The following is a 72,089-nucleotide window of genomic DNA, read 5'->3' as shown; positions in this document are numbered from 1 at the left end:
CCAGCAGGTAAGAAAAAGTTTGTAGAAAAGTTCTGCATCTTTGTTTTCTTTTTCTTGTAATGTCTTACATGATTTGTTTCTTTAGAGAGACGAGGACTCTTTGGTTTATTCCGTGCCGACCATTGTTACCAAGAAAACTGGCAGAGCGAGGCAGACAAATAGGAGGGCAGCAGAGGAATTCAGCACGTACGCTGACGTGCGTCTTCAAAAGTAAATCCTCCTGCTCTGATTTACCAAAGTATTATCTTAAGAGTTGTATTGACTTTCTGTAAGACTTGGCGCAGTGAGCTGAGAGATGCAAGACCTGTTGATGAAGATAATCCAAAATTTACTATATTTTCAGGTTATAGGCTGCTATTTTGTTTTCACGATTTGAACCCTGCGCTTTATACAATGCTGCGGCTACTAATAGATATTTAAGGGTTCATAAACTAAATTTGCTCTTTAGCGCCGCCCTCGTGGCTCCCTGGAGCTTTTTAAAAAATGTGTGAAAATGGAAAAGATGGTGTGAAAAAAATATAATTTTTGTTTTAATATTGTTTTTGTTATAGAGCAAACATGACACACACACCTTCCTAATTGTCAGAAATCCCACTGTTTATATTAAACATGCTTCACTGATGAGAGGATTTGGCGAGCAACGTTTTGTCCTACTAATTTGGGCGGCCCTTCAACACACCGTAGTTTGTTTACATGTAGCTGCCACTCTTTTTTGGCTCATTTTGAGAAGAAAAAAAAATTCAGTGTAAGCCTGTGCCGCTGGAGACGGGGTCCAGACTGAGGCCAAGGGAAAAAAACCTCATAGCCATCACACATAAACATGTGTTTAAGAAGGTATCATCAAATAACACAAAGGAAATTAAAGACATTAGAAGAGCAGAGCTGATGCAACCAACCACTTCTACACACAGCCACAAAAGTAGAACAAAAAAATATATACACTTTTGTGGCCTCTGCGGTGTTCTACGCCATCGGCTGCTGGGGTGGAGCAGACCCAACAAAGCAACCAAGAGAGCCGACTCCACCCTCGACCGCCCACCAATATAAACACTTACATCATGTGTTGCCTGCATTGTAAGACTTATGTAAGGCGTTTACTTTTTTGCAGCTCTAGAAGGATTTTTTTTTGTATTTTTGGTCCAATATGGCTTTTTCAACATTTTGGGTTGCCGACCACTGCATTAGTCCAATGAAATTGCCAAAGGGGTTATGGTGGACCAAATAAACTGTTCACAGTAAATCAAAATGCATTCACACTTATTATGGAGAAGTCGCAACAAAATGCACACAACAAAGCTCCAAAGTCAAAGACGATCGACACGGCCATCGAACAACTAAACGGCCAACGCCGCACAGAACGGAACGGAAATCCACCACCACTAACAGGCCCCAACAGGACGCGCCAAAGAAGACACGTTCAGTAAAGAAGGAGGAGAAGGACGAATACCGCGCTCAGGTAGGCTACTCTAAGCTGTTCTACAGTCACTGTCTTCTGTCAAATTTGGGACTGAACACAAGCGCCTGTGTAAATATTGCAATGTGTGCATCTGCAATTACAGATTTGTCCAAAAATGTAAAATTTTGCCCAGATTTTGCAATATTTTTTATTGTACTTTTGTGCTGATTTGAAACATAAATGTCCACCCTGTTTAGTTCCAAAATCAATATCATGTGTATGTTGATGATACTTCATACTGCAAACAGTAAATAAAAAGTACTGACATTTTGCATTATTCTTGCTCTGTGGAGTCATTGCAACAATCGTGTATGACATTGTTGCACACTTGACAGGAAGGAACTTTTTTCACACTTCATTTTTTTGGTTATTGCACGAAGTTGAAGATTGTGCTTATTTGAGGTTTTTTTTTCAAAAGAGAAACCACAACCACAACCATTTCAAAGCAGCATTGGTGTCAGTAAGTGGGTGTGTCGGGATTTGAAGCGTGGAAGGCAGCTTGAGCAACGTGACCCCAAGATGCAGCCAACAACACGCTATTGCCAACAGTTGCCAATAATATTCTTTAATACATCAAAATATAATAAATGCATTCTAGAAGGAGTTGAGGAAAAACAGCTCGGAATGAAAAAAGGACAAAAGAAGGCAAGTGCAAACGGAATTGTACAAGACACGGGACTTCTTTGTTTGAAGCAATAGGCATAGCCAGGCAGAGCAAATTAGACTTAGACTTAGACTTCCTTTATTGTCATTCAAATTTGAACTTTACAGTACAGATAAGATCAACATTTATTTGTGTTAGCTCTTTGTAGTGCAGGATAAAAGAACAAAGAGGTGCAGAGTGTTTGCATTTACAAAACAAGTTGCATATATAAATAGATTGACTACTGTACAGATAAATATATTGCACTTTTGCATATGCATCCACTGTTACGGATGTATGTTACATTATCTTTATATTCCAGCGAGTTAATCTGGTTTTTGGGGGGAATTGAGGGGAATATTATGATGTGTTCAAGAGTCTTATGGCCTGAGGGAAGAAGCTGTTACAGAACCTGGAGGTTCTGCTACGGAGGCTGCGGAACCTCTTTCTAGAGTCCAGCAGTGAAAACAGTCCTTGGTGGGGGTGGGAGGAGTCTCTACAGATTTTCTGAGCCCTGGTCAGGCAGCGGCTTTTTGCGATCTCCTGGATAGGAGGAAGAGGAGTCCTGATGATCTTTTCCACTGTCCTCACCATAGTGCCTCTGTAGAATGTGGTGATAATGGGGTATAGAGCTGTGTTCTTTTCATCCGACGCAAAAAGTGCATGCGCTGCTGAGCTCTTTTTATAAGACCACCGGTGTGTAGGGATCAGGTCAGATTGTCAGTTATCTGCACCCCCAGGAACTTGGTGCTGCTTACGATCTCCACTGCTGTGCCGTTGATGAAGAGTGGAGTGTGGCTGGACTGGTGCCTCCTGAAGTCGACGATGATCTCCTTGGTCTTGTCGACGTTCAGGACCAGGTTTTTGGTTCTGCATTAGTCAACCAGATGTTTCACCTCCTCCCTGTAGTCCATGTTGTTATTGTCACGGACAAGGCCCTCTACTGTTGTGTCGTCTGCATATTTCACGATGTGGTTAGTAGTGGACCTGGCGCAGCAGTCATGGGTCATCAGTGTGAACAGCAGTGGACTCAGGACGCAGCACTGGGGGAAGCTCAGGGAGATGGCACTGGAGGTGTTGTTGCCCACTCTCACTGACTGGGGTCTGTCTGTGAGGAAGTCAAGCAGCCAGTTGCATGGTGGGGTACTGAATCCAAGGGGGGCCAGTTAGCTCACTAGGTTCGCGGGACTCTGAAGTCAAGAAACAACATCCGCACTTGTGTGTCCTTTCCTTCCAGATGTTCTTAGCACAGGAGGAGTGCAGAAATGAACCACAGGGAGAAGGAGACAGCGCCTGACCTAAATAGGAGACTGATTGGCAACCGGTAGCAGGTGTGTCCTGGTTGCCAATCAGGCAGCAGTGTAGACGCCTGTGCACGGCACAAGGAAGTGAATGTACCTAAATGAGAGCACAGGACAGGAACTTACAAAAACACACACTGAGAAAAAGCCAACATAAGTCCAAAACCCTCACCAGGCTGTGACAAGATGCCGCCCCCCCCTAAACAAAACGGAATCCAGACGTGAACGTTCAAAAAATGGAGGGCGGTGGGAGAACGTTGGTGGCGGGGTCGCAAAACTGCGGCCTTAATGCTTGGCCGGCATGTCGGCTATGTGACCTTGAAGCCAGCGGAGTAGAGTCCGGTGCTGACAGTGAGTCCCCCCAAAAGTCCCAGGCACGGTGGACACGCGCAGAGGGAAAAGCAGCAATGATGGGAGCCGGAGACCCAGTGTCCCTGAAGATACCGGGCACAATTCAGGTGATGGCGCCGAGCGTAAAGCAGCTGCAGCTGGCGAGGTGCACGTCCATGAGCCGGCCACCCCTGCGACTTACAAAAATGAGGAGTATGGGCGCCAGGCGGGAGCCTCCGCAGCAGACGAGGATGACGGAAGCCCGATGGGGGCCTCTATGGCAGGCAAGCGAGCGACTGTTTTGGAGATCTGGCAGGCTGCTGGGCTGGAAGTCTAGCAAATGGCGTTGTCTGACCCATTGCAGGAGAGGTTGGTCGGAAAACCCACTCAAGACAGAGGCGGGCGGCAGCGTGCCGTCGTCATCCCCCACCGCACAGCATCCCATAGAAAATAATATTCTTTAATAATCCATCCATCCATCCATTTTCTACCGCGGAGGGTTGCTGGAGCCTATCTCAGCTGCATTCGGGCGGAAGGTGGGGTACACCCTGGACAAGTCGCCACCTCATCGCAGGGCCAACACAGATAAACAGACAACATTGACACTCACATTCACACACTAGGGCCAATTTAGTGTTGCCAATCAACCTATCCCCAGGTGCATGTCTTTGGAGGTGGGAGGAAGCCGGAGTACCCGGAGGGAACCCACGCAGTCAAGGGGAGAACATGCAAACTTCACACAGAAAGATCCCGAACCCGGGATTGAACTCAGGAATACTGAGGACCTTCGTATTGTGAGGCAGATGCACTAACCCCTCTACCACCGTGCTGCCCTATTCTTTAATAATTCAAAAGAAAATGCACTCACGAGGGAGGGGGAGAAAAAACAACCAGGTTTGTCCTGGTTGCCAATCAGGCAGCGTGCGTGTGTGTGTTTTTGTGTCAGACAGTGTCCCTCTGAGCCCATCGTGGATCTGAATTTCTGTCACTGAAATAATGCAGTGTTGTTTACATGCACTTTATGTATGAGACATTTTTGATCGTGAAAACCAATGTGTCCGTCTTCATGGAGCTTATAAATGTGGCTTGTCAACACTTTCCAAAACAAGTAAAATTAGCTAACCTCAATTAACCCCAAAATACCTTAAATTAAGTATATTCTCACTAATAACAAGTGCACTTTTCTTGATAGAAAAAAAAAATTAGACCTTTTTTCTCAATATGTTGAAAAATATTCTTAAATGAAGTAAATGCTAGTGCCATTATCTTGACATAATGATATGCGCCCGGCATTACATTTCTTGAAACCAGCAAACTTACACTAAAAACGAGTTTATTTTTTTAATGCAAAGACAACAAGGCAACCGCTTGTTACTCTCAGGGTCTACTAGCCGATATATATATGTATATATATATATATATATATATATATATATATATATCAGTGACGTGCAGTCGGGGGAGGCAGGTGAGGCGGGGCCTCACGTGCCATCATGGAAAGAAAAAAAATGTAGAAAGAAAAAAAAACAATTAAATTGTTATATGTATCCAGTGATTATACTATAAAGTTATTTTCCATTTAACTTCACCAGTTTTAGATGATTTTTATTCAAAATCGCTGAATTTTCACATTTGCTGTTCAAATACTGAGAAGAGACTTGCTGTGAGTCATCAGCCAGTTGAGGCACGTCACTGAGTTGAGCCTCACCATGGATTGCGCAATGACTCGGCTAACTGCTGGCCTGCTGTGCAGTGAGACCATATTACTATATGAACTATATTATACATTTCCATAGTTTAGTTAGCTGAGGTATACAATGTACAGTGTATTTTGTCAACAACTGTAAGTGTGTAAAGTATTTCTTGTGCTGAGCAATCATAAAACGGCTGCGAAGACGCACTGGCTGAGGCTCGCAGTAATCCCGCCTCCTGGTGGTGTTGTGCCGGATAATGCACCCCCGCCGTATAATGCACCCCCTGACGGGAGTGTTATATCGACTAAAGCCCACACTTAAACTTTCCACGTGCAAGATTGAATCTATTTAAAAAAGTTATTTAATAAGAAGCCAAAAAGTGCAAAAACAATAATGTTTGTGTTGGAGGAGTTGTGAATGACTGCTGGGCCCCAACATTAGGTACACCTGCAGACTGCAGCACGTATTTCATATTTCAGTCTTTCAAAACTCCTCCAACACGAACATTATTGTTTTTGCACTTTTTGGCTTTTGTAATTTGGAATAATTTACCTGAATGTGCATGAACTATTTCTGTTCAAAATAGTTTAAAATGTCACATGTTAAATGTTTAAATATTAACTGTCCCTTTACTGTACTGTGCCAACTGTACTACTATATGAGTACGTATTTTCTCTTGTTTCATTGAAAATAAAACAGCAAAGTCCATTTGGCTGTCATCTGTTTTAATTATGAGACACAATTGTGTCAAAGTCATGATTTTTTTGTTAATGCTTGAAATAAGAAATTATTACTTTGAAAAAGCAGTTTTATACTTGTGAGTGTTGATGACACAGCTTTGCAACACTTGATATTCTAGTTTCAAGCATGTTTTACTCAATATAGGTCATCAAATCTCAGCTACAAGCTGTAATATCTTACTGAGATCATTTAGGACCAAAACACTTAAAACAAGTAAAACACTCTAACATAAAATCTGCTTAGTGAGAAGAATTATCTTATCAGACAGAAAATAAGCAAATATCACCCTTATTTTAGATATTTAATCTTACTTAGAGTTCAGTTTTTGCAGTGTATTAATTCAACCTGTGAAAATTGCTTGAAAAATGAAAACAACACGAACAAAAGGGTAAAAGCAGGCCAACTTCTGAATAGACAAATTAGGTAGTCAACATTCAAAGATAAGAAAATACATTTATATATCCATGCACAAAATACTTCGACCTGCACTTTTCTTGCATCTCAGGATAGTTGTTTTTGTTTGTTGGTTTTAGACTCACAAGTGAGCGTCTAGTCACGTAAGCTTGGTAAAAATGGGTCAGTAGTTTGAAGAAAAAAAATGCAGCGGAAATACATTTTTCGCATTTCAGCCTAACACCATTGTCTCTGACTTGCAAACCTCCTCGAGACTTAGTGGAAAGACGATCACAACGATGGCGGAGCTGACTGCACTTGTGCTTCTCGGCGCATTGGGTGAGTTTAGGTACCTCCGTTTTGTATTTTCCACTTTTTCCTGCATATTTACTCTTCTTCTGTCTTTTTCTTCAGTTCTGAGTCAATCCTACGTTCCGATAACACTGAGCCTAGTGGAAGTTGGCGTTAACGTCACTTTGGCATGCCCGCGCCACGACGATAGAGGTGACATATTTTACTGGTACAAGATGAAATTCGGCTCAATGGTCCAAACCATTGTGGAGGGGTATTTCGGGGAAATGTCCCTTCGAGGACCGTTCAAGGACGGAAGATTTGTGAGCGCGCGTACGGGTGACATGTACGTTTTAAACATCACAAACGTACACAAAGACGATGAAGCGATGTACACCTGCCAAGCTGGGACCTCATACAACATGGTGTTCACCGGTGGCACGCATCTGGTGGTGAAAGGTGAATATACAGTACAATATACACTTGTAAAGAACATAATGTCATGGCTGTCCTGAGTTTTCCAATCATTTCTACAACTCTTATTTGTTTGTGATAGAGTGATTGGAGCACATATTTGTTGGGGGGGAGGAGTATATTTATAGCTAGAATTCCCTGAAATTAAATATATATATATTGTGGATAATGCATATGTTTAAGAGCTATTTCTTTATTCATAATCATGTTTGAATCAGCTCATATTTTTTTCCTTAATTTTACTCTGTATACTAGTTTCTCTTTGTCTTCAGATTGCCTGGTTAGACAGGGTCGTAAACCATCAGGAATGTGAACACAACCCCCAAGTCTCTCTTCTTATCAGTGTTGAGGGGGGGGGGGGGGGGGGGGGAGATGGGGGATTTCTTTGTGTGAAAAGAGTTGCTTTTTGCCTGTGGAAGGCCAGATCAACTTGGGCTGCGCATTCGTATGTGTTGTTCGAGGCTGGTCACTATTCTCAAATATTTGACAATAAAATTACAAAATACCTATTTTTGTGCTTGGTGTATATTCGAGATCAGTTTATGTGTCATCTAAGGAACTTGGGACTGACCAGCGTTTTACATCCCACTTGGAGGAACATCTGGTCAAACGCAACAATTTGGGGGCTTCGTCCGAGATGACACGCTGACAATTGGACCTTCTCTTGCAATCTTCTGGACAGACTCACATGGCCAAAACATAATTCAAGGTAAGCAGAACCTTTCTTTTTAGATAAAATCTGCATTAGGAGTCTGCCCAGAAGTCTGTAAGTTAAACACTGCTTTGTACCCCAGACACAGAATGATGATTTTGATAGATTGATTTCATTTTTGCCGAGCCTGCCATTACATTAAAATTGTAAATAAGTGGTCAACTCACGTCATTGTGTCTCGATTACCGTGACGGGCAGTTTCATTGACGAGTGAACTAATAGTTGGGTGTGGCTCACCCTGGGTAGTTGGTCGCCGCCTAAAAGAGTAACGGGTTGGATGCCCATCATATGGTACAGTAAATACTCCCTGGTTGTTAGATCCCTGTTGACATTTTTATGTGCACACAAATTAAGGATGGGTTGGAGGCCATTTGTAAAATACAATAAATACTCCCTGGTTGCGAGTTCCCTACGGCATTAACGTGTGCGTTAAAATTAAGAATCGTACGGGAGGAGGCCCTTCTGTACCATATGATAAATTCCACGGCTGGAGGCCATTTGTAATAAATACAATAAAGATTCCCTGGTTGTGAGGTCCCGGCGACACTTTAGTGTGCGCTAAAATTAAGGAAAAATAGACACAATGGCCAAGGAGTGTGACAGAAAAGAATGTGATGACGGCTGGGGAAAATGTGATGAATCATTACTGTTTAATAATCAATTGAATGCACTGTTGTCGACAATGGAATTAGCAGGTAGAGTTTAAAAAGAAAAAAAAAAGAAAAGAAAAAAAAAGAAAAGAGAACGTTCCTTGAAAGGGTTAAGAGGGAGTTTACAATACTCGAAAAGTTGTGAACTCAAACGTCTGGTAAAATAAAAAATAAAATAAAAAAGTAACTGGAAGTTTTATGGTAAAGTGAAACGCAGAGAGAGTGCTTACGTGTGCGTGTGTGTGTGTGCGTAGGGCTGTAGGCACTTGCTTGTGTGTGCGTGAGTGCTTACACGTGCATGTGTGTGTGTGTGCGCTGGTGAAAATGGTCAAGAGAAAAAAAAAGAGCAGGGTTGGTGCTCGAGAATTTAAGAGTTTAGCGTATGATAAAAGTAAACGGGGATTACGTGGAAAAACGAAATGCAGCAAAAGAACAGATGATTAATGAGACAAATATGACAGATGGATTGATTGGTCTTTTGCCTACCGCGCATGCGTAAGACAATTCAAACGACCCGCCCAGACTTTGACTAAGCCACCGCCCTATGACGTAAAGCCGGAGGCGTCTTTATACCCACTTTTGACAGTCACAGGAGGAGCCCTGGTGGTCGAAACAGAAACAAAGCTCTCTGGTCCACCCCCTACTCCTGTGACAAATGAGGGCGGTGCTCACACAGCCACTCTAAGATTGAACCCTCCTCCAAAACTAACGCTGTCTCCTGAGTGTAATTCACCTCTGGTGCCTAAGCCCCAAAATAACATCCACCCAGCGGAAAACCTCCCGAATATGCCTAATCTTACTAGACAGCAGATAATGCATGAGTCAACGCAAAACTCCTCACTTTACACGCCAGACCATTTTGTTGCCATAAACAAATGCCCTCCCCCAGTAGATGACAGCCTCTCACGTGCACATCAGACATTCTTGAACAACACACAACAGAGCCAGACTTTGTGGTCTCCTGTAACTGTTAATGGTTCAATGGAAGGCTACATTGACCAACACCCACATGAACCACATGCATACAACATACGCTCAAAAAAGCTGGAGGGACACGCATATCCACTTTTTCCTGATAATAGCGGCAGATTCCAATATAAGCCTTTTGCTGTTGCAGACATGCAGGCCATTGTTGACAAACTCCCACCTGTGTCTGAAGGTGGGAGTCTTTGGCTTAACACGTTAGACAAACTAACAGCAGGGTACACTCTCTCAGTAGAAGACTTTAGAAGCATTTTGTATCGTTGTGTTTCCACACAAGATGGCAAAAATACAGAACAACAAGTGGGATTAATGGCTGAATCTTCGACCTCACCGATAACACCATACGTTACAAACATAGCTACTGCTATGCACAGTCTCTTTCCTCAAGATGAGGATGATAAGGCTAATGACAGAGCAGCAAGGAAGCAACTCCTTAATTTACAGATCGCTGAAAATAAAAGGTTAAAAGAACCAAAAGGTCAAAGATCAGCTAGGATATATTCAGCAGTGGGTGACCTTGCTTTTGAGTTCCAACAGGTGGAGGAAAGAATCCTCAACAGACGTGCGACCAGACGGTTGGACTCGGGTGGTGGACAACACAATGCTTCAAAGCCAGTCCGGGGTGGAAACTGTTTCGGCTGTGACCAGCCTGGTCACTGGAGTCGTGAACATTTTCGAACGGGAAAGGTTCCGTATTGCCAACAAACGAACACAAAAGCGTGGCAAAGGACGCCCACCGCAGGAGCCCCAGCAGGAGATACAGACTGGCCCCCTGCTGGACATGAGTGTCAACGACAATGTTATCAGTTCGTGATTGACACTGGCGCCACCCATTCGATTCTGAATGCAGAGGTACCAAAGAAACTATGTGCTTCCTCTTTAAAGGTCGAAGGCTTCGCTGGGGTCACAAGGTTACCTGTCACCAAACCACTTCCGGTTCAGATTGCTGGACCTCCTTTACAGACTGTACCCTGACATTCAAATCGCACAGAAGGAACATTCCTGGTGTTACCTGACGGCTTAACCACCAAGCTGCGACACCACTACCAAGGCTCCTACCACAGCCTGAAACAACAGGAATGGCTGACATCCAACTGCTCTAACAGTGAAAACCCTGACTGGCTGAGATGCTTCCGTGTGTTCTGCCACCCGACTCGCCATATGTTATGATCACCAGTTAGACACTCATACCAGGAGACCTTTGACTCCTTTGTATGTTTATATATGTTGGAACTCAAGGTGTGGTTGCTCATGTTGACCTATCTTTGAAACAACTAGCATGGTATAAATGGACACAATTGTGTCCCACATTGTTCACTTGCTGTCTGTCTGGCCTACAAAACCAAAGAACTTAGGTGCAATGATAAGACACGGCGTAGCTGCCAAACATTACACCGACACCCAAATACCACATTTTCAATTGTTTAGGTTTAGCACATAGTTGTGTTAAACACATAACTATGGGCTGCACTTTAGACACCTGTAGGCTACGAGGAGCTAGCAGCTACACAACAGCTGAGCTAAAACGACACATTACACATTTAAGCATATCAAATAATTATAGTTGCTCATTACATACACAAAGTTGCCATGGCAGAAGTCTGATAGAAAGTATTCAGTAACAAACGTGTCCGCATCATTCAACTTTCTACAACATGAGCTTGACTTAATGAATTATTGAGGCCACCAGGTGTGGTAAAATTTCAAAATACTATTGATAAAGCATCCGCCATACGGGTAGTATTTTTCTAGTATTTGTGACAATATAAAATATAAGCATATTTAGTGGAGTTTGAGTTATTTGTGATATTGCTAAGGGGTCCCCTACCCTAACAACACCCCCCAGTGGACCACAGAGGCTAAAGAGACTATCATTGACCTCAAACATGACTTGTCCTCCGCTACTTGACTATTAGCTGACCTTTTTCTTAGACGTTTCTGAAAGTGATAGTATGACTAACACAGTCCTTTTTCAGAAACAGAAGGGGGTGAGTGAGGGTGGATACAGACTCCTGGAACAAAATCGACAATAATCCGACTCTGACACATTCCATAGTTTTAACATTTTTCCCGTGGGTAAGAAGTTATAACTACATTTTAATTTGAAAATAACGATTTTACACATCGATAGTACTTTAGTAAATCAAATTTAGAATATGGAGGAGGTGAGGGTGAATCATGTATAGTCTTTGATTTCACTGATATGATCAATACGGTACAAGGGAAAAGGTACGTACTGACTTGTGTTGACAATTACAGTGGTTGGCCGGAAGCAACAACAGCCTCAAAAGAGGATGCAACATCAGTAATTAAATGACTTGTGAATGACCTAGTACCCCGACATGGTTTCCCCAAAAAGATTAGGTCAGACAACGGCAACCATTTAAAAAAAAGAACAACCTCACTTAGCCTTGGTCGAAAAGGCTTTCGGACTAGAACACAGGTTTGGGGTACCATCCTGAGTCCCAAGGTAAGGTTGAAAGGATGGACCAGAACATTAAAAACTAATTGGCTAAAATCTGTGCACAGACCAAATTTAATTGGATTGACATGTTGCAATTAGCGTTAATGATCATTCGAAGGTCCGTGAATAAAACTGTTTTACCGCCCTTTGAGTTTTTTCACCCTATGAGCTGCATACAGGTCAGCCCAGGACCAGCAGCCGCCATGGAAGGAGGACTCAGCGTAAAACCAAAATGGTATTTTACACAAAAAATGCAGAATTTGTGTGCCAGTTCTTCTGTACAGATACGAGGATGACAGCCCGCCACTCCAGATTCCCTTCCGGCCGCTGAGAGGGTCAAGATCTAGGTCATCAAACGCAAGTGGACGGAGCCCAGGTGGTCCCTTCAAGGTCGTGGAACGGACGTCTCACGCCCTTCGACTAGCTGGAAAAGGGGACACCTGGTACCACCTCTCCCTCTACACTCCTGCTGAAGAACCTGACAGATTACCAGCGGATGTCATTGCTGACATCGCCACTACATCTGCCCCATTCGACCCCCCAGCAGCGCCTTTTGAGCCTGAGGCATCTGAAGAAGAACGGGAGCAGAAAACGACTCATTTTTAGTGTGTGTGTTAACGAAGTAACACACATAAGGGGTGATTGTGCTAGTAACCTCTCCCCCTCTAGGTCATAGAAGAGCGAGGCTTTAATTACACACACATAATCCTACAGCCCAGAAGACGACGCTGAGAGAGAGATTTTCTACCTATATTACTCTTTTTAACTTCTATATTGTATATCCTTATTTGAGACCAGCCTTTATACTCAAAGTTATCCAATTTCTCTTGCTTGTTTTCAGCATAACTACATGTGTCGTTACATTAAGTGAAAAGTTTGATGTTTATCCCCGTTTTGTTACCTAAATTACTCTGATATTGATAGACGAAAGGCAGGGTGTTACACCCGGTAGTGTTCCCTGACGGACTGGTGCTTGGGCGTGTTCTACTGTCTTTGTGTCTCAGTTCTTCCTTCCTGACGACAGTGACTGACAAGTGTCTAAGAACAAACAGCGGACTTTAAATAGACTGGGTCAAAGGGGATAGCAAGACTTATTTTTTGACCTATGCAGTGTGATTAATTACGGGGGACACAATAGCTATTACCGTGGTAATAACCTCTATATTTGTTACGACTCAACCCTGAACCATTGGTGTCGGATGCAGACAACATACTATGGTAAGTGGTGCCCATCGTCCCTTTTATGTTGTTTTGGGGGTTGACCTGACTGATACAGACTCTAATTATTAAAATTAATGTCCTTGAGAGGGCGTTAACTACCTCTACACCCTCTGTAGCACCTAAAGTACCACCCCACCTTGGTGGTGTTTCAAAGGCTCTCACATCTGTGCGTGCTAATGACATCACCACCGAAGGCCTGGTAACTTTGACCTTAGGAGCGGGTACAGGTAAACCTGTGGCTCAGGTGGATGCCAAAACCTGGGTGACTGTGTTGCTTGTTCCGCTGGACGTCCTTTTCCCCACACTTACCCCGCTCCTTTTAAGTTGACTGACATAAATGGCTCAAACTTATTTCCTTGTTCTCTGAACCCACGCCACCAGGGTGCGATTTGTTGGCTAGTGTGTACCCTCCTGTTGACAATTCCACCCGACTTCTTCCATTTGTGGCCCAAAAGTTGAATTACACGTGTTTTCAATTCAAAGGACCCTCTTCGTCCCCCAACAAATTGGGTGACATTAACCCTTCCTGGTGCACCACACTGATAGATGGCTCAAGGATAGGCCCTTGGGCACGAGCTGACTTATTCTGGTATTGTGGGGAGCACAGATTGTACATTAGAATCCCAACGTTATCCGCAGGGCTTTGTGCTATGGTTAGACTGGTGACCCCACTCACCCTAGTGGGTACCAAATTAACTCCCCTTGTAACTCCTGTCTCAGCGGCCTCTCTAACTTCTTGCCGACGCCGCCATGTTTTATCTCGGAGGAGTGTAAAGGGCTCCTTTGATCTGATGAGAAACCCTGATGGTGTTTACTTTGATGCAATTGGACAACCAAGAGGGGTCCCCTCACAACACAAATTGTGGTGTGAATCCTGTGCAGGTTTCGAGAACCTTCCTATCATTGGTGCTATTTTCCCTGTGACTGCTACTAAAAATGTAGAACGCATTAACTATGTTTTTTATAATCTGTTGAGACTGACCAACCTGACTCGTGACGCCGTTGAGGGACTTGCTGAACAACTTGCCCCGACCTCCCTCATGGCCATCCAGAACCGCATAGCCCTTGACCGCATCCTAGCCAAGGAAGAAGGTGTGTGTGTGCAATGTTTGGTGACCAATGCTGTACCTTCATTCCTAACAATGCTGCTCCCGATGGCTCGGTCCAGAGCGCCTTAGAAGGCCTCAGAGCCTAAGAACTAACTGAAGTTTCCGGTGTCTCTGACCCCTTTAAAGATTGGCTTCATAACACCTTTGGCAGGTGGTCTGACCTAATTAAGTCGGCCCTGGTCTCCATTGGAGTTTTCTTGGCCGTCATAACCTTAAGCGGATGCCTTATTGCCCCTTGTGCTAGGTCTCTATGCACCCGCATCATTGTTAGAGCTGTCAAAGGTCAACCCCACCCTGGTTCTGGGCTTGCTATGTCACTGAAGGGGGTCAAGCACAGTGGTGACTTTCAGGGACCGTTAGTTTCCTTCCCTGACAATGAAGACATTGACGTGGACTCCCTCCTTCTATCATCCATGTAAATATGCTGTTGTTTTATTGCTAGCTTGCTCAAAGAAAAAAAACTACAGCACCTACTTTAATGTGGGGCGTGCTTTAGAGGTGTTGCTCTCGTAGGAGAGATCTTTTGGATAAGATCTGAAGGGGGATTGTGGATAATGCATATGTTTAAGAGCTATTTCTTTATTCATAATCATGTTTGAATCAGCTCATATTTTTTTCCTTAATTTTACTCTGTATACTAGTTTCTCTTTGTCTTCAGATTGCCTGGTTAGACAGGGTCGTAAACCATCAGGAATGTGAACACAACCCCCAAGTATCTCTTCTTATCAGTGTTGGGGGGGGGGGGGGGAGATGGGGGCTTTCTTTGTGTGAAAAGAGTTGCTTTTTGCCTGTGGAAGGCCAGATCAACTTGGGCTGCGCATTCGTATGTGTTGTTCGAGGCTGGTCTCTATTCTCAAATATTTGACAATAAAATGACAAAATACCTATTCTGTGCTTGGTGTATATTCGAGATCAGTTTATGTGTCATCTAAGGAACTTGGGACTGACCAGCGTTTTACATCCCACTTGGAGGAACATCTGGTCAAACGCAACAATTTATATATATATATATATATATATATATATATATATATATATATATATATATATATATATATATATATATATAGTACAGTACAGAGTAATGGAAACACAGTTGTTCTACTAACTGTACTGTACTTGCTGCTTATTTAAAAAAAAAAAAAACACTTACCTTTTACTATTTGAGTAGACTTTGTTCTACCATTTGAGTACTGGCGAGCGATCTCTGAATCCGGGATCATATCCTTCACGGATTTGTTGAAAATGAGAACGGGATGTTGCTTGCAAGGTGGCCCATAATTCTGTGTTGCCGCTGCCTTGTGCTTTTCTGACCGTTCATGGGTGACTATATCCATTCGGCCACCGTGTTATAGGTTATAGATAAACCTATGGATAACGGAGACATACTTAATAGTCTCCTTTTCAGATGAGAGGACGCTAAAGGCAGTGCTTTTAAGGCACGCCCCCAATATTGTTGTCTGGGTGGAAATTGGGAGAATTGTTGTCCCGGGAGATTTTAGGGAGAGGCACTGAAATTCAGGAGTCTCCCGGAAAATTCGGGAGGGTTGGCAAGTATGGCTCCAATCACTCTACCACAAATAAATAAGAGTTGTAGAAATGATTGGAAACTCAAGACAGCCATGACATTATGTTCTTTACAAGTGTATGTAAACTTTTGACCACAACTGTATGTGGACTGTTTATCGATAAAAGGGCTTCTGAATCAAACATGTTAATGCCTCTTTGTGACTCTCACAGACCCCAGACGCAAGTCCTTCCAGGTGAGACAAATTCCGCAAAGCAAGTCGGTCAAAGGAGGCGAGTCTGTGACCATCCAGTGTTCCGTCCTCGCTGAGAGCAAAGAAAATGTCCGCCAATGTCCGAACCAAAGCAGCGTCTACTGGTTGAAGTCAGGATCGGGAGAGTCTGATCCACACATCATTTACTCCGACAGTGATGATGAACAAGACCCAAGAAGCTGCGTCTACCATCTCTCTCTGACCGTACTCAACTCCTCTGACACCGGAACATACTACTGTGCCGTAGCCACGTGTGGACAGATCCTGTTCGGACAAGGAACTCATGTGGACACACGTATGTATTAAACATTTACTCATGTTATTTATTTTAATCAATTGTTGGTCTTTTTTAAAGGTTAATAAATAGGTTTAGACCAGTGATTCTCAAACTGATCAGTCATACTGAGTCATTGTGGTATTATCGTGTCAGTTTGTATGTACGTTTATGACGATTTACGAAGCTATGCGCTTGCCCCCGTGGAAAATGTGGTCTTCCTTTAGCCAAAACACTACCGCTTTGGTCCAGTGGCGCCGCCAAAATCAAGCAAAACTTAAAGTTCTTAAGTGGGGCTTTAAAGGCCTACTGAAACCCACTACTACCGACCACGCAGTCTGATAGTTTATATATCAATGATGACATCTTAACATTGCAACACATGCCAATACGGCCGGGTTGACTTATAAAGTGCAATTTTAAATTTCCCGCTAAACTTCCGGTTGAAAACGTCTATGTATGATGACGTATGCGCGTGACGTCAATCGTTGAACCGGAAGTCAATCAATCAATCAATGTTTATTTATATAGCCCTAAATCACAAGTGTCTCAAAGGGCTGTACAAGCCACAACGACATCCTCGGTACAGAGCCCACATACGGGCAAGGAAAAACTCACCCCAGTGGGACGTCGGTGAATGACTATGAGAAACCTTGGAGAGGACCGCATATGTGGGTAACCCCCCCCCCCCTCTAGGGGAGACCGAAAGCAACGGATGTCGAGTGGGTCTGACATAACATTGTGAAAGTCCAGTCCACAGTGGATCCAACACATCAGCGGGAGTCCAGTCCACAGCGGGGCCAACAGGAAACCATCCCGAGCGGAGACGGGTCAGCAGCGCAGAGATGTCCCCAACCGATGCACAGGCTAGTGGTCCACCCGGGGTCCCGACTCTGGACAGCCAGCACTTCATCCATGGCCACCGGACCTATGCAACTCCCCCTCGCAAGGGACAGGGGAGAAGAGGAGAGAAGAAAAGAAACGGCAGATCAACTGGTCTAAAAAGGGGGGGTCTATTTAAAGGCTAGATTATACAAATGAGTTTTAAGATGGGACTTAAATGCTTCTACTGAGGTAGCATCTCTAACTGTTACCGGGAGGGCATTCCAGAGTACTGGAGCCCGAATAGAAAACGCTCTATAGCCCGCAGACTTTTTTTTGGCTCTGGGAATCACTAATAAGCCGGAGTTCTTTGAACGCAGATTTCTTGTCGGGACATATGGTACAATACAATCGGCGAGATAGGCTGGAGCTAAACCGTGTAATATTTTATACGTAAGTAGTAAAACCTTAAAGTCGCATCTTAAGTGCACAGGAAGCCAGTGCAAGTGAGCCAGTATAGCGGAAGTATTGGTACACCAGTGAATCCAATACAAAAAAGCTCTGTTTTCATCTCAAAATTCCACAGTATTCTGGACATCTGTGTTGGTGAATCTTTTGCAATTTGTTTAATGAACAATGAAGACTGGAAAGAAGAAAGTTGTAGGTGGGATCGGTGTATTAGCGGCTGGCTGTAGCAACACAACCAGGAGGACTTTGACTTGGATAGCAGAGGCGCTATCCGACGCTAGCCGCCAACGCTAGCCGCCGACCGCACGGATGATCGGGTGAAGTCCTTCGTCCTTCCGTCGATCGCTGGAACGCAGGTGAGCACGGGTGTTGATGAGCAGATGAGGGCTGGCTGGCGTAGGTGGAGCGCTAATGTTTTTATCATAGCTCAGTGAGGCCCCTTTGCTAAGTTAGCTTCAATGGCGTCGTTAGCAACAGCATTGTTAAGCTTCGCCAAGCTGGAAAGCATTAACCGTGTAGTTACAGTTCCATGGTTTAATAGTATTGTTGATTTTCTGTCTATCCTTCCAGTCAGGGGTTTATTTCTTCTGTTTCTATCTGCATTCACCGATGTATTGTCGTGGAGATAAAAGACACTGTGAATGTCCATTTCGCATTCTCGACTCTCATTTTCAAGAGGATATAGTATCCGAGGTGGTTTAAAATACAAATCCGTGGTCCACAATATAAAAAGGAGAAAGCCAGCTTATACCTAAGTCAGAGCGAAAAAAGATGCGTCATGCACTGCACTCTAGTCTTCACTCTCACGTTCGTCATCCACAAATCTTTCATCCTGGCTCAAATTAATGGGGTAATCGTCGCTTCCTCGGTCCGAATCTCTTTTGCTGCTGGTGTAAACAATGGGGAAATGTGAGGAGCCTTTCAGCCTGTGACGTCACGCTACTTCCGGTACAGGCAAGGCTTTTTTTATCAGCGACCAAAAGTTGCGAACTTTATCGTCGATGTTCTCTACTAAATCCTTTCAGCAAAAATATGTCAATATCGCGAAATTATCAAGTATGACACATAGAATGGATCGGCTATCCCCGTTTAAATTTAAAAAAATAATTTCAGTAGGCCTTTAACATTTCAATGTAATAACATTTAGATGTAGATTTAACACTTGGATTTCATATTTAGATTTAATGTTTGGATTTAACAGTGAGAGCTGGATTTTATCATTTAGATTTCACTTCGAGATTTAACATTTAGATTAACATTTGCGTTTAACGTTTATTCATGTTTATATTTATATTAAACACTTATATTTATTGTGGTTCGTGTACCTTCCGTTCATTCTATTTCCAATTCTTAACTGCGAATCAAACAACACCTTTCGGGCCATTTTTTTTAAATTTTCATTTCTGTTAAGTTAAGTATTTATTTTATATATATATATATATGAAATACTTAAATTTCAGTGAATTCTAGCTATAAATATACTCCTCCCCCCTTAACCCCCCCCCCAAATCTTCCGAATTTGGAGGTCTCAAGGTTGGCAAGTATGGGATAAGCGGTTGAAGATAGATGGAAAAATCTCAGAAATACAAAAAAAAACATTTACATGCCTGAACAACACAAAAAAAATAGAGCGTGTCAATATGTGGAGTAAAACAATCCAAGTATTACATTACGTCCTCTGCAGTGGACATTTGTTTTTGGTCTTTTGTTAAACTCGCACTTTTCAGGGGGGGAAAAAAGGCCCTGTTATGCAGTACACAAAGGTCCACCACACAGGACGTTGGTTCTCAGGTTGATGGTGGAGGTGTTGACAAAGCATGAGGAGGAAGCAGAACTAGATTAGGATAGCTTTATTGTCAGTGCACTTTAAAACAAAAATAAAACAAAACTGTTCTTTTCTCTCTCTATCAGAAGACGTGCATGTTAAACACAGGAAGTGAACAAACTTGCATGAGACAGCGAGAAGGGCTGGGCTTTATTAAGCTCTGCGTCTTCCTCCTCCTTTACTCACATGTTCACTTCGTCCGACTTCAATAAAATCAACACCTGCACGATGTTCAGATTTCATTCGGTTTGAAGACGCAACAAAGAAGAGCAGAAAGTTGAACCCTTTCCTCTCGCTGTGTTCTTGCTACTTCCTGTTGCGGTCCGACTCGCTGCCGTCATCAAACTGCTTTGCTCTCTTGGTATTAGTCTGAAGTTAGAATTTGGCTTGTGCGATAATAACTTCAGAGTGTGAATGGTTTTGTCCCGCGGACTCCAAGGGGCAAGCAAGGCGCGCTGAATCCAACTGTTGGTTACTTTATTGTGTAAGGTTGTGTTGCAGTCCTAAGATGCACTCTTCTTGTGTTGCAGAACAAGACGTGAAAGCAGCTGCCGTTTTGCTGAGTGCTCTGCTGGCCTCCTTCGCTGTTGTGGTCACTGTTTTAGTTGCTTAACTTGTATTTTATTTTTACCAACAATAGTATTCTTTTTAAAATGTCATACCCATCATTTTGTAAAGGAACGTTTGCTTTTTTCTCCCCAAGATGGCGCTGCTGTAGTGGCTGCTGGTGGCAGGAGCTCATCCTTTTGTGTTCCTGATGTTTCCCTCTTGTTTGCATGTGTTTTGTTTTTGCCTTTTGGTTCGGGACACTTTGGGACTTTTGGGACTTCTGCGGTGCTTTTTTGTGAACTTCTGGATCTGCCTCCCGGGGAGCCTTTTGGTCATGGAGACCAGCTGCTGGGTCTATGCCACACCAGAGTCCGTTTGGAGAGACTGGAGGAGATGCGGATGAAGAGACAGGGCTGCGGAGCTGGGACGGACAAGCTTCACAGTGTCTTGGCTGAATGAGCAGGTATCGGACACCTCGGTCTCCTTGGACGTATCTTTGCTCATCAATGCGGACTGGACACTGGCCGAGAGTTGGTGGGCGGCCGAGGGTGGAGTCTGCTCTCTTGGTTGCTTTGTTGGGTCTGCTCCTGTCTCTGGCCATGCTCCCCCCACCCCAGCAGACGATGGCGTGGAACACCGCAGAGGCCACCACAGTGTATATGTTTTTGTTGTTGTTTTTTTCCTTTTGTGGCTGCGTAGAAGTGGCTGGTTGCATCACATGTTCATGTGTGCTAAGGCTATGAGTTTTTGTTTTCCTTGGCCTCAGTCTGGACCCCCTCTCCAGGGGCCCAGGCTTAGACTGAATATTTTATTTTCTCACCGGAAGTTGGCCGACCCGTCAGCGATCCTGTTCCGTCTCCCTGTTATGTTGGTCTGCTCTTGAATGGGATTAATCTGAAAATCTTAATTCCCCCTCTGGGATTATTAAAGTATTTCGGATTCTGATCCCTTAAAAATGTAATTCATGAAACAGTAGATTCGGCTGTGCTTGCCAAAAATGCTAAGACACGGAGAAGACGTAGGATTAAATAAACTCTGCTTCTTCTTCTTTGTTTTGGACGTGTTGAGTTGTGCGAGTGTAAACATGTGATGCACTTCAATGTAACTTTGACAACCATGTTTACTAAACCATTACCAAACACCACGACTGTATGAAGATAATAAACTATTCATTTGTCTTTAAGGGGTCCTATCATCCAAAACCACATTTCATACCTGTTTGTTCGGTTTTTGTGTATTTGGCATTTCCATAAGTCCCAAAAATTTGAAATCAAACCATGGAGGCATGGCAGAGATGTTTATAAAACAATCTTGCCTTCTTCCAAATGAGCGGTTTGGAATTTCAGACATTAGTAAGTGCTTTGAGCTTTGTGTGAGTTGTAGTCCAAAGTTGAAGTCAGTAAGTTCCTTTAATTTCCCTATCCTCTTGTTGCGGGGCACACTGGCTCGTACATGCACATGCGTCCGCCGCTGTTCTCACTTCTAATACAAATTAAGAGTATAGTTCTGTCAGTAGACTCCATATGGAAGCGCTAAAAACTACAACATTTCTGACAGGGAGGAGACACAGTTGATTGAGGAAGGCCTCGGCACGTAAATAAGACCGACCATCCTGAAGAGACGGTCAGAAAGCGGCTTGAAGATGGTCTGTAAAACATCATCTACGAAACATTTTTTACCAAAAGCACCACCATTACATGTTATGTAGACCACAATGTTAAAAAAAAAATCCCCTTTTCAATACCTGTATATGTATATATATATATATATATATATATATATATATATATATATATATATATATATATATATATATATATATATGTATATATATATATATGTACGCTATATATGTATATACTGTATGTGCATATGTGTTTCTATGTATTTATGCGTGTGTATATCTATATATATGTATATGCAGTTTATATGTATAACTGCATGTATACAGTATACATTTGTGTGTGTATATATATATATATATATATATATATACGCTATATATGTATATACTGTATGTGCATATGTGTTTCTATGTATTTATGCGTGTGTGTGTGTGTATATATATATATAAATTCTTTTATGACCCACTGCATACAAGTCCAGCATGAGCATAATTTCTTGGGCAATAATAGATAGATAAAAAACATATAAACAATAATAATCCATCTTAAAATACTGCTGTTCCAAGCACAGTATAAAGTACACTGCTATGCATCTAGCGTGGTCCAAAATAAATATAGGGGCCTACTGCGACCTATGAACAAGGACACTCACAGTTTCATTTTTCATCAGCTTCTCACTCACACACACTGCAACCACACATGCGTGTAAACACATATAGAAGTATGAAAATGTTTCTCCCTCTTACACACACACACACACACACACACACACACACACACACACACACACACACACGCACACACACACACACGCACACACACTCGCACACACACTCTTCCGGCCGTCTGACCAAAAAAAAATGGCTGCACATCATCCTTTTCTTCCTGTGCAAGTGTATGGTAAACAATTACTTAGACCTCAGTACAAAAAGGACAATAAAAACAACGTTTTAATTGTTTTCATTTATTGACTCACTCCTTTCCACACATTACATTTCCTGCGCCAGGTTTGATGTTCCACCAAATATTATAAAACATCATTGTAAAAAGTGGGAGGAGGGGTAAAAATCTACACTTTCAAAATGTGTATTTCCAAGTATTTCAATGAGTGCCAATGGTAGTTAAAGGTACGTTCAAACATGTCACGTTTGGTTGGGTTGAAAGCACTTTTGGTGTGTTTGTGATCCTGGTACATATAATCGCACTTGACCAAACAAACCTGGTTCAGTGCAGTTATCTGAACCCTGGTGTGCACCACAACGAGTGTACCACTTGAGCTAAAATGTGAACTCTACGCACACCAATATAAAATATGAAAATAGCCTAGGGTCGTTTTTTTTATAGGGTGCCATTTGGACTTCATAACTTGTAAAAAATAAATAGTTGATTTACCAATATTTTTATGTTCTATTGTATACATGACATATGTAACTTGCTGAAAAACATATTGGTCGAACTCAGGCACCTAAATCATAGTATATTTAGCTATATTAATGAGAGATGACACACGGGATATGTCCACTCTGTTAAGGACATATGCATAACACCAATGTATTTGCTGTATATGATATTTTGCAACAGCAGTGATGATTAACCAAGAATTATGAAATAAACTGCTGTTGAATGCATAATAGCACTACATATACATTGTGATAAGTCAACATTACTATATACATGTCCACTCTGTTAGGTTGATGTCCACCGTGTTAGTTGAATGAGGCTAACACGGTGGACACTAACACGGTGGACATTTTGAGCTAAAGTTAGCCTTCAGCCTGCCTGTGTTAACATAACAGCTAGCATGGACTTGAATAATTGATAAGAAATCTATAATTTCACACAAACATGTTTTGAAAAATTTCAATTTGATTGATCTCCTTATTATTTAGGCCTAACAGAGTGGACACGTTATGTTCAACCACATTAAATTCACTTCATAAAAACATCAACATCAGATAGTAAGAGAGCTAAAAAACCACACAGCTTACCAGAGTTGAGTTTCCCGCCACTGGTGTGATGTTACCTGATGAGAATGATGTCACTGACAAATGTGGTTGTTTTCTTAAAGGGACAGTAACGCAACTTAACAGAGTGGACAGCGACCACAGGGACAGACATAGAACCTTATTTTTTTGTAATTCTTTTTACGATTTTGATAATATACACCATATGACTAAAGAGAGCTTGTCTATGATAATTATATCATAACAAAAAAAAATTAAAAATATATGTTTTTATTTGTTATTTTCTAGATTAAAGTTGAATAAACAGCACCAGGGACATGGCAAAATCGCATTATAGAACTTTAACAAAAGCTTTAAAAAATATATATTCTAATGTTTGAAGCCCATATCACTGTATTTATGATAGACAACAATTTACCATACACAAAGAAACTAATGGAATGAGCAATTGTAAATATTTTGAGAAAATATGACATGATTTATACTGGGGACGCAAAAGGCACCATATAAAAAAAATGACCCCCTACATGTTCTACCTGAAGACGGCGTTCTTGTTTGGAATATTTGAGTTATGTCACGTAATAAGTTATGCAATCAAGTACTTACTTCATGCAAATGTTCTTTACTGTGCTGCCTTAGGTCACATGTCAAAAATAAATGTTTAACGTAAAGGCCAAGTACCGTATTTTCCAGACCAAAAGGCGCACTGCCGATGAGTGGGTTGAGTCAGGTCTATTTTCATATATAGGGCGCACTAAAGGGGTCATATTATTATTATTTTTTTCTAAATGTAAAAGACTTCCTTGTGGTCTACATAACATGTAATGGTGGTTCTTTGGTCAAAATGTTGCCTAGATGATGTTTTATAATCCATCTTTAAGCAGCTTTCTGACAGTCGCTTTAGGATGCACCGTTTTGTGGGCGATCTTATTTACGTTGCTCACCTTCGGCAGCGTCTTCTCCCCGTCATCTTTGTTGTAGCGGTGTAGCGTGCAAGGACGGGAGTGGAAGAAGTGTCAAAAGATGGAGGTAACTGTTTTAATGACATTCAGTCTTTACTTCAATCAACAACGAAGCAGCGTCTTCTCATTCGTGGCTCACGAGTGCAATAACAAAGCCGGAAAAACGTCCGACTGGAACCCTCTAATAGCTAAAGTTCCTTGAGTGAATAATGTAAACTCACTACACCGGTATGTTTTAGTGCTTTCATGGCGAGTTTACTGACAGATATTATTAAGAACTTTACACTACTTTATATTAAAAATGGCAACTGCAGAGGATGAATGTCCCATAACAAGAAGACAGAGACAAAGAAGAAGCTTATTGACTACGTTGTCGGCACGGACTACAAAGGCGGAAGAGCGCAATTTTTCAGAATTTATGCAGATCTCAAATACACATCAGCAGGTACCAGAAGGTAAGAACATTTGCTTTTGCTTATTATTGTCAAACAAAACACCAGATAATATGTCTTACATTATACACACACCATAATAATATTTGTATGTTGAAGCGCCTTTATGTTGCGTTCTCCTACAATCCCTAGACTCAGAGCCATCTGGGAACGTAACATAAATCGGGGGCTCGTCCGGGATTTTGATGGATATTTGAGAACCGTGTGCAATGTTCTTTATTTTAAATGGAACATATAAAATGTTTGTGTTTACTTGAGTCACATTGCAGTCTACACGTATCTCTTTTTTGTGACTGCCATCTACTGGTCACACCTACCATTTCACCATGTACCAAATAAAATAGCTTCGAGGTCGGTAAGCACAACCAAAATTATTCCGCACATAAGGCGCACTGTCGAGTTTTGAGAAAATGAATGGATTTTAATTGCGCCTTGTAGTTTGAAAAATACGGTACCTTTTCATTTAGCTTATGGTCGCTGTGAACGCAGATCAATACAAACTAATTTCCTGAGCCTCTCTGCAGTATTAAAACATTTGGATTTTGTGACGTGAGGGTGTCAGTTTCGAAAACACACGTCAGCGTAGGTGGTCATTTCCTCTGCTGCTTTTTCTTTTGTCTGCCTCGCCTTGGCAGTTTTCCTGGTGACGATGGTCGGCACGGTGTAAACCAAAGAGTCCTCGTCTCTCTAAGGGAAACAAGTCATGTGTGACATTAAAAAGAAAAATGAAGCAAAGTGCACAACATTTCCTTCTTACCTGCTGGACGCAACTGGACGTTTCATCGAGTATTTGTGGACCAGCTGAAAATTGGAGACAAAGCTTAATAGTTCAGTCAAATAATTTGCATTTTCAGTTACCTTTGCAGCAACAACATTTCGTTGTCCTGATCTTGTGGATGAGGAAGGCTGACATGATGAAACTTAAGGCCAAAGCAACACTCAAAACACTCCAAAACAGAACTCTTGGGGGTCCTGGTTGTGAAATGTCGAAGTAAATATTTATAGGATCCAACACTTTGAATTTGTCCATACTGATGACCATTTACCTTTAATGATGACTTCTACTGGATTCCCCATGAAATTCCTCCCACATGTGACCAGAGCACACATGTAAATTTCATTAACGGAGGAGCTGAGGGTCTTTGAGAAAGTGTGGAAGCAATTCTGTGTGGAGTTAACCTTGATCTTCTTCTTGCATTCGTCATGAGTGAAAACAAAGCTGGGATGGACGCTGCCTGGTCCAGTTCTGAACCAGGACACTTTGTGTCCATCCTGACAGGTTTCATTCCCAGAGTGGGAGAGGACTGAGCAGTGGAACTTCACAGGTGGTCCAGGTTGAACTTCAGAGACAAAAGACACGAAGGGTTCTGGTTCTGGAAAGAGTGCAAGACAAATTGAAAATGTTCCGCACTCTGACCAGTCAAGTTACCATCGTTATCAGACGGTATGTAACACTTAAAGTATGAACAATTGTTGTATTGTCTCTGTTATATTTACCTGTAACTTGAAGAAATATCCCATTCAAAAACATCCAGTCACCTAAATGTATTCTTAAACAATAGTAGATCGCCGTATCACTTTTCTCCACTTGATTCATTTGTAGTTCAAAAGTTTCTTGTTCTTTTTTTGGCTGTGATGCGAGGTCAAGTCTTTAATGTTCCATGGATATATGACAGTGAGACTAATGCTTCAGGAAAGGTTCCGGAAACAAGTCGGAGCCAAAATAAATATTCATACTCTGAATTTTTCTCCAGGACACATGTTAAAGAGGCATTTTGTCCAAGTCCAGCAGTCTGTGTGTAAAAGGTGTAAGCACCTGTACATGCTGAAGAGAAAAAGAAGACATATTAATAAGAGTCATGTACAGTATGAACATGTCTCCATTGGAACTGAGCATGGACTTACCTCCACTTTGGAGCAGGAGCAGCAGATGAAGCACGATCCACATTTTCTCCTCTCGTTGGACCAAGTGAACATCAGACCATCTAGACAGCATCTTAAGATTATTGACATGAATCACATCATACCAAATGGGAGGGAGTTATTTCACAGTGACCTCATTGGCCGCCATCTGTGTCACCTCTACCTCAGTGGAAATATGTTAGCCAAAACTTTCCAGTCTGTTTGTGCTTTATTTTCAAAGTGTGTTTTTTTTTGGTTCACTATGTTTAGACTTAGACTTCCTTTATTGCCATTCAAATTTAAATTTTACAGTACAGATACCATTTTGTGGCATTAGCTTGTGGTAGTGCAGGTTTGTTAACTATGCAAAGAAAAACCTTATTTGTCTTTGCAGATTTTTGTGCATCAATAAACCAAAAATCTATGTGATATTTATGTTAGATTTTGCTAAAAAACAAAAAAAAACAAGATAATTGTATTGTTTTTGGTAACAAAATGAAATAATTAAATTTTGAAAACCAGTAATCATCCACCCATTATTTTAACACTCCTTCAAAAGGCCTTTCAGCCAAAAGGGCGTCCCTTTGGAATAGGTTTTCCTCCAAAATAAAAGCAACATCAGTTAACTAACTCATGACGTGTCACATGACAAGGTAACATTGGCACAACTTTATGAATATCTGTTTCACAAAGACACATTATGTAACGGTACAGTGGAGAAGGAGACGGCACACATCATTCTTAATACAAAAGAATGATGTGTGTAATTAATCCAAATCCGTGTGGTGTGACTATGTGAGGCGATTATATGTTGAGTGTTACCGGGAGGTGTTGGAGGTGCGTGTTGAGATAGATGCGGAAGTCCAGAAAGGGCAAGGCAGGCTTGGAGGTCCGGGGACAGGCAAGTGGTCAGGGGATGGAGCGAGGCGTCGTTGTCCGGGGGCAGGCGAGAGGTCGAGATCCGGGGAGGCAGTAGGAAGTCCAGAGGGAATCCGGGGAGACGAGACACACAACTCGAAACCAGGGAAAGACGCGGAGCTGCAGGATGACGACACAGGACAAGACACGATGAGCACAGAGGAGGGGAAACACAGAGAGCGAGGAAGCACATAGGCAAAGAAAGCTAGAGACGTGTATGCCTTTTAAAGGGGAACTGCACATTTTAGTGGGAATTTTGCCTATCGTTCGCTATCATTATGAGAGACAAGAAGTCAATAGTGTTGTTTTTTCTCGCTTTCTAACATATAAAAATCGGCTTGTTCTTGGTGGCTAGCAATGCAGCTAATGGGAGCAATCAATTCTACCACTAAATCACTCAAAATTCATTAAAAAAAATGAATTTATTTAACAGGTTACGTTTCGTAACCTGTTAAATAACATTGTTATTGCAGTGTGTTTATAAAGCATACTACATATTGTTATGAAGGTGTCTGTTACTACATTATATATATACTTGCAGTGTGTATATTGTACATATTACATATTGTTATGAAGGTGTCTGTTACTACATTATATATATACTTGCAGTGTGTATATTGTACATATTACATATTGTTATGAAGGTGTCTGTTACTACATTATATATACTTGTAGTGTGTATATTGTACATATTACATATTGTTATGAAGGTGTCTGTTACTACATTATATATACTTGCAGTGTGTATATTCTACATATTACATACTCTTATGAAGGTGTCTGTTACTACATGATATCTATACTTGCAGTGTGTATATAAAACATATTACATATTGTTATGAAGGTGTCTGTTACTACATTATATATATACTTGCAGTGTGTATATTGTACATATTACATATTGTTATGAAGGTGTCTGTTACTACATTATATATACTTGTAGTGTGTATATTGTACATATTACATATTGTTATGAAGGTGTCTGTTACTACATTATATATACTTGTAGTGTGTATATTGTACATATTACATACTCTTATGAAGGTGTCTGTTACTACATGATATCTATACTTGCAGTGTGTATATAAAACATATTACATATTGTTATGAAGGTGTCTGTTACTACATTATATATATACTTGCAGTGTGTATATTGTGCATATTACATACTGTTATGAAGGTGTCTGTTTCTACATTATATATATACTTGCAGTGTATATATTGTACATATTACATACTGTTATGAAGGTGTCTGTTCCTACATGATATATATACTTGCAGTGTGTATATAAAGAATATTACATATTGTTATGAAGGTGTCTGTTACTAAATTATATATATTTACTTGCAGTGTGTATATAAAACGTTGATGGAGGGTTTTGAGGTTGTTTTAGAGGTTTTGAAGGCTACAACGGTAACTCGGATTAGCCGCATCTTTCTAGCTTTTTTTTTATCATCTTTAAAATCGTAACTCTCATAATGATTGTGAACGATGGGCAACATTTTTTTGAAAGTGTAGTTCCCCTTTAGGAAGCTGTTATCAAAGGAATGAAAAACAGTGGCAAGGCAAGGCAATTTTATTTATAGGGCACAATTCTTACACAAGGCAATTCAAAATGCTTTACAGAAAACTAAAAAAGAAAAAATAATCAAATTAAAATCATAAAAAACAATAATCATAAAAACAATCATAATTAAAATCAATCAGCAGCATTCTGGATGTACTGCAGCTGCTTTACAGCTCGTTTAGAGAGCCCAGTGAGAAGGCCATTAAAGTAGTCTAACCTGCTGGAGACAAAGGTATGTATCAGAATCAGAAATACTTTAATATCCCAGAGGGGAAATTCAGATTTTCAGAACAATCCCATTGAAGAGCAGACATACATTACAGGGAGGCAGAACAGGACCGCTGACCGGTCAGCCAACCACTAGAAAGGTGGGAAAAAGGTCAACACTGAAGGGGGGGATGAGTAAAAAAAAAGGTTCGGTCTCAGACTGGGCTCCTGGTGAGTGGGTCCAGACTGAGGGCAAGGTCAAAAAACGCAATAGCCATAAGCACACATAAACATGTTACATAGAATCCACAAAACATGCAACAGAGTGATTGTGGCGAGTCCACATCAAAGGCTGCAAGAAAGGAATGAAAGACAGACGGGGAAGGATGGATCAGATACGAGGATGACTTCACCAGTATATATCTCATATGGATCTCCTTCAGCAATTGGCACCACTTTACTGACATATTGCTCCGTATGAGGCGTTAAGTTGATCCTTGTACAGTCGTGCAGGTGTCTGCCACACCTTAAAAACGAGTGTTTGTTTTTTTTACGTGTAAATAAATGAAAGTAAAATAATGGATTAAGGAATAAATTATGTAATATATTTGGGAGGGTTCTAATTTTTTTAAGACTGTTGAGTACAGGCAACTCGGACATCAGCGTGGATCTACATTAGCTTTATTTGTCAACTCACTTATGTAAACAACTTCCGCAATGTACGTAAAGTGTAAGAAATTACGCCACAGCGTCAATTCCTGTCTTTTAACAATCACTATTTCTTCGGATTTGAAATATATACAGTATGTTTGCGGGCTATAGAGCGTTTTCTATTCGGGCTCAAGTACTATGGAATGCCCTCCCGGTAAGAGTTAGAGATGCTACCTCTGTACCTTTGTATACTCTAGCCTTTAAATAGACCCCCTTTTTAGACCAGTTGATCTGCCGTTTATTTTATTTTCTCCTCTGCCCCCCTCTCCCTTGTGGAGGGGGGGGGGGGGTACAGTCCCGGTGGCCATGGATGAAGTGCTGGCTGTCCAGAGTCGGGACCCGGGGTGGACCGCTCGCCTGTGCATCGGTTGGGGACATCTCTGCGGTGCTGACCTGTCTCCGCTACGGATGGTCTCCTGATGGCCCCACTATGGACTGGACTCTCACTATTGTGTTACATCCACTATGGACTGGACTTTCACAATATAATGCTAGACCCACACGATGTCCATAACATCCGGTCTCCCCTAGAGGGTGGGGGCGGTCACCCACATATGCGGTCCTCTCCAAGGTTTCTCATAGTCATTCACATTGACATCCCACTGGGTTGTGAGTTTTTCTTTGCCCTTATGTGTGCTCTGAACCGAGGATGTCGTTGTGGCTTTTGCATCTCTTTGAGACACTTGCGATTTAGGGCTATATAAATAAACATTTATTGATTAATTGATTGATATATACATATATTACATATAGCCTATTATTTGTGCACTATTGAGTGGTGATGTATCAAAAATTTGGCGGATGAATAAAGACTTTGCTCACCGAAACCGGATGTTGTGATGACGTATCCACATCCGTTGGCAGGCTGCTCGCCCAAAGCTGACGAAAAAGTCACATATGGGTCGCATTCAGGTCGCATTGCCGTTTGGACTGAAGTCACATTTGAAAAGATCAGATTCCAATGGGATTTGGACTGATGTGGCCTGAATCTGATGTCAAAATATCAGATTTGAAGCACTTTGGAGCGTTTAAAATCCAATGTGAGTTACTTGAGGGCAAAAAAAAATCAGATTTAGTGTGCAGTGTAAAGAGGGCCTTTAAGACCCTGCGCATACCCAGAGTTTTCTAAAAAGATTGACAAACAATGTGTAAAAGTAACAGAATGTGTATTAGAACACATTTTAATTTTGTGTCGTGAGGATTTAGTTTTGAAGACGCACGTCAGAGTACGTGCTGAATTCCTCTGCTGCCCTCGTATTTGTCTGCCTCGCTCTGCCAGTTTTCCTGGAGACAATGGTCGGCATGGAATAAACCAAAGAGTCCTCGTCTCTCTGAGGAAACAAGTCATGTGAGACATGAGAAGAAGCTGAAAACCAAGCAAAGATGCACAAAACTTTTCTACAAACTTCCTTTTACCTGCTGGACGCGACTGAACATTTCATCGAGTGTTTGTGGACCAGCTGAAAAATTGAAGATGGAGCATAAAAGAACAACCTGATGATGATTGATTTTTCTTACCTTTGCAGCAAAAACTGTTTTTTGTCCTGATCTTGTTGATGAGGAAGGCTGACATGATGAAACTTAAGGCCAAAGCAGCACTCAAGACAAAGATAACATACTTGGATGAATCAGAGCTGATGGAATCTGAATGGTTGTGATTAAAAAAATGTCAATATTTTTAGTAACAAACACTAATGATGAATTTGTCGATAAAGATGAATACATTTTTACCTTCAATGTTGAATTTTATTGGATTTCCCATGAAAATCCTCCCACATGTGACCACAGCACACAGGTAAGTTCCAGCATCAGAGGAGTTGACGTTCTTTGAGAAAGTGTGGACACATTTCTGTGTGGACTTATCTTTGATCTTCTTGCATTCGTCATGAGCGTAAACAAAGCTGGGATGGACACTTTCTGGTCCAGTTCTGAACCAGGACACTTTGTGTCCATCCTGACAGATGTCATTCCCAGAGTGGGAGAGGACTGAGCACTGCAACTTCACAGGCGGTCCTGGTTGGACTTCAGAGACAACAGACACGGAGGGTTCTGGTTCTGGGAAGAGTGCAAGACAAATTGAAGACTTTCAGCACTCTGTGACTTTGATTCCACAGATCGACATTCACTTCTGTTGAAATCTTGAAGTTAAAATATACTGATGTGTTAATGCAGAGGTTACATTTCTTGTAGTGCATGTAAAAACATGTTCATCACAATAAAATATTATTTGTTCATTTGGACATTTGAATGCTGCATAATTGGTCAAGTTAAAATCGTTATCTTAAACAGAAGGTATGTCACAAAGTATGGAGAATGTATTATTCAAATTGTCTTGTAATTATTTGTTGTCATATTTACCTGTGACCTGAAGGAATGTTCCATTTAAAAACAGGAGTTTACCTAATCCTGCTTTTAAACAGTAGTAGATCGCCGTATCACTGTTCTCTACTTGACTAATTTGCAGGACAAATTTTCCTTCTTCATATTTGGCTGTGATGCGACGTCCAGTATTTGATGTTCCATATTCAACAGAGTCTGAACTGTAAGGTGCCGTTTTAGCTAAAACTTTAGGAAAGTCTGCAGAAACCAATCGGATCCAAAATAAGTAATTCATAAATTCTTTATCCTCGTAGAAACATATCAGAGAGACATTTTGTCCAGGTCCAACAGTCTGAGTGGAAAACTTGTAAGCACCTGTACATGCTGAAGAGAAGAAGAGGAAAAGAAGACATATTAATAAGAGTCATGTACAGTATGAACATGTCTCCATTGGAACTGAGCATGGACTTACCTCCACTTTGGAGCAGGAGCAGCAGATGAAGCACGATCCACATTTTCTCCTCTCGTTTGAACAAGTGAACATCAGACCATCCAGACAGCATCTTAAGATTATTGACAGGAACCACATCATACCAAATGGGAGGGAACTATTTTGCTGCTATCTCATTGGCTCATCAGTGCCGCCTCTACCTCAGTGGAAATATGTCCACCCAAACTTTCCGGTCTCTTTGTTTCATCTTCTCACAGTGGTTCTTTTTGTGTACTCGGGTGGGAACGGTGAATGTGATACCATACCATACCAACTTTATTTATAAAGCCCTTTAAAATGCATAATGTAAACCGCGTTTGGTATCATTCCAGATTTAGTAAAAAATTATTTAAATACGGACCATTAACTATTTTACTTGTAATAACTATGCAAGCAATTATTGTTTTGTCTTTGCAGATTTGAGCACATCAATAATTTAATAAGTTAAGAAGCATCTGTACTGGATTTTGCCAAAAAAATTAGTTAATTTATTTCATTTTCATTGACATTAACAAAAAAGATGTATATCAAAACTCTTTTTAGAGGCTGACCCTTCCATTGGAATAGGTTTTGCAAAAAAATTATATACGTATGTTTGAATTATGTGCATTTGTCATTTTGAACTGAATAAGTAATTCGATTTTTTCCCATAAATACATTTTAACACAAAACGGGCATTTAAGTGCTTCCTCCCCCAGAGGTGTAACTCTCCCCTGGCTAAGGTAGAGATTCTTCCGCAGGGTTGTACAAGGGAACTTTTTTTACAACTTATACGTCCTTCATTTAGTTAAGTTAGATGTCTTCTCAACGCTGCACCATTCACACCGTTCAATCTCTGCCTTATTGATTTGTTATTTTTGAAGTGGTTTAGCCTTTTTAAGACCTCACTTTTGTTTGCTTAATGAAAGACTGTATTCCTTGTATATATATTTGTATTATTTACTTCGGAAGAATCACCCTAACGCCTAGATCTACATTCATGTGACGTTGCTGAAACCTAGTGACTAGTCAGTATGCGGTACTTTAATCACAATCTGTTTATGTCTCCCTTAAAAAAAACATAATATCATAGATTCGACTAATCACTGACTATGGGCAAAATCTAACAAATCAGATTTGTCTATGAAAATCCTTAGTTAAAGACGGACCTAAAATTATCAAAATTGTAAGACATTTTAGTGGTTAGCCGTCAGAAGTTCCACTGCAAAGACATGGTATGAAATGTATTACTGTAATTGATCCAATTAAGCTTTTTTTTTATTAAACACAGAACACATGGTAAAATGGTAGTATGTGTTTGTGTCTGTACTGAATGTTTAGTTGGTAGATGATGTGCAGCCATTTTCAGATCCCTCCATAGATGTTCAATCAGATTCAGGTCTGTGTTCAGGCTGGGCCGCTGAAGGACGTTTATAGAGTTGTTCTGAAGCCATTCTTTTGATATTTTGGCAAAGTGCGCGTCGTTGTCCTGCTGAATGATGAACCGTCGCTCCAATCTGATTTCAAGAGCGCTCTGGAGCACATTTTTATCCTAGATGTCTCTTTACATTCATATTTCCCTCTATCTTGATTAGTCTCCCAGTTTCTGCCGCTGAAAAACATCCCCATATCATGATTCTGCCACCACCATGCTTGACTGTAGGGATGGTACATGCCTGGTGATGAATGGCGCCTGATTTCCTCCAAACATGATGCCTGATATTCACGCCAAAGAGTTCAATCTTTGTCTCATTAGACCAGAGAATTTAGTTTCTGATGGTCTGAGAGTCTTTCAGGTGCATTTTGGCAAACGTTCTGAAAAGAAATGGCTTCCGTTTGGCCACTTGACCATACAGGCCTTATTGGTGGTTTGCTGCAGAGATGGTTGTCCTTCTGGAAGGTTCTCATCTTTACACAGAGGAATTCTGTAGGTCTGATAGAAGTGACCTTGGGGTTCTTGGTCACCTCCCTGACTAAAGCCCTTCTTTTTTGATCGCTCAGGTAAGCCAGCTCTAAGAATAGAGTCCTGGTGGTTCCAAAATTCTTCCATTTACGAATGGTGGAGGCCATTGTGCTCATTGGGACCTTCAATGCAGAAAATATATATTTTTTGTACACTTCTCCAGATTTGTGCCTCGAGACAATCCTGTCTCGGAGGTCTACAAACAATTCATGCGACTTCATGCTCGGTTTGTGCACTGCCATGTATTGACAAACATGAGACTTTATTTATAGACAGGTGTGTGCCTGTCCAAATCATGTCCAACCAACTGAATTTATCACAGGTGGGCTCCAATTAAGCTGCAGGAACATCTCAAGGATGATCAGTTAAAACAGGATGCACCTGAGGTCACTTTCGAGCTTCCTGGCAAAGGCTGTGAATATTTATGTACAATTGATGTCTTTCTTTTTTCTTTTTTTTTTTGCACATCTTTTAAAAAAAATGTTTCACATTCTCATGATTTATAAAGTAACCTGAAGCAAGTAACAGCAAATGTAATGTGGTAAAATATGCAAGTAGTAAGCCTATAAAAACTACTGAAAAGCGTTGTACTTTTGTGCTGACTGCCAAAATAAATATCCACCATGTTCATTTCTAACGCCACTAATTAACCTGCAAGTTTATGCTGATGATAATGCAACACTTCTTACTGCAAACTGTAAATAAAAAGTACTGAACATTTTTTAGTATTCTTCCTGTGTGCAGTCGTTGCAGCAATTGTGTATGAAGTTGTCGCACACTTGGACAGGAAGAAAAACTCCGTCTGAGTTCACACTTTTATTATTTTAAAGGTTAACCACAACAAGTTTCAACTTCAACAGTGTTTGTTAGAGGGAGTAGCTCATTTATTTATGCAAGTTAACTTTTAAGGAAGAGTTACAGCGTGAGACTGATCTACTAGAAGTGTGCGTGTATTAAAACAGGTGAAAACGTGATAACACACACAAAGCTGATCTACTAAACTGGAGCGTACAGGATTGTGTCTCTTAAATGAGCATTTGACGTGTTTGTCTTCATGAATATGCAGAATATTTGCTGATGATCACAACGCCCACAATACTGGAAAGAGGAGATGCAAATGGAATCATTTCCAACACGCTGTGTGATTTATCAAGACTGAAACTGTTCTGCAGCCGCTGTTTTGCGTTTTTACTTTGCACGTTTGAAATGTGAGTGCAAATGGGCGTGAGAAAGGAGGCAATCGTGCTGCAAAGACAAACAAACAAAGATAAAATCCTCCGTCTTTTGTGTGTGTGTCAACATATCCATCCTTTTTCTACCGCTTGTCCCTCTCGGGCATTCACACACCAGGGCCAATTTAGTGTTGCCAATCAACCTATCCCCAGGTGCATGTCTTTGGAGGCGGCAGGAAGCAGTACTGTCAAAAATAGAAATATTAGACATTGCCTATTCAAAAAACATCTAATTATCATTTTAAAGCTGCTGGATGACTTAATAGGCTGAATAAAACATTTAAATGATTTGTTTGATATTGTTTTGTTGTATTAATAATATATATCTTATATGAAAAATGTCTTGCAACATTCGTTTTCATGCATTATTACATGCAATTTTGGATCATTCCAGATGCACCATCACAACAGCCAACCAAAATATTCTGGGATGCAGAATGGAAATGCAATATTATTTCCATTCGGCATGGAAGGACAATAATAAACTTTTTTTTTGGTTGCCATTAAAAATGAAATAAATTCAATCTAGTTTTAGCAAAATCCAGCACATATGCTATAGAATAATAATATATTGATATTCATAAAATATGCAGGGACAAAAAAGTTTCCTTTGCTACAAAAATACTGCATAGTTATTAAAAGTAGTAAACAAATAGAACCACTGTGAGAAAAAGATACAAAGAGACGTTTGGGTGGACATATTTCCACTGAGGTAGGGGCGGCACTGATGAGCCAATGAGATGGCAGCAAAATAGTTCCCTCCCATTTGGTAAGATGTGGTTCAAGTCAATAACTGAAAGATGCTGTCTAGATGGTCTGATGTTCACTTGGTCCAACGAGAGGAGAAAATGTGGATCGTGCTTCATCTGCTGCTCCTGCTCCAAAGTGGAGGTAAGTCCATGCTCAGTTCCAATGGAGACATGTTCATACTGTACATGACTCTTATTAATATGTCTTCTTTTTTCTCTTCAGCATGTACAGGTGCTTACACCTTTTCCACTCAGACTGTTGGACCTGGACAAAATGTCTCTCTGACATGTCTCCACGGGACAACTGAGAATGTTCAACACTTAATTTGGATCCGACTTGTTTCTGGAACCTATCCTGAAATTTTAGCTACAATGGCATCTTACCATTCAGGCTCTGTTGAACGTGGAACATTGAATACTGGACATCGCATCACAGCCAAAAAAAAACAAGGAACATTTGTTCTGCAAATTAGTCAAGTAGAGAAAAGTGATACGGCGATCTACTACTGTTTAAAAGTGGAATCAGGTAAACTCTCGTTTTTGAAAGGAACATTCCTTCAGGTCACAGGTAAATACGACAACAAATAATTAGAAAACAGTTTAAATTAAATATTGTACATATTGTAAATGTTACATAACATTTGTTTATAGATAACAATGTTAACTTGACTACTCTTCCAATAATTCAGCCTTCAAATGAACGAATATTTTATGATGATGAACATGTTTTTACATGCACTACAAGAAATGTAACCTCTGCATTAACACATCACAGTATTTTTTACCTTCAAGATTTCAACAGACGTGAATGTCGATCTGTGGAATCAAAGTCACAGAGTGCTGAAAGACTTCAATTTGTCTTGCACTCTTCCCAGAACCAGAACCCTCCGTGTCTGTTGTCTCTGAAGTCCAACCAGGACCGCCTGTGAAGTTGCAGTGCTCAGTCCTCTCCCACTCTGGGAATGACATCTGTCAGGATGGACACAAAGTGTCCTGGTTCAGAACTGGACCAGAAAGTGTCCATCCCAGCTTTGTTTACACTCATGACGAATGCAAGAAGATCAAAGATAAGTCCACACAGAAATGTGTCCACACTTTCTCAAAGAACGTCAACTCATCTGATGCTGGAACTTACTTGTGTGCTGTGGTCACATGTGGGAGGATTTTCATGGGAAATCCAATAAAAGTCAACATCACACAAGGTAAATATTAACTTCTTAGTATTGACGGATTCATCATAAGTGTTTTTTCACAAGTGTTTTTCATCATAACAATCTAGATGGTGGCAGCTCTGATTCAACCAAGTATGTTATAATCGTCTTGAGTCCTGCTTTGGCCTTAAGTTTCATCATGTCAGCCTTCCTCATCAACAAGATCTGGACAAAAAACTGTTTTTCCTGCAAAGGTAAGAAAAAAACACATTAGGAATCATCAATAAGTTGCTCTTTTCTATGATTTATTTTAAATTGCTTTTAGCTGGTCCACATAATATTAGCTCATTTTGAATTTGATGCCTGCAACATGTTTCAAAAAAGCTGGCACAAGTGGCAAAAAAGACAGAACGTTGAGGAATGCTCATCAAACACTTATTTGGAACATCCCACAGGTGAACAGGCTAATTAGGAACAGGTGGGTGCCATGATTGGGTATAAAAGTAGATTACATGAAATGCTCAGTCATTCACAAACAAGGATGGGGCGAGGGTCACCACTTTGTCAACAAATGCGTGAGCAAATTGTCCAACAGTTTAAGAACATTATTTCTCAACGAGTTATTGCAAGGAATTTAGGGATTTCACCATCTACAGTCCGTAATATCATCAAAAGGTTCAGAGAATCTAGAGAAATCACTGCACGTAACATTGAATGCATGTGACCATGGATCCCTCAGGCGGTACTGCATCAACAAGCGACATCAGTGTGTAAAGGATATCACCACATGGGCTCAGGGACACTTCAGAAAACCACTGTCAGTAACTACAGTTGGTCGCTACATCTGTAAGTGCAAGTTAAAACTCTACTATGCAAAGTGAAAGCCATTTATCAACAACACCCAGAAACGCCGCCGGCTTCGCCTGGCCCGAGCTCACCTAAGATGGGCTGATGCAAAGTGGAAAAGTGCTCTGTGGTCTGAGGAGTCCACATTTCAAATTGTTTTTGGAAACTGTTGACGTCGTGTCCTCCGGAACAAAGAGGAAAAGAACCCTCCGGATTGTTATAGGTGCAAAGTTGAAAAGCCAGCATCTGTGATGGTATGGGGGTGTATTAGTGTCCAAGGCATGGGTAACTTACATATCTGTGAAGGCACCATTAATGCTGAAAGGTACATACAGGTTCTGGACGAACATATGTTGCCATCCAAGCAACGTTATCATGGACGCCCCTGCTTATTTCAGCAAGACAGTGCCAAGACACGTGTTACAACAGCGTGGCTTCATAGTAAAAGAGTGCGGGTACTAGACTGGCCTGCCTTTAGTCCAGACCTGTCTCCTATTGAAAATATGGGGCGCAATATGAAGCCTAAAATACGACAACAGAGACCCCAGACTCTGGGAGAAGTCAAAACCAGGAGAACGTAACTGTTGCCTATTGCAAACATTGACCCAGCATCTAATGCTGGGTGGCAGGAAACTATAAAGGGGAGTGATTAACCAAAACACCTGGTGGGAACACTAATTGCAAAACTAAGACAGGTGAGGAGAATCAGTGCCCATGGAAACCAACAGAAAACAAGGAAAGAGGGTGCACCCAGGAAACAGACTAAGACAGAAAAACTACCAAACATAAATCATGCCATGACCCGGGTAACGGATCATGACATAACCCCCCCCCCCCCCCCCCCCCTTGAGGGACGGATACCAGACGTCCCAAACTAGAAACCCCTTCCCCCCAAAAAAAACAGAATACGTCCAAAGTCACGGGAGGGTGGAGGGAGGACTTGGTGGTGGGCCCCCAGGCCATGTGTCCCCGAAGCCACCGGGGACAAGTCGGGTGGTGGCGGCAAGCCATGTCTTAAAGCATCTCTTCTTGAGGGTGTTTCAGTGTTATAACTTCACCTTTATCGTTTTTTAAGCCAAAATGCGTCCGTTCTCCCTTTTTTGTCTACACACTGTGTCTGCTTGTAGGTACTCTGTGTGTGTGCGCTGCCGAACATGCTCCTCTGCTCGTAAACCAGCAATGACACGACGTGACAATGACGGGGGTGCGGGGGGATGGGGGATCGGTACTTTTTAGAGGCAGTATAGTACCAAATATATTTCATTAGAATCGTGGTACTATACTAATACCAGTATACCGTACAACCCTACACTCATCCTGACTTGTGTTTTCTTACTGGCTCGGATTCTTTGCAAAGCAAAAAGCCAATGTTGTTATTTCCCTTTCAAATATGTTCTTTCTTTCTTCTTTTTAGCGTCTTTTTACCCACAGAGCGACAAAGACGCTTATCTGAACACCACTGTGGTTTTTACCACGATGGAAACAGGAACGAGGGACGCGGTGGCGAGACGGAGGGTTCACGCCGACAAAAAGACTCAGGACTCGCTTGCAGACTATGTTAATGTTTAAAAAGACATATTTGGTATTTCACAGTGGTATACTGTAAGTGAAGAAAGCAACATGTTTTGGGACTAAACAGCTTTGTGGAAATAAAATAATGCCAGTGCATTTTGGAAAAATTATAATAAATATGTTTTATCATCACATGTTATTCATGTTTTATTTTTTTTTATCACTTTATTATTAAAAAAATATGATACATTTTGCAACTCGAGGGCCCTAGGTTCGATTCCCGCTTACGCCATCCTAGTCACTGCCGTTGTGCCCTTGGGCTGGACACTTTACCCACCTGCTCCCAGTGTCACCCACACTGGTTTAAATGTAACTTAGATATTGGGTTTCACTATGTAAAGCGCTTTGAGTCACTAGAGAAAAGTGCTATATAAATATAATTCACTTCACTTCACACTCTCCAGAATTAACCCTCGGCCAAGTTGCTTTGATAATATATATTTATTTAAATTACTTCATTCTATTTCCATTCTTAGAAATAGAAAACTAAGCATCAACATTGTTTAATAACATTCCATTATTTAAGGCAGGGGTGTCAAACTCATTTTAGATGGGGGTCACATGGAGAAAAATCTACTCCAAAGTGAACCGGACTGGTGAAATCACGGCACGATAACTTAAAAATAAAGACAACTTCAATCAATCAATCAATGTTTATTTATATAGCCCTAAATCACAAGTGTCTCAAAGGGCTGCACAAGCCACAACAACATCCTCGGTTCAGAGCCCACATAAGGGCAAGGAAAAACTCACAACCCAGTGGGACGTCGATGAGAATGACTATGAGAAACCTTGGAGAGGACCGCATATGTGGGTAACTCCCCCCCCCCCCCCTTCTAGGGGAGACCGGGTGCAATGGACGTCGAGTGGGTCTGACATAATATAGTGAAAGTCCAGTCCATAGTGGATATAACATAATAGTGAGAGTCCAGTCCATAGTGGATCTAACATAATAGTGTGAGAGTCCAGTCCATAGTGGATCTAACATAATAGTGAGAGTCCAGTCCATAGTGGATCTAACATAATAGTGAGAGTCCAGTCCATAGTGGATCTAACATAATAGTGTGAGTCCAGTCCATAGTGGATCTAACATAATAGTGTGAGAGTCCAGTCCATAGTGGATCTAACATAATAGTGTGAGTCCAGTCCATAGTGGATCTAACATAATAGTGTGAGAGTCCAGTCCATAGTGGATCTAACATAATAGTGAGAGTCCAGTCCATAGTGGATCTAACATAATAGTGAGAGTCCAGTCCATAGTGGATCTAACATAATAGTGAGAGTCCAGTCCATAGTGGATCTAACATAATAGTGTGAGTCCAGTCCATAGTGGATCTAACATAATAGTGTGAGAGTCCAGTCCATAGTGGATCTAACATAATAGTGAGAGTCCAGTCCATAGTGGATCTAACATAATAGTGTGAGAGTCCAGTCCATAGTGGATCTAACATAATAATGTGAGTCCAGTCCATAGTGGATCTAACATAATAGTGAGAGTCCAGTCCATAGGGGATCTAACATAATAGTGAGAGTCCAGTCCATAGTGGATCTAACATAATAGTGTGAGAGTCCAGTCCATAGTGGGGCCAGCAGGAGACCATCCCGAGTGGAGACCCTAACCCAGGGGTGTCCAAACTTTTTCCACTGAGGGCCGCACACGGAAAAATTAAAGCATGTGGGGGCCATTTTGATATTTTTCATTTTCAAACCATAACAAAATATATGGATTTTTTATTTATTTTACCTTTAGGGGTGCCGGGGACCATAAATGGTCTCAGTCATTAAAATGTTAAAAATAAGTCAGATTATTATTTTTTTTAAATTATTTAACGCTTACAGTAAATCTCTATGTCAACTTAAAGTTGATATAAAGTAATACAAATTAAAAAAAATGTTTTATGACTTTTCTGTCAAAAACAACTTAGTTTTTTTTTTATAGTAAAACTGAAATATGCAGTATTTAGTAATTAGAGCCCTAAAAGATCAATAATGCAGGACACCATTGATTTTAATTATTTCATATTTTTGAGTAATCACAGTGAAAAGATAAATAAAAAATCACTAAATATATTTGGGATCCAAAAGGTGCCCCACTCATAAAGTGATACATTTTTATTAGGTTTTTCTTTTACTTTCAACACTTAAGTTACGAGATCAACTTCAGATATATCTGTCGATTTTATGCTGGAACTATTATTTTGTTTGTTTTATGCGCTTTTGTCAAAGAAAACTTTGATGTTTTTATATGGCTACTACACAATATAAAGTCGCTTATTCTTAAACCCTTTTGCTGCCGACATTATTGACACCCTGCCCTCTCTTCAATTTCAACTGGCTGAGTTTCAGGCCTGCGATGAAAGATGCTTTCACCCCCAACTGTCTCATAGAGTCCTACGCTTCCCTCCCACACCAGACCTACCACAACATGAAAAAAGCATACAATGAAGACAGACAGTTTTTGGGAGCATATATATGGCTGAATGAGCAGGTATCGGACTCCTCGGTCTCCTTGGACGTATCCTCGCTCATCCATGCGGACTGGACACTGGCCGAGGGTGGAGTCGGCTTTCTTGGTTGCTTTGTTGGGTCTGCTCCTGTCTCTGGCCATGCTCCCCCCACCCCAGCAGACGATGGTGTGGAACACCACAGAGGCCACCACAGTGTATATGTTTATTTTTTGCTGTTGTTTTACTTTTGTGGCTGTTTGTAGAAGTGGCTGGTTGCATCAGCTCTGCTCTTTTAATGTCTTTAATGTCCTTTGTGTTATTTGATGTTTCCCTCTTACACACATGCTTATGTGTGCTATGGCTATGGGTTTTTTCCCCTTGGCCTCAGTCTGGACCGCCTCTCCAGGGACCCAGGCTTGGACTGATTTTTTTTTTCTCTCACCTGTTTCTGACCTTTTTTGTAAGGGGCGCCAGAAGTTGGCAGACCCGTCAGCGATCCTGTTCTGTCTCCCTGTAATGTTTGTCTGATCTTGAATGGGATTGTGCTGAAAATCTTAATTTCCCCTCTGGGATTATTATTAAAGTATTTCTGATTCTGTATACTTTTGACCCAGCAGATTTGCTCACATTTTCAGTGGACCCATAATACATTCATAAAAGAACCAAACTTCATGAAGGTTTTTTGTGACCAACAAGTATGTGCTCCAATCACTCTATCACACAAAAATAAGAGTTGTAGAAATGATTGGAAACTCAAGACAGCCATGACATTATGTTCTTTACAAGTGTATGTAAACTTTTGACCACGACTGTACCTGTTAGCACAATTAGTTCGACAAAATTCTTGTCTATTGTTAACTCACCTTTATACATACAATACAAAATCAGCTCAACAAGATAACTGATTCTTACTTTTTATTCTGTTTTGATATTATTTCACTACTTGTAAAGACAAAATACCCACCAACTGTTTACTCACCTGTACCTGTTACAAAATCACATCACATCTTTGTTACCCGGCATCGGCTTGTGTCGAATAAAGGAGTATATGTGGTACTTCAAATAAACACATGAAGACTTTATATTTGTGTATATATTTAGTTATTTTATTCCAATGCGACCCCCGGGTAAAAACGTTAAAGGGGAACACACTTTTTTTTTAGAAATGTGTCTTTTGTTCAAAATTATTTTGAAATACCTTTTTTTTTTTTTTAAATGCATTCTAAGCCAATGTTATCTTAGCAGCAGGTGATAGCTTGAGTTTTCTTCCTGATCGTGGCAGTGACAAAACTGTGCCATGCACTTTATACTTACAAAAATTTGTCTGCACATTTGCTCTTGGGACCTTAAGCTGCTTTGAAATGGCTCCAAGTGACTTTCCTGACTTTTGCGATCAAATGTCCACTTACAATAGAGCCTATAAGTGTTGCTCTGTTCTGCCTCTATTACCCTTAAAAAAACATCCAAACACCTCCATTATGGTTTTATACACATTATATAAGTGTATATGTAATGTAGTAACAGGCACATTTATAATAACATTTAATATGTACGTATTTTGATCATTTTAAGCATACGCGGCGCATTAATTTAAAAAATGCAGCACAACATTCACTTTTGTTTCTAACAAACACTGATTAAAACTCACTTCAGACTTCATGAGAGCCAGCAAACATAATAAAACATCACTCACTGTACAATGTCTGCTGTCGTTAAAATGCAGACTGCTAGGATGTTATATATATTCCCATTTAGATGAAGAATGACTCATAATTGTGAGAAAAGGGTACCAACTTGTCGGAGTACGTCCTCATCCTTCTACTATCCAGGTGAGAGGCATGATTTATGATCTAGGATAAAGTTTGACGAGCAAGGAAACGAGGAGGCAGCTGATCAGTCGATGATGTCAACATTGGCACGCAAGCTCCTGATCGTGACGCCGCTATAAATAGTTTGTCTGCGTTAGCGCTTATAGTAACAATATCGCTAATACTTGGTTAATATTCCCGTCACGAAATGTAAATGGAGTATTGTCTGCGCTTTTTGGAGGTTTTTTATTGGGTTTTAATGGACGGAACAAAGGACTCCATATTGGCTCCGGACTTTTATTTGCATTTATTTATGAGTTAAAATGCATAAAAAAATGTAAAAAAAACATCCGTCATGATTGTGAATGACAGGCAAAAATAAGGTATGGCAGAGCCTTGCATTTCTCGGTTGGAAACGGTACAGCTGGTTTCTCAGCTGAGAGGCTTCGAGTAGCAGGGAGATGGGTGAAGTCTTGTTTTTGCACTTGTCCAGCAAGAACCTCAAATGCGCTAACATGGGAATCCGTGTCACAGACTGAATTTCCTTTCCCTTGGAGCTGTAAATCGAGGCCATTTAGAATTTATGTCACATCTGTTAAAAAGGTCCGATTTCCACTGTGTGTCGATCAGCTCTGTCAGGAGAAAAGCGTTGATTTCGGCGGGTAGCTGCTCAAAAAACAATGAAAAATCTGCCCCGGCTCAACCTTGCAACGCGAGAGTGGTAAGACAAAAAAAAAGTTCTGTAGTTTTACTTTGCACTAGCCAGAGACTGATACAAAGGGACTGGAAAGTTTGGTTGGACATATTTCCACTGAGGAATAAATATGCTCTGCTTCTTCCTGCTCCTTTTCGGACATGTTGATTTTATGTGAGTGTAAAAATGATCTTCTTATTGTAACTTGTTAAACATGTTTAAATAAATATTCCCAATACTGCAAAGAGGCTTTGGAAATGATCGTACAAGTTGATTTGAGCTCTATAGGGCAGTATTTTTCAACCTTTTTTTAACTAAGGCACATTTTCTGCATTGAAAAAATCCAGAGGCACACCACCAGCAGAAATCATTAAAACACAAAACTCAGTTGACAGTAAAAAGTCGTTGTTGCAATTGTTGGATATGACTTTAAAGCATAACCAAGCATGCATCACTATAGCTCTTGTCTCAAAGTAGGTGTACTGTCACCACCTGTCACATCACGCCCTGACTTATTTGGACTTTTTTGCTGTTTTCCTGTGTGTGTGTTTTAGTTCTTGTCTTGCGCTCCTATTTTGGTGGCTTTTTCTATTTTTGGGGTATTTTCCTGTAGCAGTTTCATGTCTTCCTTTGAGGGATATTTCCCGCATCTACTTTGTTTTAGCAATCAAGAATATTTCAGTTGTTTTTATCCTTCTTTGTGGGGACTTTGTTGATTGTCATGTCATGTTCGGATGTACTTCGTGGACGCCGTCTTTGCTCCACAGTAAGTCTTTGCTGTCGTCCAGCATTCTGTTTTTGTTTACTTTGTAGCCAGTTCAGTTTTAGTTTTGTTCTGCGTAGCCTTCCCTAAGCTTCAATGCCTTTTCTTAGGGGCACTCACCTTTTGTTTATTTTTGGTTTAAGCATTAGACACCTTTTTACCTGCACGCTGCCTCCCGCTGTTTCCAACATCTACAAAGCAATTAGCTACCGGCTGCCACCTACTGATATGGAAGAGTATTACATGGTTACTCTGCTGAGCTCTAGACAGCACCGACAATCAAAAACAACGCATAATTTGCTGACTATAATTACTGGTTTGCAAAAAATGTTTTAACCTAAATAGGTGAAATTAGTGGTTGAAAAACACTGCTATAGGGCACTCATTGAAATACTTGGAAAACTAAATGATTTTCATCTTTAGAAAAATATTGTTGCCATTATTTTTGATTTATTGTGATTTCAAAGTAACCTGAAGTAAGTAACAGCAAATGTAATGTGGTGAAAGATGTGAGTAGTAGGTCTATCCATGAAAACTAATGACAAACTTTGTACTTTTGTGCTGACTGCCAAGATAATCCACCATGTTTATTTTTAACAGCACTATCCAACATCCATGTGTATGCTGATGATAATGCAACACTTCTTACTGCAAACTGTAAATAAAAAGTATCAAACATTTTCAGTATTCTTCCTGTGTGCAGTCATTGCAGCAATCATGTGTGAAGTTGAAGCACACTTGGACAGGAAGAACAACTCCTTCTTAGTTCACACTTTTTTATTTTATTTTTAAGGTTAACCACATAAAGTTTCAACTTCAACAGTAGCTCATTTATTTATGCGAGTCAACTTTTAATTGTGTGTGCCAGAGAAAGACTGAGACAAACAAAGGTGTGTGTGTACTAAAACACGTGCAAACTTGACAGCACACGCAAAATGGATCTACTAAACGCGAGCGCGGAGGATTGCGTCTCCTAATTAAACAAAATAGGGAGCGCAATCCATTTAGCGTGTCTGCCTTCATGAAAATGCTGATTATCACAATGTCCTCAATACTGGAAGGAGATTTAAATTTAATTTAGCACACACATTGTGATTTCTCAAGACTTAAACTGTTATGCAGCCGCAGCTTGTGTCTTTTTCAAGCATTTCTGGCACAGTTACGCACAAATGGCTGCAAATGTTGATTTGTTTTGGTGTCTGCTGGCATTTTTTTAATGGCGATTTTTTTTCCCTCTATATAGGAGATGTATAAATGATGTATATTATTATATCGCTTATGTGAAAAATGTATTTCAGCATTCATTTTCATGTGGCCTCTAGGCCACCATTTCTAGTCCCGCCCCCGCACCCCTTCGCTTTAGTTTTATTTTTCAATTTCTCACACTTTTATTATTATTATTTTGCGTATTGCTTTTGCACTATCTTGTTCAGCTCTTTCATTGTTTATGTTCTTTGTTTGGTTTTTTTTGTTTTGTTTTGTTTTTTGCTCTATGCTTTTATAACCTGTAAAGCACTTTGGTTCAATTTGAAAGTTGTTGTAAACGTGCTAAATAAATAAAGTTGACTTGACTTGACTTGACTATTATTACATACATTTTTGGATCATTACAGACGCACCATCACGACAGCGGAGCCTCCCATAGCGCACCTAAGCTTCGGCGTGCCAAAAATAGGTTATCTTGTCTGGATTCTATAGAATATGGTGTGTGCTGCATATTCCAAAACTTAATTAAACATCTCGCGTTGGACCGTTGCAGTATATGATCAGAGATGAGTAGAGTACCCAAAATTGTACTCAAGTAAAAGTACAGCTACTTTATAATATTATAAAACTAAGAAGTAGTCTTAATAATTACTTGAGTAAGAGAAAGTATTCTGTAAAATAAATACTCAAGTATTGAGTAACTTTTGAACAACCTCTAATATATTTAGTAGCTTTTTTTAATGGATTTTGGGCTACAATTGTAGTTGGTGTGTGTGTAAAATACAAAAATCATAAACGATTTACTGAAACATATTTTCTCTTGTTGGAAGTGGAATTATTTTAGGCTGAAATGTGAAAATTTCTACTGACACAGATGACAGCACATGATATAAATGTTCTTTTTACTAGTCTGAGTAATCATTGAAGGATGGATTTGTACTGCCTTGTCCGTCACTTTGTAGAGTCAGTACGTTTCTATGCACTAAATTAGTCTGATCTGTCAAATATTTCATTTTTTTCCCATTTTCACACCTACTTGGAACAAGTTGGAATGGAACAAGTTGGAGTGATTTGGACACAGGTTAAACAATTATGTTTCTATTGAATCACATACTTAAAAATATTGACCTATTTCAGCTTCTATATCTGTACTTTGTGCTAGATTGGCTTATTCCTCTTCGCCTCCAAATAATGTAGAAGTGTCTTAATAGGAATTGTCGACCATTCTTCCAAAAGCGCATTGGTGAGGTCACACACTGATGTTGGTGGAGAAGGCCTGGCTCTCAGATTCCGTTGTAATTCATCCCAAAGGTGTTCTATCGGGTTCAGGTCAGGACTCTGTGCAGGCCAGTCAAGTTCATCCACACCAGACTCTGTCATCCATGTCTTTATGAACCTTGCTTTGTGCACTGGTGCACAGTCATGTTGGAAGAGGAAGGGGCCCGCTCCAAACTGTTCTCACAAGGTTAGGAGCATGGAATTTTCCAAAATGTGTTGGTATCCTGGAGCATTCAAAGTTCCTTTCACTGGAACTAAGGGACCAAGCTCAACTCCTGAAAAAACAACCCCACACCATAATCCCTCCTCTACCAAATTTCACACTCGGCACAATGCAGTCTGAAATGTAGCGTTCTCCTGGCAACCTCCAAACCCAGACTCGTCCATCAGATTGCCAGATGGAAAAGCGTGATTCATCACTCCAGAGAAGGCGTCTCCACTGCTCTAGAGTCCAGTGGCGACGTGCTTTACACCACTGCATCCCACTATTTGTATTGGACTTGGTGATGTATGGCTTAGATGCAGCTGCTCGGCCATAGAAACACATTCCATGAAGCTCTCTGCGTACTGTACGTGGGCTTATTGGAAGGTTACATGAAGTTTGGAGCTCTGTAGCAACTGACTGTGCAGAAAGTCGGCGACCTCTTTGCACTATGCGCTTCAGCATCTGTCAGTTTACCTGGCCTACCACTTGGTGGCTGAGTTGCTGTTGTTCCCAAACGCTTCCATGTTCTTATAATAAAGCCGACAGTTGACTTTGGAATATTTAGGAGCGAGGAAATTTCACGACTGGATTTGTTGCACAGGTGGCATCCTATGACAGTTCCATGCTGGAAATCACTGAGAGCGGCCCATTCTTTCACAAATGTTTGTAGAAACAGTCTCCATGCCTAAGTGCTTGATTTTATACACCTGCCAAGTGATTAGGACACCTGATTCTGATCATTTGGATGGGTGGCCAAATACTTTTGGCAATATAGTGTAGATCAGAGTTTGAATTGTTGTCCTGTGTGATGTCATTTGTGAATTCAGGGTGGATTTATTGTTTTCCTAAGAGGGTAATTCAAACATTTTGGCCTAAAGTGACACCTGTGACTCAAAAATGGACAGCTGTTGCCTCTCATGTCACTTGACATGATAGTGACCCTCACAAGACAAGTATAAGGCATTATTGTTATTTTTTATTTTATTTAATTATTTTACACAACCCATTCCAAAGGAAGGTCCAGCCTTTAAAATGATTCTGAAAAAAGATTCCTGGTTACTGATTGTGGCCAGTGAAAATGAAATACATTAACTCTTGTCTTAGCAAAATCCAGCACATGTGCTACATAGTTGCTTGATTTGTACAAATCTGCAGAGACAAAAAAAAAAAAGTTGACTTTGCCACAGAAATACTGCACAGTCAACAAAAGAAGTTACAAGAAAAAAAAAACTGTGAGAAAATGATACAAAGGGACTGGAAAGTTTGGTTGGATATATTTCCACTGAGGTAGAGGCGGCACATGACGACCAATGAGATGGCAGCAAAATAGTTCCCTCCCATTTGGTATGATGTGATTCATGTCAATAACGTTAAGATGCTGTCTAGATGGTCTGATGTTCACTTGGTCCAACGAGAGGAGAAAATGTGGATCGTGCTTCATCTGCTGCTCCTGCTCCAAAGTGGAGGTAAGTCCATGCTCAGTTCCAATGGAGACATGTTCATACTGTACATGACTCTTATTAATATGTCTTCTTTTCCTCTTCAGCATGTACAGGTGCCTACAACTTTTCCACTGAGACTCTTGGACCTGGACAAAAAGTCTCTCTGACATGTCCCCGCGGGACAACTGAGAATGTTCAACACTTAATTTGGATCCGACTTGTTTCTGGATCCTATCCTGAAATTTTAGCTACAACGGCATCTTACGATTCAGGCTCTGTTGAACGTGGAACATCGAATACTGGACATCGCATCACAGCCAAAAAACAACAAGGAACATTTGTTCTGCAAATTAGTCAAGTAGAGAAAAGTGATACGGCGATCTACTACTGTTTAAAAGTGGAATTAGGTAAACTCTTGTTTTTGAAAGGAACATTCCTTCAGGTCACAGGTAAATATGACAACAAATAATTAGAAAACAGTTTAAATTAAATATTGTACATATTGTAAATGTTACATATCATTTGTTTATAGATAACAATGTTAACTTGACTACTCTTCCAATAATTCAGCCTTGAAATGAACAAATATTTTATTGTGATGAACATGTTTTTACATGCACTACAAGAAATGTAACCTCTGCATTAACACATCACAGTATTTTTTACCTTCAAGATTTCAACAGAAGTGAATGTCGATCTGTGGAATCAAAGTCACAGAGTGCTGAAAGACTTCAATTTGTCTTGCACTCTTCCCAGAACCAGAACCCTCCGTGTCTGTTGTCTCTGAAGTCCAACCAGGACCGCCTGTGAAGTTGCAGTGCTCAGTCCTCTCCCACTCTGGGAATGACATCTGTCAGGATGGACACAAAGTGTCCTGGTTCAGAACTGGACCAGAAAGTGTCCATCCCAGCTTTGTTTACGCTCATGACGAATGCAAGAAGATCAAAGATAAGTCCACACAGAAATGTGTCCACACTTTGTCAAAGAACGTCAACTCCTCTGATGCTGGAACTTACTTGTGTGCTGTGGTCACATGTGGGGGGATTTTCATGGGAAATCCAATACAAGTCAACACTAAAGGTAAAGATCTTTATTGATAGATTCGACAAAAGTGTTTTTTCATAAGTGTTTTTTATCATAACTATCCAGATTCCAGCAGCTCTGCTTCATACAAGTATGTTATAATCGTCTTGAGTGCTGCTTTGGCCTTAAGTTTCATCATGTCAGCCTTCCTCATCAACAAGATCAGGACAAAAAACTGTTTTTGCTGCAAAAGTAAGAAAAAAACACATCATTAGGTAGCTATTTTCTATGATTTAATTTCAATTTTTTTTTAGCTGGTCCACAAACACTCGATGAAACATTCAGTCGCATTCAGCAGGTAAGAACAAGTTTGTAGAAAAGTTCTGCGTCTTTGTTTCGTTTTCTTTTTCTTGCCATGTCTTACATGATTTGTTTCTTTAGAGAGACGAGGACTCTTTGGTTTATTCCGTGCCGACCATTGTTACCAAGAAAACTGGCAGAGCGAGGCAGACAAATAGGAGGGCAGCAGAGGAATTCAGCACGTACGCTGACGTGCGTCTTCAAAACTAAATCCTCCTGCTCTGATTTACCAAAGTATTATCTTAAGAGTTGTATTGACTTTCTGTAAGACTTGGCGCAGTGTGCTGAGAGATGCAAGACCTGTTGATGAAGATAATCCAAAATGTACTATATTTTCAGGTTATAGGCTGCTATTTTGTTTTCACGATTTGAACCCTGCACTTTATACAATGCTGCGGCTACTAATAGATATTTAAGGGTTCATAAACTAAATTTGCTCTTTAGCGCCGCCCTCGTGGCTCCCTGGAGCTTTTTCAAAAATGTGTGGAAATGGAAAAGATGGTGGAAAAAATATAATTTTTGTTTTAATATTGTTTTTGTAAGAGAGCAAACGTGACACACACATTCCTAATTGGCAGAAATTCCACTGTTTATAATAAACATGCTTCACTGATGAGAGGATTTGGCGAGCACCATTTTGTCCTACTAATTTGGGCGGCCCTTCAACGCACCGTAGTTTGTTTACATGTAGCTGCCACTCCTTTTTGGCTCATTTTGAGAAAAAAAAAAAAAATCAGTCCAAGCCTGTGCCGCTGGAGAGGGGGTCCAGACTGAGGCCAAGGGAAAAAAACCTCATAGCAATCACACATAAACATGTGTTTAAGAGGGTAACATCAAATAACACAAAGGAAATTAAAGACATTAGAAGAGCAGAGCTGATGCAACCAACCACTTCTACACACAGCCACACAAGTAAAACAAAAAAACATATACGCCTTGTGGCCTCTGCTGTGTTCTACGCCATCGTCTGCTGGGGTGGAGCAGACCCAACAAAGCAACCAAGAGGGCCGACTACACCCTCGACCGCCCACCAATATAAACACTTACATCATGTGTTGCCTGCATTGTAAGACTTATGTAAGGCGTTTACTTTTTTGCAGCTCTAGAAGGATTTTGATTTTGTATTTTTGGTCCAATATGGCTTTTTCAACATTTTGGGTTGCCGACCACTGCATTAGTCCAATGAAATTACCAAAAGGGGTTATGGTGGACCAAATAAACTGTTCACAGCAAATCAAAATGCATTCACACTTATTATGGAGAAGTCGCAACAAAATGCACACAACAAAGCCCCAAAGTCAAAGACGATCGACACGGGCATCGAAAAACAAAACGGCCAACACTGCACAGAACGGAACGAAAATCCACCACCACTAACAGGCCCCAACAGGACGCGCCAAAGAAGACACGTTCAGTAAAGAAGGAGGAGAAGGACGAATACCGCGCTCAGGTAGGCTACTCTAAGCTGTTCTACAGTCACTGTCTTCTGTCAAATTTGGGACTGAACACAAGCACCTGTGTAAATATTGCAATGTGTGCATCTGCAATTACAGATTTGTCCAAAAATGTAAAATTTAGCCCAGATTTTGCAATATTTTTTATTGTAATTTTGTGCTGATTTGAAACATAAATGTCCACCCTGTTTAGTTCCAAAATCAATATCATGTGTATGTTGATGATACTTCATACTGCAAACAGTAAATAAAAAGTACTGACATTTTGCAGTATTCTTGCTCTGTGGAGTCATTGCAACAATCGTGTATGACATTGTTGCACACTTGACAGGAAGGAACTTTTTTCACACTTCATTTTTTTGGTTATTGCACGAAGTTGAAGATTGTGCTTCTTTGAGTTTTGTTTTTTCAAAAGAGAAACCACAACCACAACCATTTCAAAGCAGCATTGGTGTCAGTAAGTGGGTGTGTCGGGATTTGAAGCGTGGAAGGCAGCTTGAGCAACGTGACCCCAAGATGCAGCCAACAACACGCTATTGCCAACTGTTGCCAATAATATTCTTTAATACATCAAAATATAATAAATGCATTCTAGAAGGAGTTGAGTAAAAACAGCTCGGAATGAAAAAAGGACAAAAGAAGGCAAGTGCAAACGGAATTGTACAAGACACGGGACTTCTTTGTTTGAAGCAATAGGCACAGCCAGGCAGAGCAAATTAGACTTAGACTTAGACTTCCTTTATTGTCATTCAAATTTGAACTTTACAGTACAGATAAGATCAACATTTATTTGTGTTAGCTCTTTGTAGTGCAGGATAAAAGAACAAAGAGGTGCAGAGTGTTTGCATTTACAAAACAAGTTGCATATATGAACAGATAGATTACTGTACAGATAAATATATTGCACTTTTGCATATGCATCCACTGTTACGGATGTATGTTACATTATCTTTATATTCCAGCGAGTTAATCTGGTTTTTGGGGGGAATTGAGGGGAATATTATGATGTGTTCAAGAGTCTTATGGCCTGAGGGAAGAAGCTGTTACAGAACCTGGAGGTTCTGCTACGGAGGCTGCGGAACCTCTTTCTAGAGTCCAGCAGTGAAAACAGTCCTTGGTGGGGGTGGGAGGAGTCTCTACAGATTTTCTGAGCCCTGGTCAGGCAGCGGCTTTTTGCCATCTCCTGGATAGGAGGAAGAGGAGTCCTGATGATCTTTTCCGCTGTCCTCACCATAGTGCCTCTGTAGAATGTGGTGATAATGGGGTATAGAGCTGTGTTCTTTTCATCCGACGCAAAAAGTGCATGCGCTGCTGAGCTCTTTTTATAAGACCACCGGTGTGTAGGGATCAGGTTAGATTGTCAGTTATCTGCACCCCCAGGAACTTGGTGCTGCTTACGATCTCCACTGCTGTGCCGTTGATGAAGAGTGGAGTGTGGCTGGACTGGTGCCTCCTGAAGTCGACGATGATCTCCTTGGTCTTGTCGACGTTCAGGACCAGGTTTTTGGTTCTGCATTAGTCAACCAGATGTTTCACCTCCTCCCTGTAGTCCATGTTGTTGTTGTCACGGACAAGGCCCTCTACTGTTGTGTCGTCTGCATACTTCACGATGTGGTTAGTAGTGGACCTGGCGCAGCAGTCATGGGTCATCAGTGTGAACAGCAGTGGACTCAGGACGCAGCACTGTGGGGAGCTCAGGGAGATGGCACTGGAGGTGTTGTTGCCCACTCTCACTGACTGGGGTCTGTCTGTGAGGAAGTCAAGCAGCCAGTTGCATGGTGGGGTACTGAATCCAAGGGGGGCCAGTTTGCTCACTAGGTTCGCGGGACTCTGAAGTCAAGAAACAACATCCGCACTTGTGTGTCCTTTCCTTCCAGATGTTCTTAGCACAGGAGGAGTGCAGAAATGAACCACAGGGAGAAGGAGACAGCGCCTGACCTAAATAGGAGACTGATTGGCAACCGGTAGCAGGTGTGTCCTGGTTGCCAATCAGGCAGCAGTGTAGACGCCTGTGCACGGCACAAGGAAGTGAATGTACCTAAATGAGAGCACAGGACAGGAACTTACAAAAACACACACTGAGAAAAAGCCAACATAAGTCCAAAACCCTCACCAGGCTGTGACAAGATGCCGCCCCCCCCTAAACAAAACGGAATCCAGACGTGAACGTTCAAAAAATGGAGGGCGGTGGGAGAACGTTGGTGGCGGGGTCGCAAAACTGCGGCCTTAATGCTTGGCCGGCATGTCGGCTATGTGACCTTGAAGCCAGCGGAGTAGAGTCCGGTGCTGATAGTGAGTCCCCCCAAAAGTTCCAGGCACGGTGGACACGCGCAAAGGGAAAAGCAGCAATGATGGGAGCCGGAGACCCAGTGACCCTGAAGATACTGGGCACAATTCAGGTGATGGCGCCGAGCGTAAAGCAGCTGCAGCTGGCGAGGTGCACGTCCATGAGCCGGCCACCACTGCGACTTACAAAAATGAGGAGTATGGGCGCCAGGCGGGGGCCTCCGCAGCAGACGAGGATGACGGAAGCCCGATGGGGGCCTCTATGGCAGGCAAGCGAGCGACTGTCTTGGAGATCTGGCAGGCTGCTGGGCTGGAAGTCTAGCAAATGGCGTTGTCTGACCCATTGCAGGAGAGGTTGGTCGGAAAACCCACTCAAGACAGAGGCGGGCAGCAGCGTGCCGTTGTCATCCCCCATCGCACAGCATCCCATAGAAAATAATATTCTTTAATAATCCATCCATCCATCCATTTTCTACCGCGGGGGGTCGCTGGAGCCTATCTCAGCTGCATTCGGGCGGAAGGTGGGGTACACCCTGGACAAGTCGCCACCTCATCGCAGGGCCAACACAGATAAACAGACAACATTGACACTCACATTCACACACTAGGGCCAATTTAGTGTTGCCAATCAACTTATCCCCAGGTGCATGTCTTTGGAGGTGGGAGGAAGCCGGAGTACCCGCAGGGAACCCACGCAGTCAAGGGGAGAAATGCAAACTCCACACAGAAAGATCCCGAACCCGGGATTGAACTCAGGAATACTGAGGACCTTCGTATTGTGAGGCAGATGCACTAACCCCTCTACCACCGTGCTGCCCTATTCTTTAATAATTCAAAAGAAAATGCACTCACGAGGGAGGGGGAGAAAAAACAACTAGGTTTGTCCTGGTTGCCAATCAGGCAGCGTGCGTGTGTGTGTTTTTGTGTCAGACAGTGTCCCTCTGAGCCCATCGTGGATCTGAATTTCTGTCACTGAAATAATGCAGTGTTGTTTACATGCACTTTATGTATGAGACATTTTTGATCGCGAAAACCAATGTGTCCGTCTTCATGGAGCTTATAAATTTGGCTTGTCAAGACTTTCCAAAACAAGTAAAATTAGCTAACCTCAATTAACCCCAAAATACCTTAAATTAAGTATATTCTCACTAATAACAAGTGCACTTTTCTTGATAGAAAAAAAAAAATTAGACCTTTTTTCTCAATATGTTGAAAAATATTCTTAAATGAAGTAAATGCTAGTGCCATTATCTTGACATAATGATATGCGCCCGGCATTACATTTCTTGAAACCAGCAAACTTACACTAAAAACAAGTTTATTTTTTTAATGGAAATGTGGTAATCTGTAAATGTCCTTGCCTATTTCTATTGTCTGCACCATGTTCACTCTCTCTCTCATCCACAGTATGGAGTGCAGCTGACGCAAGGCAGCAGCACACACCTGAGCTTGATTAGCAGCAGCCTATTTTAACTGGCTGCTGACGGCCGGTGAGCGCCGGAACTTTGCCATTGCTACCAAACGGTTGGTCGTGCAAGAGGACTCACTAAGTCGCGAACCTTTCACCTCAGGTTGGCCCGTTTAATCCTAGCCTTGTCTAGCGTTTTATTTTGGTACCTTGTTTTATCACTTCTCTCATGAAGTATATTTTTCCTAGCCTTGTCTAGCGCCTTTAGTTTTGTGTTTTTATTTTACTCTCAGTAGTTTGTTACATGGTGTGTTGCGTTTTCCACCATCGCCATTGTTTTGTTTTGCTACCTTGTGCTTCCGCCAAATAAAGAGGAAGAACAATTGAAAACCCAAACTCGTCTCTGCATCCTTGGGATCCACATCACCACATCCTAACAGAAAGTTCCGGCCAAAACGATGGAACCCGCAGAGACAGACTCCTGGAAGAGAGCATTGCAAGGCCAGGCTCAAAGGATCAACCAGCAGGGGGACCAGCTTGACCACCTGAGCCGAGGTCTACAGGGGATGTCGGAGCGCCAAGACGCCATGTTGGAGCGAATCAACATGCTGTTAGCCACCGTCGTACCCACCTCGACCACCGTGCCTGACCAGGCATCCACCCAGCCTCCACAACCCGCTAGTACTAGCAATATACGGCTTTCCCGACCCGAACGTTTTTCCGGGGAAAAGGAAGACGTAAGACAATTCCTGACGCAGTGTGAACTCCATTTTGAGCTTAACGCGTCCGCTTTCACCTCTGAGCGGGCTAAAGTAGCGTTTGTGATCTCTCACCTGTCTGGCCGCGCTGGCACCTGGGCGACTGCCGAATGGAACCGTCAGACCACCTCCAGCTCCACATACGCGAACTTTTCCAAGTCCTTGAAGCAAATATTCCAACGACGACTCCCAGGTAGAGAGGCAGCGAGATCCCTTTTCCGGCTGCAACAGGGTTCACGACGGGTCGCGGATTACTAGATCGCTTATAATTGACAAGGACTTGATCAAGGACTTTTACGTTCGATTCCCAGACAAGCCAGGTAGGCCGCCAGGAGGCGTCCGTTGAGGGGGGGGTACTGTGGTAATCTGTAAATGTCCTTGCCTATTTCTATTGTCTGCACCATGTTCACTCTCTCTCTCATCCACAGTATGGAGTGCAGCTGACGCAAGGCAGCAGCACACACCTGAGCTTGATTAGCAGCAGCCTATTTTAACTGGCTGCTGACGGCCGGTGAGCGCCGGAACTTTGCCATTGCTACCAAACGGTTGGTCGTGCAAGAGGACTCACTAAGTCGCGAACCTTTCACCTCAGGTTGGCCCGTTTAATCCTAGCCTTGTCTAGCGTTTTATTTTGGTACCTTGTTTTATCACTTCTCTCATGAAGTATATTTTTCCTAGCCTTGTCTAGCGCCTTTAGTTTTGTGTTTTTATTTTACTCTCAGTAGTTTGTTACATGGTGTGTTGCGTTTTCCACCATCGCCATTGTTTTGTTTTGCTACCTTGTGCTTCCGCCAAATAAAGAGGAAGAACAATTGAAAACCCAAACTCGTCTCTGCATCCTTGGGATCCACATCACCACATCCTAACAGGAAAGACAACAAGGCAACCGCTTGTTACTCTCAGGGTCTACTAGCCGATATATATATGTATATATATATATCAGTGACGTGCAGTCGGGGGAGGCAGATGAGGCGGGGCCTCACGTGCCATCATGGAAAGAAAAAAAATGTAGAAAGAAAAAAAAAAAATTAAATTGTTATATGTATCCAGTGATTATACTATAAAGTTATTTTCCATTTAACTTCACCAGTTTTAGATTATTTTTATTCAAAATCGCTGAATTTTCACATTTGCCGTTCAAATACTGAGAAGAGACTTGCTGTGAGTCATCAGCCAGTTGAGGCACGTCACTGAGTTGAGCCTCACCATGGATTGCGCAATGACTCGGCTAACTGCTGGCCTGCTGTGCAGTGAGACCATATTACTATATGAACTATATTATACATGTCCATAGTTTAGTTAGCTGAGGTATACAATGTACAGTGTATTTTGTCAACAACTGTAAGTGTGTAAAGTATTTCTTGTGCTGAGCAATCATAAAACGGTTGCGAAGACGCACTGGCTGAGGCTCGCAGTAATCCCGCCTCCTGGTTGTGTTGTGCCGGATAATGCACCCCCGCCGTATAATGCACCCCCTGACGGGAGTGTTATATCGACTAAAGCCCACACTTAAACTTTCCACGTGCAAGATTGAATCTATTTTAAAAAGTTATTTAATAAGAAGCCAAAAAGTGCAAAAACAATAATGTTCGTGTTGGAGGAGTTGTGAATGACTGCTGGGCCCCAACATTAGGTACACCTGCAGACTGCAGCACGTATTTCATATTTCAGTCTTTCAAAACTCCTCCAACACGAACATTCTTGTTTTTGCACTTTTTGGCTTTTGTAATTTGGAATAATTTACCTGAATGTGCATGAACTATTTCTGTTCAAAATAGTTTAAAATGTCACATGTTAAATGTTTAAATATTAACTGTCCCTTTACTGTACTGTGCCAACTGTACTACTATATGAGTACGTATTCTCTCTTGTTTCATTGAAAATAAAACAGCAAAGTCCATTTGGCTGTCATCTCTTTTAATTATGAGACACAATTGTGTCAAAGTCATGATTTTTTTGTTAATGCTTGAAATAAGAAATTATTACTTTGAAAAAGCAGTTTTATACTTGTGAGTGTTTATGACACAGCTTTGCAACACTTGATATTCTAGTTTCAAGCATGTTTTACTCAATATAGGTCATCAAATCTCAGCTACAAGCTGTAATATCTTACTGAGATCATTTAGGACCAAAACACTTAAAACAAGTAAAACACTCTAACATAAAATCTGCTTAGTGAGAAGAATTATCTTATCAGACAGAAAATAAGCAAATATCACCCTTATTTTAGATATTTAATCTTACTTAGAGTTCAGTTTTTGCAGTGTATTAATTCAACCTGTGAAAATTGCTTGAAAAATGAAAACAATACGAACAAAAGGGTAAAAGCAGGCCAACTTCTGAATAGACAAATTAGGTAGTCAACATTCAAAGAGAAGAAAATAAATGTTTATATCCATGCACAAAATACTTCGACCTGCACTTTTCTTGCATCTCAGGATAGTTGTTTTTGTTTGTTGGTTTTAGACTCACAAGTGTGCTTCTAGTCACGTAAGCTTGGTAAAAATGGGTCAGTAGTTTGAAGAAAAAAAATGCAGCGGAAATACATTTTTCGCATTTCAGCCTAACACCATTGTCTCTGACTTGCAAACCTCCTCGAGACTTAGTGGAAAGACGATCACAACGATGGCGGAGCTGACTGCACTTGTGCTTCTCGGCGCATTGGGTGAGTTTAGGCACCTCCGTTTTGTATTTTCCACTTTTTCCTGCATATTTACTCTTCTTCTGTCTTTTTCTTCAGTTCTGAGTCAATCCTACGTTCCGATAACACTGAGCCTGGTGGAAGTTGGCGTTAACGTCACTTTGGCATGCCCGCGCCACGACGATAAAGGTGACATATTTTACTGGTACAAGATGAAATTCGGCTCAATGGTCCAAACCATTGTGGAGGGGTATTTCGGGGAAATGTCCCTTCGAGGACCGTTCAAGGACGGAAGATTTGTGAGCGCGCGTACGGGTGACATGTACGTTTTAAACATCACAAACGTACACAAAGACGATGAAGCGATGTACACCTGCCAAGCTGGGACCTCATACAACATGGTGTTCACCGGTGGCACGCATCTGGTGGTGAAAGGTGAATATACAGTACAATATACACTTGTGAAGGACATAATGTCATGGCTGTCTTGAGTTTCCAATCATTTCTACAACTCTTATTTGTTTGTGATAGAGTGAGGGGAGCACATATTTGTTGGGGGGGAGGAGTATATTTATAGCTAGAATTCCCTGAAATTAAAGTATTTATTTTATATATATATATGTATATATATATATAGTACAGTACAGAGTAATGGAAACACAGTTGTTCTACTAACTGTACTGTACTTGCTGCTTACTTAAAAAAAAAAACACTTACCTTTCACTATTTGAGTAGACTTTGTTCTACCATTTGAGTACTGGCGAGCGATCTCTGAATCCGGGATCATATCCTTCACGGATTTGTTGAAAATGAGAACGGGATGTTGCTTGCAAGGTGGCCCATAATACTGCGTTGCCGCTGCCTTGTGCTTTTCTGACCGTTCATGAGTGACTATATCCATTCGGCCACCGTGTTATAGGTTATAGATAAACCTATGGATAACGGAGACATACTTAATAGTCTCCTTTTCAGGTGAGAGGACGCTAAAGGCAGTGCTTTTAAGGCACGCCCCCAATATTGTTGTCTGGGTGGAAATCGGGAGAATTGTTGTCCCGGGAGATTTTAGGGAGAGGCACTGAAATTCAGGAGTCTCCCGGAAAATTCGGGAGGGTTGGCAAGTATGGCTCCAATCACTCTACCACAAAAAAATAAGAGTTGTAGACATGATTGGAAACTCAAGACAGCCATGACATTATGTTCTTTACAAGTGTATGTAAACTTTTGACCATGACTGTATGTGGACTGTTTATCGATGAAAGGGCTTCTGAATCAAACATGTTAATTCCTCTTTGTGACTCTCACAGACCCCAGACGCAAGTCCTTCTAGGTGAGACAAATTCCGCAAAGCAAGTCGGTCAAAGGGGGCGAGTCTGTGACCATCCAGTGTTCCGTCCTAGCTGAGAGCAAAGAATATTTCCGCCAATGTCCGAACCAAAGCAGCGTCTACTGGTTGAAGTCAGGATCGGGAGAGTCTGATCCACACATCATTTACTCCGACAGTGATGATGAACAAGACCCAAGAAGCTGCGTCTACCATCTCTCTCTGACTGTACTCAACTCCTCTGACACCGGAACATACTACTGTGCCGTAGCCACGTGTGGACAGATCCTGTTCGGACAAGGAACTCATGTGGACACACGTATGTATTAAACATTTACTCATGTTATTTATTTTAATCAATTGTTGGTATTTTTTAAAGGTTAATAAATAGGTTTAGACCAGTGATTCTCAAACTGATCAGTCATACTGAGTCATTGTGGTATTATCGTGTCAGTTTGTATGTACGTTTATGACGATTTACGAAGCTATGCGCTTGCCCCCGTGGAAAATGTGGTCTTCCTTTAGCCAAAACACTACCGCTTTGGTCCAGTGGCGCCGCCAAAATCAAGCAAAACTGAAAGTTCTTAAGTGGGGATTTAAAGGCCTACTGAAACCCACTACTACCGACCACGCAGTCTGATAGTTTATATATCAATGATGAAATCTTAACATTGCAACACATGCCAATACGGCCGGGTTGACTTATAAAGTGCAATTTTAAATTTCCCGCTAAACTTCCGGTTGAAAACGTCTATGTATGATGACGTATGCGCGTGACGTCAATCGTTGAACCGGAAGTATTGGTACACCATTGAATCCAATACAAAAAAGCTCTGTTTTCATCTCAAAATTCCACAGTATTCTGGACATCTGTGTTGGTGAATCTTTTGCAATTTGTTTAATGAACAATGAAGACTGGAAAGAAGAAAGTTGTAGGTGGGATCGGTGTATTAGCGGCTGGCTGTAGCAACACAACCAGGAGGACTTTGACTTGGATAGCAGAGGCGCTATCCGACGCTAGCCGCCAACGCTAGCCGCCGACCGCACGGATGATCGGGTGAAGTCCTTCGTCCTTCCGTCGATCGCTGGAACGCAGGTGAGCACGGGTGTTGATGAGCAGATGAGGGCTGGCTGGCGTAGGTGGAGCGCTAATGTTTTTATCATAGCTCAGTGAGGCCCCTTTGCTAAGTTAGCTTCAATGGCGTCGTTAGCAACAGCATTGTTAAGCTTCGCCAAGCTGGAAAGCATTAACCGTGTAGTTACAGTTCCATGGTTTAATTGTATTGTTGATTTTCTGTCTATCCTTCCAGTCAGGGGTTTATTTCTTCTGTTTCTATCTGCATTCGCTGATGTATTGTCGTGGAGATAAAAGTCACTGTGAATGTCCATTTCGCATTCTCGACTCTCATTTTCAAGAGGATATAGTATCCGAGGTGGTTTAAAATACAAATCCGTGATCCACAATAGAAAAAGGAGAAAGTGTGGAATCCAATGAGCCAGCTTATACCTAAGTCAGAGCGAAAAAAGATGCGTCCTGCACTGCACTCTAGTCCTTCACTCTCACGTTCGTCATCCACAAATCTTTCATCCTGGCTCAAATTAATGGGGTAATCGTCGCTTTCTCCGTCCGAATCGCTCTCGCTGCTGGTGTAAACAATGGGGAAATGTGAGGAGCCTTTCAACCTGTGACGTCACGCTACTTCCGGTACAGGCAAGGCTTTTTTTATCAGCGACCAAAAGTTGCGAACTTTATCGTCGATGTTCTCTACTAAATCCTTTCAGCAAAAAAACGGCAATATCGCGAAATGATCAAGTATGACACATAGAATGGATCTGCTATCCCCGTTTAAATTTAAAAAAAAATAATTTCAGTAGGCCTTTAACATTTCAATGTAATAACATTTAGATGTAGATTTAACACTTGGATTTCATATTTAGATTTAATGTTTGGATTTAACAGTGAGAGCTGGATTTTATCATTTAGATTTCACTTCGAGATTTAACATTTAGATTAACATTTGCGTTTAACGTTTATTCATGTTTATATTTATATTAAACACTTATATTTATTGTGGTTCGTGTACCTTCCGTTCATTCTATTTCCAATTCTTAAGTGCAAATCAAACAACACCTTTCGGGCCATTTTTTTTAATTTTCATTTCTGTTAAGTTAAGTATTTATTTTATATATATATATATATATATATGAAATACTTAAATTTCAGTGAATTCTAGCTATAAATATACCCCCCCCCCCAAAAAAAAAAATCTTCCGAATTTGGAAGTCTCAAGGTTTGCAAGTATGGGATAAGCGGTTGAAGATAGATGGATAAATCTCAGAAATACAAAAAAAAACATTTACATGCCTGAACAACACAAAACAAATAGAGTGTGTCAATATGTGGAGTAAAACAATCCAAGTATTACATTACGTCCTCTGCAGTGGACATTTGTTTTTGGTCTTTTGTTAAACTCGCACTTTTCAGGGGGGGAAAAAGGGCCTGTTATGCAGTACACAAAGGTCCACCACACAGGACGTTGGTTCTCAGGTTGATGGTGGAGGTGTTGACAAAGCATGAGGAGGAAGCAGAACTAGATTAGGATAGCTTTATTGTCAGTGCACTTTAAAACAAAAATAAAACAAAACTGTTCTTTGCTCTCCCTATCAGAAGACGTGCATGTTAAACACAGGAAGTGAACAAACTTGCATGAGACAGCGAGAAGGGCTGGGCTTTATTAAGCTCTGCGTCTTCCTCCTCCTTTACTCACATGTTCACTTCGTCCGACTTCAATAAAATCAACACCTGCACGATGTTCAGATTTCATTCGGTTTGAAGACGCAACAAAGAAGAGCAGAAAGTTGAACCCTTTCCTCTCGCTGTGTTCTTGCTACTTCCTGTTGCGGTCCGACTCGCTGCCGTCATCAAACTGCTTTGCTCTCTTGTTTTTAGTCTGAAGTTAGAATTTGGCTTCTGCGATAATAACTTCAGAGTGTGAATGGTTTTGTCCCGCGGACTCCAAGGGGCAAGCAAGGCGCGCTGAATCCAACTGTTGGTTACTTTATTGTGTAAGGTTGTGTTGCAGTCCTAAGATGCACTCTTCTTGTGTTGCAGAACAAGACGTGAAAGCAGCTGCCGTTTTGCTGAGTGCTCTGCTGGCCTCCTTCGCTGTTGTGGTCACTGTTTTAGTTGCTTAACTTGTATTTTATTTTTACCAACAGTAGTATTTTTTGTATAATTTCATACACATCATTTTGTAAAGGAACATTTGCTTTTTTTTCCCCAAGATGGTGCTGCTGTAGTGGCTGCTGGTGGCAGGAGCTCATCCTTTTGTGTTCCTGATGTTTCCCTCTTGTTTGCATGTGTTTTGTTTTTGCCTTTTGGTTCGGGACCCTTTGGGACTTTTGGGACTTCTGCGTTGCTTTTTTGTGAACTTCTGGATCTGCCTCCCGGGGAGCCTTTTGGTCATGGAGACCAGCTGCTGGGTCTATGCCACACCAGAGCCCGTTTGGAGAGACTGGAGGAGATGCGGATGAAGAGACAGGGCTGCGGAGCTGGGACGGACAAGCTTCACAGTGTCTTGGCTGAATGAGCAGGTATCGGACACCTCGGTCTCCTTGGACGTATCTTTGCTCATCCATGCGGACTGGACACTGGCCGAGAGTTGGTGGGCGGCCGAGGGTGGAGTCTGCTCTCTTGTTTGCTTTGTTGGGTCTGCTCCTGTCTCTGGCCATGCTCCCCCCACCCCAGCAGACGATGGCGTGGAACACCGCAGAGGCCACCACAGTGTATATGTTTTTGTTGTTGTTTTTTTCCTTTTGTGGCTGTGTGTAGAAGTGGCTGGTTGCATCACATGTTCATGTGTGCTAAGGCTATGAGGTTTTGTTTTTCCTTGGCCTCAGTCTGGACCCCCTCTCCAGGGGCCCAGGCTTAGACTGAATATTTTATTTTCTCACCGGAAGTTGGCAGACCCGTCAGAGATCCTGTAATGTTGGTCTGCTCTTGAATGGGATTAATCTGAAAATCTTAATTCCCCCTCTGGGATTATTAAAGTATTTCGGATTCTGATCCTTTAAAAACGTAATTCATCAAACAGTAGATTCGGCTGTGCTTGCCAAAAATGCTAAGACAGGGAGAAGACGTAGGATTAAATAAACTCTGCTTCTTCTTCTTTGTTTTGGACGTGTTGAGTTGTGCGAGTGTAAACATGTGATGCACTTCAATGTAACTTTGACAACCATGTTTACTAAACCATTACCAAACACCACGACTGTATGAAGATAATAAACCCATCATTTGTCTTTAAGGGGTCCTATTATCCAAAACCACATTTCATACCTGTTTGTTCTGTTTTTGTGTATTTGGCATCTTCATAAGTCCCAAAAATTTGAAATTAAACCATGGAGGCATGGCAGAGATGTTTATAAAACAATCTTTCCTGAGCCGTTTGGAATTTGAGACATTAGTAAGTGCTTCGAGCTTTGCGTGAGTTGTAGTCCAAAGTTGAAATCAGTAAATTCCTTTACTTTCCCTATCCTCTTGTTGCGGGGCACACTGGCTCGTACATGCACATGCGTCCGCCGCTGTTCTCACTTCTAATACAAATTAAGAGTATAGTTCTGTCAGTAGACTCCATATGGAAGCGCTAAAAACTACAACATGGCTGACAGGGAGGAGACACAGTTGTTTGAGGAAGGCCTCGGCACGTAAATAAGACCGACCATCCTGAAGAGACGGTCAGAAAGTGGCTTGAAGATGGTCTGTAAAACATCATCCACGCAACATTTTTTACCAAAAGCACCACCATTACATGTTATGTAGACCACAATGTTAAAAAAAAAAATCCCCTTTTCAATACCTGTGTGTATATATATATATATATATATATATATATATATATATATATATATATATATATATATATATATATATATATATACGCTATATATGTATATACTGTATGTGTATATGTTTTTCTATGTATTTATGCGTGTGTGTGTGTATATATATATATATATATATATATATATATATATATATATATATATATATATATATATATATATATATATATAAATTATTTTATGACCCACTGCATACAAGTCCAGCATGAGCATAATTTCTTGGGCAATAATAGATAGATAAAAAACATATAAAAAATAATAATCCATCTTAAAATACTGCTGTTCCAAGCACAGTATAAAGTACACTGCTATGCATCTAGCGTGGTCCAAAAAAAATATAGGGGCCTACTGCGACCTATGAACAAGGACACTCACAGTTTCATTTTTCATCAGCTTCTCACTCACACACACTGCAACCACACATGCGTGTAAACACATAAAGAAGTATGAAAATGTTTCTCCCTCTTACGCACACACACACACACACACACACACACACACACACACACACACACACACACACACACGCACACACACACACACACACACACACACACACACACACACACACACGCACACACACTCTTCCGGCCGTCTGACTTAAAAAAAATGGCTGCACATCATCCTTTTCTTCCTGTGCAAGTGTATGGTAAACAATTACTTAGACCTCATTACAAAAAGGACAATAAAAACAACGTTTTAATTGTTTTCATTTATTGACTCACTCCTTTCCACACGTTACATTTCCTGCGCCAGGTTTGATGTTCCACCAAATATTATAAAACATCATTGTAAAAAGTGGGAGGAGGGGTAAAAGTCTACACTTTCAAAATGTGTATTTCCAAGTATTTCAATGAGTGCCAATGGTAGTTAAAGGTACGTTCAAACATGTCACGTTTGGTTGGGTTAAAAGCACTTTTGGTGTGTTTGTGATCCTGGTACATATAATCGCACTTGACCAAACAAACCTGGTTCAGTGCAGTTATCTGAACCCTGGTGTGCACCACAACGAGCGTACCACTTGAGCTAAAATGTGAACTCTACGCACACATGTATAAAATGTGAAAATAGCCTACATTTTCTACCTGAAGACGGCGTTCTTGTTTGGAATATTTGAGTTATGTCACGCAATATGTTATGCAATCAAGTACTTACTTTATGCATATGTTCTTTACTGTGCTGCCTTAGGTCACATGACAAAAATAATTTTTTAACGTAAAGGCCAAGTACCGTTTTTTCCGGACCAAAAGGCGCACTGCCGATGAGCGGGTTGAGTCAGGTCTATTTTCATATATAGGGCGCACTAAAGGGGTCATATTATTTTTTTTTTTTTCTAAATGTAAAATACTTCCTTGTAATGATGGTTCTTTGGTCAAAATGTTGCCTAGATGATGTTTTATAATCCATCTTTAAGCAGCTTTCTGACAGTCGCTTTAGGATGCGCCGTTTTGTGGGCGATCTTATTTACGTGGCTCACCTTCGGCAGCGTCTTCTCCCCGTCATCTTTGTTGTAGCGGTGTAGCGTGCAAGGACGGGAGTGGAAAAAGAGTCAAAAGATGGAGGTAACTGTTTTAATGACATTCAGTCTTTACTTCAATCAACAACGAAGCAGCATCTTCTCATCCGTGGCTCACGAGTGCAATAACAAAGCCGGAAAAACGTCCGACTGGAACTCTCTAATAGCTAAAGTTCCTTGAGTGAATAATGTAAACTCACTACACCGGTATATTTTAGTGCTTTCATGGCTTTACTGTTTACTGACAGATATAAGTAAGAACTTTACACTACTTTATATTAGAAATGGCAACAGCGGAGGACAAATGTCCCATGACAAGAAGATAGAGAAAAAGAAGAAGCTTATTGACTACGTTGTCGGCACGGACTACAAAGGCGGAAGCGCGCAATTTTTCAGAATTCATGCAGATCCCAAATACACATCAGCAGGTACCAGAAGGTAAGAAAAGTTGCTTTTGCATAATATTGTCATACAAAACACAAGATAATATGTATTACATTATACACACACCATAATAACATTTGTATGTTGAAGCTGCTTTATGTTGCGTTCTCCTACAATCCCTAGACTCAGAGCCATCTGGGAATGTAACATAAATTGGGGGCTCGTCCGGGATTTTGATGGATATTTAAAAACCGTGTGTAATGTTGTCTATTTTCAATGGAACATATAAAATGTTTGTGCTTACTTGAGTCACATTGCAGTCTACTCTTTTGTGTGACTGCCATCTACTGGTCACACTTATCATTTCACCATGTACCAAATAAAATAGCTTCGAGGTCGGTAAGCACGACCAAAATTATTCTGCACATGAGGCGCATTGTCGAGTTTTGAGAAAATGAAAGGATTTTAAGTGCGCCTTACAGTCTGAAAAATACGGTACCTTTTCATTTAGCTTATGGTCGCTGTGAACGCAGATCAATACAAACTAATTTCATGAGCCTCTTTGCAGTATTAAAACATTTGGATTTTGTGACGTGAGGATGTCAGTTTCGAAAACACACGTCAGCGTAGGTGGTCATTTCCTCTGCTGCTTTTTCTTTTGTCTGCCTCGCCTTGGCAGTTTTCCTGGTGACGATGGTCGGCACGGTGTAAACCAAAGAGTCCTCGTCTCTCTACGGTAGACAAGTCATGTGTGACATTAAAAAGAAAAACGAAGCAAAGTGCACAACATTTCCTTCTTACCTGCTGGACGCAACTGGACGTTTCATCGAGTATTTGTGGACCAGCTGAAAATTGGAGACAAAGCTTAATAGTTCAGTCAGATAATGTGCATTTTCAGTTACCTTTACAGCAACAACATTTCTTTGTCCTGATCTTGTGGATGAGGAAGGCTGACATGATGAAACTTAAGGCCGAAGCAACACTCAAAACACTCCAAAACAGATCTCTTGGGGGTCCTGGTTGTGAAATGCCGAAGTAAATTTTTATAGGATCCAACACTTTGAATTTGTCCATACTGATGACCATTTACCTTTAATGGTGACTTCTACTGGATTTCCCATGAAAATCCTCCCACATGTGACCAGGGCACACATGTAAATCCCAGCATCGGAGGAGCTGAGGGTCTTTGAGAAAGTGTGGAAGCAATTCTGCGTGGAGTTATCCTTGATCTTCTTGCATTCGTCATGAGTGAAAACAAAGCTGGGATGGACACTGCCTGGTCCAGTTCTGAACCAGGACACTTTGGGTCCATCCTGACAGGTTTCATTCCCAGAGTGGGAGAGGACTGAGCACTGCAACTTCACAGGTGGTCCAGGTTGGACTTCAGAGAAAACAGACACGAAGGGTTCTGGTTCTGGGAAGAGTGCAAGACAAATTGAAGTCTTTCAGCACTCTGTGACCAGTCAAGTTACCATCGTTATCAGACGGTATGTAACACTTAAAGTATGAACAATTGTTGTATTGTCTCTGTTATATTTACCTGTAACTTGAAGAAATAGGCCATTCAAAAACATCCAGTTACCTAAATGTATTCTTAAACAATAGTAGATACCCGTATCACTTTTCTCCACTTGATTCATTTGTAGATCAAAAGTTTCTTGTTCTTTTTTGGCTGTGATGCGAGGTCCAGTCTTTAATGTTCCATGTTTATCAGGACCGAACTCTATATATGACAGTGCGACTAAAGCTTCAGGAAAGTTTCCGGAAACAAGTCGGAGCCAAAATAAATATTCGTACTCTGAATTTTTCTCCAGGACACATGTTAAAGAGGCATTTTGTCCAAGTCCAACAGTCTGTGTGGAAAAGGTGTAAGCACCTGCACATGCTGAAGAGAAAAAGAAGACATATTAATAAGAGTCATGTACAGTATGAACATGTCTCCATTGGAACTGAGCATGGACTTACCTCCACTTTGGAGCAGGAGCAGCAGATGAAGCACGATCCACATTTTCTCCTCTCGTTTGACCAAGTGAACATCAGACCATCTAGACAGCATCTTAAGATTATTGACATGAATCACATCATACCAAATGGGAGGGAGTTATTTCACAGCGACCTCATTGGCCGCCATCTGTGTCACCTCTACCTCAGTGGAAATATGTCAGCCAAAACTTTCCAGTCTGTTTGTGCTATATTTTCAAAGTGTGTTTTTTTTGGTTCACTACGTTTACACTTAGACTTCCTTCATTGTCATTCAAATTCAAACTTCACAGTACAGATAACAACATTTTGTTGCAATAGCTCGTGGTAGTGCAGGTTTGTTAACTATGCAGTCTTTCCGTGGCAAAGAAAAACCTTATTTGTCTTTGCAGATTTTTGTGTGTCAATAAACCAGATTTGGGCAAATTAAGGCCCGGGGGCCACATGCGGCCCGTTAAGATTTTCAATTTTTTTTAGATCTTTAAGATGGAAAGGTTAGCTGCCATTATGATGTGCAGTGATGTTTTCAAATTACTACACATTACTACACAAATATTACATATTTCATTGTTTGGAATCTGCGCTTTTGCATGACGTTCACATGTTCCCAATATTCAGGGTTTTATCGTTCATAGAAAAAATTACATTTTATTCCGTTTTTAAGGCGGTCTGTCATAACATTTTTAGCATTCAATCAGATTTTATTGTGACGTTTTGTATTAGTTTTCCTAAAAATAGATATACTGGCCCCCAGACACATTTTTTTCTCTAAATGTGGCCCCCGAGTCAAAATAATTGCCCAGGCCTGCAATAAACCAAACATCTATGTGATATTTATGCTAGATTTTGCTAAAAAAAAATAAAAAAATGAGATGATTTCATTTTCTTTGGTAACAAAATGAAATCATTTAATTTTGAAAACCAGTAAACATCCACCCATTATTTTAACACTCCTTCAAAAGGCCTTTCAGCCAAAAGGGCGTCCCTTTGGAATAGGTTTTGCTCCAAAATCAAAGCAAAATCAGTTAACTAACTCATGACGCGTCACATGACAAGGTAACATTGGCACATCTTTATGAACATCAGTTTCACAAAGACACATTATGTAACGGTACAGTGGAGAAGGAGACGGCACACATCATTCTTAATACAAAAGAATGATGTGTGTAATTAATCCAAATCCGTGTGGTGTGACTATGTGAGGCGAATAAATGTTGAGTGTTACCGGACCTCTGAGCCTGCGAGGCGTCGTTGTCCAGGGGGCAGGCGAGAGGTCGAGATCCGGGGAGGCAGTAGGAAGTCCAGAGGGAATCCGGGGAGACGAGACACACAGCTCGAAACCAGGGAAAGACGCGGAGCTGCAGGATGACGACACAGGACAAGACACGATGAGCACAGAGGAGGGGAAACACAGAGAGCGA

The 72,089-nt window shown here is 41.2% G+C and overlaps 2 protein-coding genes and 1 gene segment (V, D, J or C); all 3 read left to right on the top strand.

Annotated features, from left to right (window-relative positions):
• The first annotated feature begins 6,706 nt into the window (after nucleotides 1–6,706).
• Nucleotides 6,707–20,296, top strand: LOC133645225 (uncharacterized). Of its 2 annotated transcripts, XM_062040109.1 has the most exons (4): nucleotides 6,877–6,897; nucleotides 6,973–7,308; nucleotides 16,204–16,539; nucleotides 20,164–20,296. In XM_062040109.1, the coding sequence occupies exons 2-4, from the start codon at nucleotides 7,086–7,088 to the stop codon at nucleotides 20,244–20,246; spliced, it is 642 nt and encodes a 213-aa protein (XP_061896093.1). In that variant the 5' UTR covers nucleotides 6,877–6,897; nucleotides 6,973–7,085; the 3' UTR covers nucleotides 20,247–20,296. The 2 variants fall into 2 exon arrangements, with proteins under 2 accessions (XP_061896092.1, XP_061896093.1); XM_062040108.1 differs by having other exon boundaries at nucleotides 6,707–7,308.
• Nucleotides 20,297–50,538: 30,242 nt separating this feature from the next.
• Nucleotides 50,539–53,649, top strand: LOC133645224 (uncharacterized). Its single transcript, XM_062040106.1, has 6 exons — nucleotides 50,539–50,659; nucleotides 50,740–51,084; nucleotides 51,392–51,715; nucleotides 51,785–51,910; nucleotides 51,973–52,016; nucleotides 52,100–53,649. The coding sequence occupies exons 1-6, from the start codon at nucleotides 50,569–50,571 to the stop codon at nucleotides 52,226–52,228; spliced, it is 1,059 nt and encodes a 352-aa protein (XP_061896090.1). The 5' UTR covers nucleotides 50,539–50,568; the 3' UTR covers nucleotides 52,229–53,649.
• Nucleotides 53,650–60,526: 6,877 nt separating this feature from the next.
• Nucleotides 60,527–62,034, top strand: LOC133645226 (Ig kappa chain V region Mem5-like). The segment is given in 3 exon segments: nucleotides 60,527–60,589; nucleotides 60,665–61,000; nucleotides 61,870–62,034. Coding segments are annotated over 3 exon segments (399 nt in total).
• The last annotated feature ends 10,055 nt before the right edge of the window (nucleotides 62,035–72,089 follow it).

This window comes from Entelurus aequoreus, linkage group LG28, assembly GCF_033978785.1.
Source record: "Entelurus aequoreus isolate RoL-2023_Sb linkage group LG28, RoL_Eaeq_v1.1, whole genome shotgun sequence".
In the NCBI taxonomy this organism is placed as follows: Eukaryota; Metazoa; Chordata; class Actinopteri; order Syngnathiformes; family Syngnathidae; genus Entelurus; species Entelurus aequoreus.
This window is presented reverse-complemented; position numbering and strand designations above follow the sequence as displayed.

Coding starts and splice junctions, on each gene's coding strand:
- LOC133645225 (XM_062040108.1), top strand. CDS start 6,858: ATGGCGGAGCTGACTGCACTTGTGCTTCTCGGCGCATTGGGTGAGTTT. Junction 7,309..16,203: donor CACGCATCTGGTGGTGAAAG/GTGAATATACAG, acceptor TGACTCTCACAG/ACCCCAGACGCAAGTCCTTC. Junction 16,540..20,163: donor AGGAACTCATGTGGACACAC/GTATGTATTAAA, acceptor CTTGTGTTGCAG/AACAAGACGTGAAAGCAGCT.
- LOC133645224 (XM_062040106.1), top strand. CDS start 50,569: ATGCTGTCTAGATGGTCTGATGTTCACTTGGTCCAACGAGAGGAGAAA. Junction 51,716..51,784: donor AATACAAGTCAACACTAAAG/GTAAAGATCTTT, acceptor ATAACTATCCAG/ATTCCAGCAGCTCTGCTTCA. Junction 52,017..52,099: donor CATTCAGTCGCATTCAGCAG/GTAAGAACAAGT, acceptor TTGTTTCTTTAG/AGAGACGAGGACTCTTTGGT.